The following is a 54950-nucleotide window of genomic DNA, read 5'->3' as shown; positions in this document are numbered from 1 at the left end:
GAGTCAGCCTGTAATCTTTAATGAAGTGGTTCTAGGTTTGTACCATTGCAACGTATGTAGTGCATATATGCATACATAAAAGAATATATGCATGTAATTTTTAATAAGTGGTTCCTTACAGTGTTTAAAAATAATAAACTGATTCAAGCTGAAAGTCTCTCTTTCACCAGTGTCCGCATCACTCAGGGTGAGCCCTGAAATTGCATAGGTCATTTTCACTTTTGTAGCCTGGTTGATGCTCAGAACTCTGCTGTGGCGTTGGATAACAACACCCAGTGGAGTCATGTCTGTGCCCAAAGAGGGTCCTTATGTGCAAGGTGCCCTGCCTACATGCACTGGGCATTATCCAATAAATCCATGATGTTCTGATTAATTTTTTCAGCATATTTTTCTGGGGGGGCAGGAGGGTGAGTGGTGAAAATCCATAGGCAGATGCTGAATGTACGCAGCTCCTTTACAAAGCCATTCCTACACTGCACTGCTTTACAACCCACAGCACGTTTGCATGGAGGGAATGAAAATGCTGGAGCAGATGATGTGACAGCTGCAAAAAGAATGCAGTGTGCATGTGGCTGGATGGTGAAAAACATCAAAGGTAACTCATCTGATCACTAAAATAACTGGCAGCTGCAGGTGCCAGGGCTGCTTTGGAAGCAGGCTTCTGCTCCAGTGTGCAGCAGAGGGTGCATGAGGCCAGCAACCATGGCCTTGTACTTGCAACCAGTTGCCTTATATAGCATGAAGGAGCAAAAACATGGCATGAGCGCAGAAATAGCCCCATTTCCCCAGCTATTACCCCCCAGCAACCATTTCTAGGGGCACTCATCTCTCCATAGATTTTGGGGATTCTGCTGTGCCTCCTTTCCATGCATCTGTCACTGATAAAGACAGATGTATATGCAGGCAATTGAAAGGCCTAAAAATGCAGCACTATACAACTACACAGCTGCATCCTTGGAGCAGCAAGGCAGACTCTCCCGTTGGTGCACGCACTCACCCTTTCAGATCTGCAGAATAGGAACATGCACAGGTGTCTACAAAATTTAATATGAGACCCAAATTAACTGCACATGCCCTTACCAGCTTGCAAATCTGAACTAATAGCAACTAGGGCTGAAAAAATCCTTACGGTGTGCCAAAGACTGAAAGCGTATCATGCTGAAATAGAAAAATGGCTCTATGTTTTTGTTTTTGTCCCCCCACAGGTAATATGAGTAATCTCAGATTACTGTGAATTTTATGCCTTGTCCGTGTGTGAATTCATAAATAAGGGCCTGGGCTGCCAGGAAAGTTTTGGCACAATTCCTGCTATAATGCTTTCATTTCTGTATTTTGTTTTTAAAACAAGCCGGACCTTTTCAAGAGTCTTTGTTTTAAATGCTCCCTCTGCTGGCTATTGTGTAAATTACATTTTAATTGAAAACAATAAAATAAAACTGCTAAAGAAATTACTAGGCTAATAGCAAAAATTCCTTGTCTTTATTCCTCCACCACACTCTGAATCCAACATCTCAAATCCCATATATTCAACTGAGTATACTGCACCTATCCCAATACTGTCATGGTGTTTGTGGGAGAGCTTATTTTCTATGACATCAATTATTATTGCTGTTTTAAATCTCCTGATATAAAATATGCTCTCTCCTTTAATGAACTCCTCCTATATCCCTAGACTGTCTTATAATTTTAAGTGTCATGGCTTGTTGAAATTCTGCCTCAAAAAAGAACAATTGGCTGTGGTGGAAAGATTTAGTGTTGGCTTGTTATATAAAACCAGAAGGAGTAATTAAGAATATAAATTTCTGTAAAAGCAGTTTTAAAAGAGAGACTGCAGGATTTTTTTTTCTTTTTCCTGTCTTCATGTTGAATAGCTGATAAATGCTTTAAAATGCTGCAGAAAATCATGGTGAAAAATTATTAAATTTACATTAGGAGTAAAAGGTAAGAGATGCTTATGATGTGCTGCCAACTATTTAAACATTTATGAAATAAATAAATGCCATTGGACTAGTGCCAGAAGAATAAATAAAAGCAAGCAGAAAACACGTGCCTCTCCTTGGGGGTGAACAAAATAATGCCTGGTCCTGCTTGAAAGAGGTTTCTCAGTGTGAAGCAAGGAGCAGCGAGCAGACAGGAAGGATCCGAGTGAAGGGCATGGTCAGTGGGATGCCAAGGGGCTGATTTCCATGGCAGATTAACTGCATTGGATTGTGTGGACTGGCCTTGTAAATGCAGCATTGGTACGCATTTGTGTCTTTAGACCACCTCCTGCTGGTTTAAATAGAAGCTTCTAAGTCTCTTGAAGTATTCTTATTTTTTTCTCCCAGTACTTTTTTTTTTTCAGCAGGACAAAAGTGTTATGTTCTGTGAAAGTCACAGTACCCTGCTGGACAAAATGACAAACCTGCACATTACGATAATTTAAAAGTAAGGCTGCTGTGACCATTAATAAATGAGAGAGCAGGGGAAGAAAATAGGTAAGAATTCAGAAAGAAAAAATGTATACGGAAGACAAATAGGAATGAAAATGGAACTGGGATAAAATTGATTTCAAACATAAATAATATATGAGCATGTAAAATTCTGTTTACGGAATGAAGAACATGAGCTCAGCTGTCTATCTTGAAAGAGAGAGGAACAGCACTTGTGCAGGCATTGTCCTTTTTTCAGCATAAGCAAATGTGGTCAGCATTAATCATTTGGGAGCAATCAAGTCAGAGAAGGTCACATTCACAGACCATGGATACACCAGCAAGGTTTCCTGCTTTGAAAACAACCACCCTGTCTTTGATTCAGCATTTTTTTTTACAGGAGCTCGGAGATCTCCCATTTTGTTTCACTGATTTCTACTAATTGAAAACTCAAATTAGAAGCGTTGCACATCTGGGAAAAAAAAGTCAGACATATTTCCACTTTATTTGTTCTTCAATTTGATAGCACATTTGAACCACACTTGCTACTTAGATCTTACAAGATCTTTCCCCTGTAATGGGAAAGAAGCAAAAAAACACCAAAAAACAAAAAAGTCACACTTAAGTTACTAAATGCATTCACATCACATATGTTGTACTTTGTATTCTTGAACATCATAAATAAGAGAACATTAAACCAGTTTCTTTAAAAAAAAACAAAACAAAACAAACATTATTACAGGTCATAGCAGCTTAAAAGGCTTAAGTCAGGTTAATCTACTTCTAATAGTTTTAATTGAAAAAGTTTCTCAAAATGTATTAAGAGATTAAAAACTGATGCACCTGATCAAAAAATAGAGAGGCCCAAACAGTACAAAACAATGTTTTAAAGATAAATAATTTCTTTTTAGTTTGTAGGACTTAAAATCCACAATGGCCTTTCTGCTTTGGCTTGGATGCAATTTTGCAATTACTTAGATGAAGGTCAGGAAATTCTAGTTGCTAGTGATTTTTATGAAATATCTTTAATTCAGTCTGGGTTTTCAGAAATGCTCAACTCCCATTCTTTAAGATGTTCTAAGCTAGACAGACAAAAACTTTATTTATTCCTGTCAGTATCAGTCAAAACTACTGGGGACCTGCTAATATATTTCCAATGAAATAGGATTCAAACGAGTGTAGCTTCTGTTATGCAGGCTTTTTCTTTAAAGCTTACGTTTGAATGCTTTGATATTCTTGCAATGGACAGTTGAATTGTAATTGTAGGAAGGGGAGGGGAAAAAAACAAAATAGCTATCTTCTAAAAGTAGTTAGCCATACTCATTTAATGAATTTAATGAAAAAGGAAGTAGACTAATTTATTGAGCATCTTCTTTTAGAAGACCAACTTTTCACCCTACATAGGTGAAGTATGGTTAGGAGTATTTCTGAATCTGATCCTAGAACATGTAAGGTGCTCTGAACTGCTTTGTGAAATAACTAAGGAATGAAGGTGCTACGTACACCCAAGCAAACACTTGTCAGATGAAGAGTATTAAAAAAAAAAAAAAAAAAAGAATAAAGCTTTTGTAACATGCATTAATCTTAATCTCTTGCTTGCAGGCACCAGATCTCTGTAAGGCCTGCTGGCCCTGCTGAGCTGAGCCAGTGCTCTGTTGGGGTGAGCTTGCAGCAGTTCAGCTGGAAGCAGTGCTGAACTTCTAGCTCCAGGCACAGTGATCGCCTGCACAGGAGAACAAAGTAAAGTAAGAGGAAAGATGAGAATGTGACTAATGCTTACTTCAAGGTTTACACTTAATTTCAATCAAGCATCTTGTGTGCCTACACACCAAAAGGTCTTTTTATAGCTGTAACTCAGACCTCTTTTTGTATGTAACGGGAAATGCCACGTATCTTTGCAGCTATTTTGTAGTTAACCATACATCTGCATGATAAAGTAATCATGGTATTTTGATGGAACTAATTAATACTGTAACATCTCATCCAAGTTGTGCTACCATCCTGGATGTCACATCCAGCTGGTGATGACTTAGTGAACACATTCAATCCAGTTATATACTTACTACCACTTCTTGTGCCAAGACTTTAATGTGCTTCAGTGCATGAAGGAAATACACAGCCAACTCCAGGAATATATATTCCAGCTCTCCATTTCATTTCAGTGAAAAAAATGGTAGTGATTATATCATAGCTTCATAGCAGATATTTATAAATTAGCTATAAACAAATGCTGATCTAAAGCACTGCAGACAGCTCATAGGTAACTTAGTTATTATAGAACTGATAGGAATAGTAACCATTTTTTCCCCAGTACTCCAACGACTACCTTTTAATGACTGCAGGCTGAAATAAAATTTTACCTTTTCTGACATAGCCTTATTGTAAGGGGGAAAGTCAGGAATAAGCCTATTGTTACAGCTCAGTGTAAAAGATATATTTTGACTCAGCCATGGTCTAGAGCCAAGTAATTGGAGCTGTTTGCATACAGTGGATTGGATAGGAGTACAGGCCCCTTTTCAAGATCAGTAATTTGTCTTTTTGAATAGACATAAGTTTAGTTGATATCTGTTGTAGGTGTAAATTGTATCTACTGGACTTGTGTTTATGGGGAAGGGAAGAAGAGGTTTAAATCTGTAAGAATGTTTAAATTCTTCTGCAGTGTTAATTGTATATATTGGCCAAAGTTTATCCTGATTTGAATTGACACTTGGCTGCTCTAATTCCACCAAGTCTTTGTAACAATCTAAATAGAAAAAGAATCTGGGCCACTGTTGAAAAAGCTTTGGCTTGTGACCTCCGTGTGAACTCATGGTCAGAAATTAGTTTTGGCCTGCGTGACTGAGTCTACATTGAGGCCTTGTCTCATTAATACATACAGCCATATTAACAAGCTGGTGTTTTTAGGAAAATGATTCAGCAAAGTTGTACTCTTATTTAATTTATATATCAGTGAAAGTGAGCTGTTCTGTATATACCTTAAGTTACAGAAGGTAGCCTGATTTACTTTTTTTAAAATTAACTTTTCAGAAATGATCTCATGAAATTGTCTTTGTCATGATTTCCTACAGCTGAGAACCCTTACCTTACTGTACTTTCACACAAGCCAGGAGATAAATCAGTTACCTTCACAGGGGGGGACAGAGTCTAGCAGCACCGCTGGCCATGGGGTAGACTGCTCTGAGCCAGCTGTTAAAGACTGATGGAAAGTCAGAAGCCAAGGGATCTGTTCAGTGCATGCCAGTCAGTAACATATCCATGTCCTTCACTAACATCTGTGAATTCAGTTTCACAACTCCTTTGTGAGGTAGGAAACGACTACTCCCCGTCTTTGACTACTCCCTGTTTGCAGAAAGAAGAAAGTGAGGCACAAGGAGATTACGTTGATCTCCTTGGGTCCTACAGGAAGTCTGCAGTAAAGCTGACGATGAATTTAATCTCCTGGTTTAGTCATGGGACAGCCACCCTCTCTTTGCCTAGAAAGGCTGGGCATGACATTTTGGTGCAGCCTCCACCTCTGCAATCAGTAAACATCCTGGAAAAAAAGTACATTTACACTGTTGCAAGTGGTTTCACTTCACTGTCCTGTCTCTCTGAATTTTAAAGAGCAGCTCAAACTGGACAGATGTGCTGCACAATAGCTAGATCATGTTACCTGGCATTTTAGGTACAGTCTACAAGACAAACAAGCTATAGCAGCAAAGCTCCAATGTAAATCTCCAGTATAGACTAGAGGCCACTTCTATTTGTCCGATTCCCTCCTTCAAGGAAGGATGAAATACAACAAATGCCATAAGCACAAAAGAAAGTCAATGAACAAAAACTTCTACTATTAATTACAAACTTTAGTGCAAACCACACAGCAGATTATTTTTAGTATGCTCAGTATTTTTCTGTACGGAAGTTATAAACTGAGGCTTTAAATGCTGACAGTCATACTCTTTAGCCATGTAGTCATCTCTGAAGCTCCCATAATGAACCCAGATTCTGCAGGTACACATTTTATCCTCCATGTTTGTATGAATGCTATGATTATTTTTTTTAATTTGAAAATGTTTTGCTCCGTGCATTTATAAATAACTAGAAGACCATAAAGACCAAATTCCAAAGCTGAGTTATGTTAGACAAGTCTCTTAGCCAAGCATCATCTTAACTATTTTTTTTTTTTTAATTTAAGAGCCATTTGTCTATTTGCCTAGAAGTCACCATCTAAATCCATGCCTGACATCCAAATGCATGGTTCTACTGTCAAAGGTGAGAGTGCTCACACTTTCTTTCCCACCAGCAAGTACTCAACACTGTTGAAAATTACTTCTCCCTTTTATATATTCAAACAGAGACGTAAGCATTCGACTTTATCTGGCATCATTTTACAGTTGTGGCCCTTGTGCCTAATTAAGGTTCAAAGCTTGAAAGTTTCAAAGCTTGAAAGTTTCAGCCGGTTAAGAATGAGCCAGTTAAGAATGCAACAGGAATGCTGATCTCCTTGCTCAACATTTGTTTACGTTAGACAAGTTATCTGAAAAGAAAAAAAATCCTGAAATCTGAAGAAATATTTCACAAAATACTTTGCTGGGCAAGGTCAATTGAGCTAGTAAATGCTACAGCTAGTCTGCAGCCCCCCCCCCCCCCCCCAGATGCAGCTGAATGGATGAAGTCAGAATTTGGAAAAGTGCACTTTTTCATTCTTTGATCTTTTGCAAGAACAGACACCAGAGCTGAGCACCCTGTATCTTCTAGAGACTCTCTCCTCAGAGGTTTTCATCCAGCCATTTTATATAGCTGTTTCTAGTCTGAATTCCCGCAGAGAAATCAGTAGGCCAGATTGTGAATATCATACAGCCATGAAAGCAGTCATCGAAGTGATCGAGTGTGACTTCCACGCCGGCATTCTCTAACCGCTTGGCATACATCACCCCATCATCTCTCAGGACGTCATTCTCACAAGTCAGGATGTAAGTCTTTGGCTGCAGCTGCAAAGTTTCGTTTTCTGCAAGCAGCGGGACTGCTCGTACATCAAGGAGCGCTGGTATCTCCTGGATTATTTCAGCCTTGCCTGTGGTTTGTACTACAGGCTTGTAGTTCTTTTTGAATGATGAAGGCAGTAGAGATGTCCAGTTCAGACGTCCTCTGTAAGAGAGTGCTTGACCAACATCAAGAGCAGTGTGGTTGTTAATCAGCAGTGAGTGAGCCAAGTCATGATTACCATTGAAGTAGTCTATCCAATAGTTGATCATGACGTAACGGGGAAGAACAGGCATATTCATATTCTGCTGATATGAAGGGGTATTGAAGTCAAATGCCTGAAGGACTGGATAAATTAAGGCCTGCAGTTTTGGTCTGATGGTCAAATGCTCATCTTTGCTAAGCTGCAGGAAGAACATAGAATAAAATAAAGATTACGAAAGAAAATAAGCATTACAATATCAACCCTGAACTTCACTCAAACAACCATTTGAAAACTTCTAGGCCAAACTCTGTTCTTATGCAACGCCTCTGGTGAAGAATGTTCCTCTTTTGCCTGAAATACAGCCTTATCTTATTATTTTCTTTTAATGATGGTCATGCAGGACAGTTTTAGTACCATTACCAACAGAAAATCAGTAGCAGACATTTACTGAAGTGTATAAGGAAAGTGTAAAATGGTATTCTCTAACACACCATTTGAACTATTCGCAGATGGACTTCTTGAGTCAATGTAGCTATCCAAGGTTTTAATAGCTTTTCATGCTTCCACAGCTTCCACAATTCTAGCTTCTTCTTTGAGCTTTTGCATACTGTTGGCATCCAGTTTTCTCTAGCAAAGGCTCACTGTGTGCAGAACACCTTTGTGGTGGACTTGAACCTAACATCTGCATTTGATTTGAGCCTACAAGGTTGGCATTTGATACCCCCTGATTCTTTTAGTGAAAGAATCAGTAAACACTTGTTTTGCTTCACCTTCTACTCAAGATACAAAGATCCGTATATCTCATCTTGTCTGTCTCTTTCAGGCTGAAGAATATTAGTGCATTTAACCTCTCCCTGAAACAGTCCTACATCATTGATTTAACTGTGCATCATGGAAATGAGTTATGAATGCTGTTTCCAAAACATGGCTCTATCATGTTTATCAGTCCTCAAGATGAAGACTTTTAGTGCAATTGTGCTTTATTAATTTTCCCCCTAATTCAATATTGCAAGGTTGTCATGATAATTAGTTGCCTGGGCAGGGTATGTTCTTTATCATCACCAATGGTTATTGGCAATATAAAAAAGCTAATAATAATATTTTACTCAACCATGAATAATACTATTACTTGCCCCAGGCTGCCTTTAAAATCTTTAGTAGATTAAATTCAGATTATGTTTAAACTAGAGATGCACAAAAGAAATTTCCTTAATTGTCTTCCTGGAGCATTTCACAATTTAAAGAAGAGTTAAGCTTCACGTATTATATTTTTTGTCCTTCATTAGTATTTGAAAGAAATAACAATTATTTTCTATGACAAGCATCTGAAAATAAGAAGCTAAATTGATAAATCATGCATGTAGCTAGTTACCTACTTAGGTAAATAAAGAATTCCTCAGCAAAAGAGTTTAAAAAAAATCATTTAGGTACTTGCTCTTAAACTTAGTCCCATAACACCTCATAACTGTAGTAAGACATTGCAAGCTACGTGCAATATGCAATTGACTCATTTTTCTTCTGTAGTGTGGTAAGATGCTTTCTTTCAATAGAGAGCTACCACTCTGTCTCTAACACTGGCACGTCATTTCATGATGATGCAGCATAAAGAACCTGTCAACCTATATGCACCACTAAATTAGGGATTGTTATAGCATAAAACATAACAGACACTGGATGTTACCTGCTGACACACAGCAGCAGCCAAATTTCCTCCTGCACTATCACCAGAAATTGCGATTCGATTTGGGTCAACTGAATACTCAGCTAAGACATCAGGCTGCAAAAAATGCTTTGTAGCACGAAGAGCATCATGGAATTGCTCAGGGAAGCACACCTCTGGTACCAGCCTGTATCTACAAAAGAAGAAAAGAGGTAAGAGACCATTATTACCTTTAATGTACTTCTCTCTCATGATTAATAGATGCTATCTGAATGGCAAATAATTATTTCATTAAGATAAATACTATGGGAAAAAATGAGGTGTGTAGTACTTAATCTTTTAATTAACGCTCTAATTCTGAAAGATTTACAAGAACCTATTAGATATGAATAACACCAAGATGCTATAATATCATGCGGCACTTTCTTGGGATTTCCCAACAGAGCATTTCATCATGTTATAAAAATGAATGAATATTAGAACAACCCTTGGTGAGGGAGTCATTACTGTTGGCCTGTTTTTGATCACAACTCCGCACCTTAACTGCTATGACAGAGTAAGTAATATACGCCCAACAGATTCAGCTGAGACAAGCATCTCAGCAGTTCTGTTTCCCAAATTTTTTCTATGCCCAGGAGAGGATGAATGTTGCTGTATCTCTTAGCTTTGTACCAGGAAGCGAACAATAGCCAGGAAGTGAAGTAATACCAATTTGGGGTAATGCAACAGGTTGAATAATTCATCTCCTTTATCAAGGAGAGAAGCAGACTTTTCACAGACTTTTCACAGACTGAAGCACACACAGATTAAACAGTCTGCCTACAAACAGACAGCAGCTGAATTCTATTTACTACATTTTCTCAGTTTCTAAATAACAGTGCAGGAGAAGTCAGTTCATAATTTACTCAATCGTTTGTAATGTAAGAGTTGTTACCAGGCCTCACGGTGCAAAGAACGTCTTTCCACTTGTAGCTTTTCATATTCTTAACAGATTTCACATGTTCTTATTGATCAATAATATTTTGAGAGAATGTTTTTATTGTCAGCTTGACAAGCCTAAATCTTTGCATAGGTGTCTTAGCCCAAAGTGAAGAAAGAGGCTTGACACTGTCAAAAGCATTTTATTTTGCCTTAACTTCCGCCAAACAAAATCCTGTTTTCTGGTTCAAAACATTTTCTTTGGAATCTAAGCTAAAAAAATTCTACATGTAAAATAAATTTTAAGCTTAATTTACATGAATTGTTTCCAACTTCAGATCTGTCCTGCTTTCAGAAAGCAATCTATATATTGCATCAACTACAAAGGAACATGAGAGGGGCCTTTGGGAACGCCTTGCAGAACTGAGTAACACTGTGTATAGATCATGAAAGCGAGATGTGCAATTAAACCAATGAAAAAAATCAAATTAAACTTCGCTAATGGAGGATAAATGTCTTGATTGAAAGATATAATGGCTAAGGAGAAGAGACAAACAATAACTGAGAAACAGCCACCAGAAAAGGAATATCAAAGAACTTTTCAAAACTGTGATTGTTATTTCTATGCTTTTTTTTGAAACAGTTTTTCTACTAATAAACAAAGAAGTAAAAAAGCAACCCCTTAACGTACACTAGAATGAATATTGAATCAGTAGCACCAACTCCATATAATTAAATCGTAATTAGATCACAGAGCTCGGTACATAATCGACTGCAAGTCAGAAACTTGAGTAGTTAAATTAAGTGATTGGTTTTGCAAAAGAAAATATTGAAATTGACAAGAAGGATGGGCAAAGTACCAATCAAGTTGGAGTCATCTACCTAATGCAGTTAGCTAGTTGAGAGGTTTGTTTACCTTGGAATTGTTCAGCTAGTAAAAAAAAAAAAAAAAAAAAGGCAACCCTGCTTCTCTGTTGTCTAGCACCGTGGCAGTCTCCTGCTCTTGAGTGGAGTACAGTACTTACACGGGAACAGTGGGCAATTGAGGGAACAGCAGGAACTGCCAGACTTCTCTGCGTATTTTGGTTAATGAGCAGTGGTAAATGATTTGCTAATTTTTATGTTGCAGACCCTTGCTCAGTGGGACTTAGAAAACGTGTTTTATAGACCGACTTGGTGTTTTTGTTTTTAATGTATTATATACTTTCCATTAAGGATGGAATAATTCACTCTTGCACTGTGTGGGGTCAGAGAGATGCAGTTCAGCCTTCCTTCAGGTATATAACATGCCTGAACTGCTTGTCAAAAAAAAGAGCAACAGAATTATAATGTAAGTCATTTGAGTGATCTCAGGTTTTAGATGCACTCCTTACACACAGGTATATTTGCAAAAGACACTAAAACTTGCACTTTAGTTTCTGTCCAACTGATTAAAATGCTACTCTTTTCCCACATTTCTGCTTCTGAAATGGCTCCTAAAATAATTAGAAATTCAAATGAACTTTTGATTCCATTCTAATTTGTTGTCATTCTAAAAGGATAAAAATATCAGCCTGGTAAAGGGAATTATTGTCCAAGGTAAAGTCTTATACAAAAGTCAGTAACAAGGGAAAAGCTAGAAGAACTACATTACGTATTTTTAAAAACCTTAAAGTTATTTTATCGATTTTAGATTACTCACTCAACTGAAACAACCACAGCATTGAGAGATTCAGCCATGATTCTGCAGAGGTTGTTATAAAGGCTTGTTCCTGGAATGAAAGGACAGCGTTAGGGACATGAAAGTCCATTTATGGCAGTATTTCACAAAGCCGTACGTAAGCCTTCCCAGAAAATGAAGATATCATACAAATAGAAGCAAAGTAAATGAGATCAGCTTGCAACAGATGAAGTTCCAAATGCACATTCTAGCAGAAGGAACATAATTCATGCCTTGAAAAGATCTGCAGCCTAATGCTTTCTTTCTCATCTGTTTCTTGGTGACTTGGAGCACGTCATTTCATCCACCTATCACAATTCTCACAACTGGGCAAAATTCAAGGTACCCGGTGGCTTGCGGGCATTAGCATCCAGAAACAGTTATTACTGTATGAGTCACTGCTTTTTCTTCATGTTATTATACCATCTATTGCTTTGATTCAAATGAGCTGCCCTATTAATGTCAATGAACTACTCATTTAAGGGAGGATTAATCACAGCTATCCTATTTATCAGTGGACTGATTTTCTTTAATTTTATTCCTTTCCAATTATGTAGTTGTTGATTCCTGGTACTATAAAATATACTAGGACACTAAGCGTTTTCTAAAGTATCTAGTCTTAGAATTTAGTATTTGGCTGTGACACTTGTGCCATTAACTTCGGCAACTTGGACTTAAGGATAGCATCTGACATAGCTGAGTTATAGTATCCAAACAAAGCACAGTAATTTAATACAAACTTTTGACACAACAAATCTTATGCAAACTGTTAAGAGCACAAATGATGTAGACAGGACTAATAAACATCCCCTAGGTAGGCCTAAGAAAACCCATCTCAAAGCCCCATTCCTCTGTAAGAAAAGGAGCAAAATGTTTAGCTACTATAGGACAAAGAGACTGGGATTTCCAAAGGCATGTGAAAACCAGACTTTAAAATGTATTTAGGACTCTAAATCTCACTTAAGCCATGGTCTAAGTGACTTGCATACATAGTCCAAATGCACTTGATGCAATCTTTTGCATGTTTTAGAACATTTCAGAAAACACCATTGATTTTTTTTTCTATAGATGAGGCTCTAGATGCTTCAGAACGCACCAGGGCTGTAGAGCCTTCGTGTCCTCATGGGAGCAATTGAGCAGGAAAAAGACAGACTCCTATCAGTTCTTGCTCTTGGCCACAGGGCAGCCATGAGAACCACATCCCTTCTCTTCCCAAGGCTTTTCTCCTGCTGCAAGATGTGGCAGGGTCAGTGCTTCACTTTTATAACTACACCTTCCTTTCTCTAATCATGTTTGTGGCTTCCAAGTTAATGTAAATAACGAACTTTCAAGATAGTTTCTGCTAGTGATCACAGCGGTTCCCTAAGGGAGTGGGACTGGAACCCAAGTCTCCCCATCTCCTTTGTCACACTGCCCATTTTCCGTAAGCAGCAGCATGCATTCCCAGGTACATCCTACCAGGAGCCAAACATTAGCAATGCTCTTGCATGCAGTTTTGTTCAGCCCACTCTGTGTAATTTGTTTTGTATACTGTACGTTTTGTCCTCTCATGAGGAAACAAAATTAACCTTTTGCTTCTTTTACAGCCTGTATCCAGATAAAATATACATTTTTGCAGTGTGTCAATGGTGTATATATAAATATATTTAAATCCTCCTTCCTTGCATCTGATCGACCAGAGTAGAGACAGTTACTACCTAACTGAGTTAAGTCTTTGCAAAATTGTCATCCCTGGCAGGAAAAACAGCTTTTGGTTATTCCTTCTGGGAGGAAACCAGAGGAAAATCCCATTTAGTTATTAGCAGACACATACTTGCACTTGCCAAGGCCCAACCGCCCCCGTGGATGTAAACAACACTGCGCTTGAGCGTTTCATCTTGTTTTCCAGGAGGTTCAAACACTCTGACTTCCACACCGTCAAAAACAGCATCCGTTATGTTAATGTGTTCAGAAGAGACAGACTTCAGCTTGTCAAACGTACAAATCAAATAGTTCAGAACTATCAGGTGATGGCTGAGTCTCAAATAGTGAATCAGGTGACACTAGAAAAAAAAAGAAAGGAGATTTCTGTTACTTCAGAGCATATCGCGTTACGATACCCTGATGTTTAATGCAACTGTCTTCAAAAGGCAGTTCCTCCATGAAAAACATATATAGGTTCTTAGAATATTCATCAGAAAATGAATGATTATCAAAGACCCGTAATGCTCTTAAAGCTGTATTAAAAGAAAACCCTGTCCATAAAAGATTCTGTTGTCATAATAAATCAAACCATGAGCACTATGCAGATCAAGACAAGTGTGAACGAGAACTAAGATTCTTGCCTTTGAAAGACACCCCCAAAAGAGACAAACTTGACCAGCAGATTCCACTGTTGGACTTATGAAGCTCCTCAGACCAGTGCCAGTAGAGGGCAATACCACACAGTCAATATTTTTGTGGTAGTAAGGTACAAAATAAAATATTTCTGTTCCACTGCAAGACTTAAGTCTTTCCATTTCCAAATAAAGAAAGCTTCCAAATTAAGAAAGCTCTCAGTGATTGCAAAGGCATTTGAAAACACAAATGATGTCAAACAAATACAGTGCTTATTTAGTGGCTTGTCCTGTATTTGCCTGATGAATTGGAAAGCATCTGAAATACCCAAGACGCGGGGCAGGTTTGTGATTTCTTCCTCGGAAACTAACGTGTATGACTTCTCTTGTGTGGGTACGTAAAACACTAAGAAAGTAGGGAATGATCTCATCTTTCTGTACGCTTGTGATAGAAGGACAGATTTTCTCTTTTGGCTATCCAGGATTTCATTTATTTATTTTTAATAAAAACCAACTTTGCCCTTAGTAAACCTGTTTCTCTCAGCAAACAGTACTGGGACCTAAGGCACTCCAGCCTAAACCCCTGTGATTTGCTCCCCATGTATGACTTGTGCATCATTTACTGTATGTACTTGTTCCCATCCCCTAGGTGGTGCAAGAGGGGCAGCAAAGGGTGAGCCAGAGGACTTCTGCGACTCCAATGCAGAGACTGGCCCCTAAAAACAGTAAGTAGCAGGGGTCTTTCCCCTTTTGCAAAGTTATTCCCTACTCTACAGATGAAGCATAGAAATTGGCTAATCAGCTATGCCTTTTGTAAAGCTCTCTGTGTCAAGGCAATGGAATTGGGAGGTACAATGAATGCACATACCTGATGTACACCTGTGGGACCACAACCATAAGGAAAACCGTCAGCTGTGACCTTTTATTTTATGGACAGATAACAGATGCTTAAAAAAAAAAGTGTATTGTTAGGAGTCAAGAGGCTTGTTTACACACAGCCATTTTACTATTAGTTCTGCTATTATCACCAGTACAGTGCAAAGCTGCTAGTATGAATTAGAGAAGTCCAACACCAGGGAGAGATCAGTCACCCAGGTACCAGCCTAACCACGTTCCCATTGCAGAGAACGGGTTGTTGCTTTAGCTTAACCTATACAAAAACCAAGTGGAAGCCAAGTTAGGTTCCCTGTGACAGACATGATTTTGCAAGTAAGAGTTTTACAGTCTCTTTCTGGCTTATATGATGCATTTACAGGGAGAGCCATTTCATTTTCTTGCTTTTTCTTCACTGTACTTCTGGACTACCATTTTCCACAGTCAGTTTCGGTGCTAAGTCTCTTCTTGAGTAAAAGGGACAGCTAATGGAGGCACACCACTGCCTCCAGAGGAAAAAACTAATTTTGAAGCACTCCCTATCAACTGAAAGGCTTCCGGCATTCAGCAGTGTCCAAGCCGAAGAGGATCTGTTCCCTTGGGTCTACAGTCCCCGTTCTTATGTTTTCAATCTGCAATAGTTAGTTTCAATGTAAAAAAAATAAATAAATAAATCCTAGCTTTCCTTTGGGTCAGAAAGACCCTGCATAACCCCACTTCAACTGCAGATTTGTGTGGAAACAGACAGACTTTGAAATTTTTTCCAAAAGACTCTATGACTGCCAAGTACAACGGACTGGTATGTGAGTGGGGAGAGGAATCCACTTCCAAAACAAGAATTTAAAGAAAAGACTCTCTTCCTGCTTAGCTTGCAGTAAGGTTACCCTGCTGAGATAGTTTGGTGAGAATCCAAACTTTGAAACGTTAGCTGCTTTATGGATGGATCATCGTTTCTTCCAACAGCAAGGTTTTTCTCTGGGAAAAAACAAACGAACAAACAACAAAGTAGTGTTCAGTGGGCAGAAACACGGAATTCCTGAGACTGTCTGTATCTTTGAGTTTCTGATTATGCTTTTCTCCCACTGTTATTTAAAAAATTCCCCACAGGAAAACACCATTCGAGCTTGAATGGTGAAGAGTAATACACCTATTAATAATTTGACATGCTACTTATTGAACTGCCATTGATTTACCCAACAGATCTGATCCTCTGTGCACCCTGTGGAGGTTCCCAAGGCAGGTAACCACCGGGAAACAGTTGCAGAAACACTGCCAGGCAAAACAGCACTTCTGTAGATTTTTTCAGCCCGATTTTTTTGTAGATTTTTTGCTGCAACAGGCATCCCATTTTAGCTTTCTCCTACTTAAGTTGATGTTCTTTGTAGACAAGATTACCACATGTTCCCTGGAATCGGAAGTGGTTTATTTCCAAGGTGAGTCACTGCTGTTTACTGACAAGTGTTTTGCCCTGGTTTTTAAGCTGCAGAGCACTGTGGCCCTCTGCAGGTTTATCAGATGCTTTTTTTCCTACAATAGAACACCCTTTCCGAGAACCAAAAAACAGTCTGGAAGAGATACCTCGTCCACCAGGGCACAAAAGGAACAGCACTGATTTTTTTTGTTGACAGGTTTTTTTTGCCAAGCACTTATCAAGCAGATTCTTTGGAAGTATATCTAATCAGTCAATTTCGTTGTTATTTACAACACATCAGGATTGTGCTTTTTGCTGGCAGAGAGCTAGTCTTATCCAAAAGTCCTACAAACAAAACCCTTATTATATATATATATATATATATATTTATAATTTTTATTTATTTTTTATTTTTATTTATTATTTTATTTATTTTATAAAATTTATAATAAATATATTTTATAATATATATATATTTACATATATACACACACACACACACATATATATATATATAAGATATTTATGTATTTTTAAACAAATCTCATCATTCTGCAATAGAGCCACTGGCAACAGAGGATGTATTTGGTGGTTGGCAAAGTCTTATCCAGGACTGTGTTGCCACCAGAAGGTCAGAGCTGCCTGTCCTGTTGACGGTGCTTCCCCGGCACCTTTCTGTGTTGGCACTAACAAATGCGAAGCCTTGGAGTGTCAGCTTACTGCACCAGCTGACTACAAACCCAGAAAAAAACAAACAGCAAGCCTCAGCCAGGTCATCGTCACCTTACTGATAACCCAAGGAAGGAAAAAGGGAATGGGGGAAAAGGACACTCACCCTTTTGGCAGCAGCCCACAGGTGGATTAGCTTAAAACAGTTATAAAGAAATGCATTCAGTCATCTCATGTAAGCAACAACTGGTTTGATCTTTGCTAGTATTCATGACTTTACCACCTTTCTCGTGATAGAATGCAGGACTGTTGCAGGCTATCAAATCTAGCACTTGTATGTAGGGAATTACATGTGTGTGGTCAAGTGCATACAGAAGAGAGAAGAGGAACAGTGATTTCTCTGGTAAAAAGGGAAAACAGACAGTGCTGTAATAAGAGACAGTGAAAAGGAAGAGAAAGAAGAGGAAGCTACGAAGTTAAAAAAAAAAAAAAAAAAAAAAAGAGTTCCTGTGCCAGCCACAGGCATGGGACATTGCTTAGTTTGGGTCAAAGCCACAAGTCTTCCCATATCATGGCCATGTCTTTATGCATCAGCCTGAATAAACATTTCAGGTATCAGGGAAATGTGGCCTGAGAACTTCATGGGACTGACGGGTGGGCTGACACACACCCGGTGTGCTCGGCTGCTACGGAGCAGCACAGAGCTGCATGGGCAGGAGGACCCTGGGAGAGGACTAGCAGGGCAGACGAGAATATTTTGCTGCTACTCGAGCCAATTCAGCAAGTAACTACTGTGGGCAGATTGCAGCATGCCTGCTGGCAACCTATTGCCCAGTTCTGATTGCAGGTTTTCATTTTGGGGTTGTCGCCTCTCTGATCCACGGCTGCTTTGGTGGTGGTGCGATTTATAATATAATAATGCATCCCAACTCTCCAACGAATCAGGCAAAGCAGCCTCTCCGGCTACAGCCTCCTCTTTCAGCAGGATGTCCCCATAGCCAGGGTTGAGGTAGGGACAACCCACAGATCCCTAACGACTAAGCTGTTTAAGATTAACGCCTTCCTCTAGGTAAATTCTTTGGCAAGGGTCCAGATACTGAGAGATTTAACTTGCTGCTGAAGAAAACTGTCAAGAAGTGCAGAAGGGAGTTCGGGTTGTGATAAAAAGCAGATGGAATGAACAAAGACCTGTTCTCGAGAGAGGCACCATTACCTCACCTTTCATCAGCAATCGGTCCCTAAACTATTAGGATTCTTCTGTTGGTTCTTCACCTGGTAACTTCAGGAAGAATCCCAAATGCTCACTGCAATCATGCTTACCCCTCCTTCCTTGCACTTTGTATTAGTTATGTACTCTCTAGTACAAAAAATAATGTTTATTTGTGTTGCCAATTTCTATTGAACTCCAATAGCACTCCGCACATTAGGGTCGTCTGTCCTCGTGACTCCATTAGCTGACACTGTCCTAAGGACCACGTGAACCATCCAGCCTCGTGCATACCTGACCTTCAGCCTTGAAATTACCGCAACAGGCTGCATTCAGATGGCACACAAAGGCAGCGTGCCACCGAAGCCAAGCTGCTTCCTTCACTGTCTTTGCAGCTGGTGAGAGGCCAGGTTCTGCACAGACCTTCCTGGCCTCAGCTGCAATCAGGAACTGGGAGTTGCTGTAGCTGTTTGCATTTTTACAGACAACACTGCTGAGGACTACGCCAAATCTCACTCGTGACTCACCGAGTAACGATGCTGACACTGGGCGACTGAACTTTTTAAGACTCAGCTTCCTACCTTTAAAAGTTGTATCTGCTCCTGAACGACACTATCCTCAGTTTGGGCATCACTTGGCAAAACACACTGCTGTAACATTTGAGTCTAAAATGCCAACTACAATATCTGTAGATAGCAAAAGACTAGCAAAAACAAACAAACAAACCAAAAACAGGCTTATTTCCCTATTTTACCGTGTGCAGAACATATTGTTCCAACTGCATTTTAGGCAGCTTATCCCATGTAAAGGTTTCAGGTTGCACTCTATTTTCTTTTATTTTGCAAAACCATTTCTTAGTGCAGGTGCGTGACTACACAGTATAGAACGTGTACTATGCCACTGGAATTTTCAGCAACCTCACATAAGGCACTCCATCTCCTCCCATCTCCCCTGAAGTAAGATTAGCGTACTGGTCCCCTTTTGAAGTACGTTTTGAAACCTACTTACAGAAACTGCCATGTAAGCATTACATGTTTTTAGCCATGTGATAATACATAAACACTCATGGAAGTGTTTTGCTCTGATTCAGGGCACTGAGTCAGTCCCAAGCCTGTAAAAAAAAAAAGTAATAGCTGACTGGGACAAAACTCTACATAATGATAAGGTTTTGTGTTTAATATACTGAAAAGCAGTGCCAGCCTTAGTATGTTTTGGTGGCAGTGATTATTAAAGTGAGAAAACAAACACATTGTTATCCCTAACAAGAAGCTGTCATGCTCAATTGTCAGTCAGCACAAATCTATTTCAGAATAAGGAAACAATTGCATTTGAAGCACGTGAAGTTTGCTTCATGCTCTTGGAAGAAAGGATTACAGTACACTGCAGAGATTATTTTAAAATAAAAGCCACTTAGTAATGTACTTCTGTCTGCTATCAAACCTACAAAGGAAAGTAATAAATAGCAAGCTGAAAATACATTCTGAAGTAGGTGAAAGTTCAACAATCACATTTGCAGCAATGTTAAAGCATTTGGTCTTGCAACCTCCGGTAGACAAGGAAAAGGGAAGCTCAGCTCTACAGCAGGACACGCTTTATTTTATATACACACACTAAAGCTGTCTGACAGAGTAAGTACTCGAGCTTAACTTTTACAATCCTAGCCTCAGCTCACACAGCTCATTCTTAACGGCAGTCACTTATTCCTAACTTCATGCCATCTCTCAGCATTGGAAAGACTTCTAAGCGCTTAGAAAGCACCCTCTCTTTCTCTCTGGAAAGAAACGCCCCAAGGTTTACTTGTTGTGTGGTTCAGGGCACCACTAACACCTCACTGCTGCTTTATGCCTCTGTGCAAAATTCACTCGTTCCTCCTTGTGAACTCCATATGGCAGGGACTGTTACTTGTTTAGTGATTTGTCCTTGCTACCTGAGCTCACCTTTCTAAGGCCAGAGACGTAAGTGGTTGTCTAAGAAGTTACCGCTTCCTCCTACCAGAGGTGGGGACAGCCGTGGACACCTCAGCACCGTCTGCCACCAGGCCCAGCTCTATTCCAGCAGCTCCTCTTGGGATGACAGCCTCTGGGATATCCCAGAGGGGGTGCCATGCCCTCCAGCCACCAACCTAGAGACACCAGAATCCATCTCACTACGCCCCACATACCACAAACAAGCAGAACGTGTACATAAGCCAACAGCAATATACATATATATAGTCCGTCATATGATCTCCTAAAGATAGTTCTCCTTCAGCTAGAGGTTATGGACTTGGTTCAGGTGTTCCTGGCAGACAGGCTACGACGTGCTCCGCGGGCAGCACACTGTGGCCATCACTGCCCTTCTGGTTACACCTTCAAAGAATCCCCTTGAGCTTCTGGTTTAATGGTTACATTTTTTAGATACCAGCACAGAGCAAATGAAGGGCAAACCACAGCTTTTTAAACAGAAACCTTAGGCTATTGCAGGATATGCCTATGTAGTTTCCACGGCACATGAGTATCATGTCTTGAAGGGAAGGTATACAAGCAAGAAGTTTTATTCTTTCATCCCAGAAGCGTGCTTTGATTCAGGGGTATGTTCTGACTAGAACCTGTCCCAGTAGCTCAGCTGAGAGGTCCATTGAGCACTACCCGCCTGCAAAAGCAGCAACCAGAGAAGCTGTCTAGGGAGAGAACACAAGTCTGGACACCATCCTCTCGCTTCCGCAGTTATTATATTAGGAACGCGGGAGGTACATCCCCACCTTTCGGCATCTATTTATGGGCCCTCCGCCCATTAATTCATGTAATGCCTTTCTGAAGCTGACGATACTCCCATCCACCCAACGGAGAAGTTTTTGGACATTTTATGCATAACTTAAACTGCCGCTAGGGATAAAAAAATTAAAATACTTTAGCACACGCGGTACCTTACATCAGGCCTAACCACGAGCGACTCACGTCACGACCACCCTAGCAGGGGATCAAGCTCACAGCTGAGGAAGTTTGCGATCGCTGATCTGCATCAGGTCAGCATGCAAACACCGGCAGAGCGAGGGAGCGACCACAAAGTGACAAAACTGTCACGCACGTCCTTCAAGATCTGACGGGAATCCCCCGCATCTTCTTTCCCTTAATGCACTAGCTAACGTATGGAAGTAAAAGCCATTTATGTACAATTCCTTTTTGCCCGCAGGATGGCAGCCAGCCCGCAGCACGCCCCATAAGCCCCCCAACAGCCCCCCAGCAGGCGGGGTGCCAGCCCCAGCCGTGCCCGAGGGGCACGCCAGCCCCGCGGCTGGCCGCCTGCCCCCCGCCGCCCCCGGGGCCCATCCCCGCGGCATCCCCGGGGCCGCCTCACCGTCTGCTGCACGGCGCGGAAGGTGGCGTCCAGCAGCATCAGCTTCCACGCGTCCGACACGGTGCCGGGCAGCGGCAGGTAGATGTAGTAGGCGGACAGGGCGGCCAGCGCCGGCAGCAGCACCCACGCGGCCCGCATGGCCGCGGAGCCGGCCGGCCTCCCCCGGCGCTCCCGTGCCCAACCCCGGCCGGGCTCGGCCCCGTTCGGCCCGGCTCGGCCCGGTCCCTGTGTGCCCGCCCAGCGGGCTGCCGCCGGCCTTTGCTCCGCGCCCGCGCAGCCGCCGCCGCCCCGCCCGGGGCCCGCCCGCAGGGGGAGGCCGCTCCGAGCGGCTCCGCGGGCCGGGGCCGCCCCCCTGCCGCCACCGGAGGGGTGTTAGGCTGAAGGGACCGTGCTGCTGGCCATTTAGTGAGTCACCACGGAGCTCCGGAAGGCAGATTTTTAACGTAGCGTTTGTTCCGTATTTTGTTTTGGACTGGGATTTTCTTTCCCTAGGTCAGTTGCAAGCTTTGGTTTAACGCACAGAACCATTGGTACTTACCTCACGTTTGTACCCAACACAAGGACAGTTTCTAATCTGGGCTTTGTCACCCCCATAAGCGCTTTCCCCTCAGATAAAAACCCTCTCTTTGCAACACGCAGGAAACAAATACCACAGAACTCGGCCCAGACACAAACTAAATGACTTCTCAATACTTCCTCACAGAGGCATCTCCAGTAAATTAAAATATTTATTTAAATAACTAAAATCACATGTGTTATGGATCTGGTAAAAAGAATGAACGTTAATTTTAACAGTAACACTGCTGTGAAAATTAATTTGTAATACTAAAAAGCCACATAGAAATTTAAATTCCTGGAAATTCAGAAATTTAGAGTCCTAGAAAGGACAAGCTGCCTTTAAAATTTGGCATTTGGAGAGGTAATAAAAGGAAAATATCTTCCAAAGAAGTAAAAGGCCAGCTTCTAAGCCAGCTATCCCAGAACAAAAGTAGAACCTCCCAGATACTAAAGGCAGGAGAAGACAGTTTCTGGACTTTGTGAGAAAATAAGAGTCTTGAGCATCTTTAACCTTTTCCTCTAACAGCAAACCGAGTTCCTATAATTTTCAGAGCCAGCTTTAAGCAGGCTGTGGATGTGAAAGGGCTGTTAGGAAAGCAAGCTTTGTCAACAAAGCAGCATAAGGTGAGATTCCTGAGGTCTCAAGCTGTGAGCCATTCTTGTCTGTATTATTTTGTGCTCATGCTTTCCCTTTTATCTTGTGTCCTCCTCCCCTGCCTCCCTTGCCTTGCACACTCCCATTCCCTTGCTTTCCAAAGTATCTGCCCCCAAACTCCACATCCAGGATCCTTGAGTGGAATAATTTGTACCTGTCTTTTTCAACAGACACCACTGTTCACAAACACCGGCCTAGTCCCACTCCTCTCACCTACTTATCTCTACAAAAAGAGATAAAAAGGCTGGCTGGATTTTTTTTCTCTGGTTTCTCATGCTCCCACTGACCCCCACATACATCTTGTGCTTGATCTCCCTCCTGCCCCACGTTCTGAAAGCTACTGCTCTTGCTAAATGGAATAAAGAGCTCTCGAGGAATCCATTCCTTCCAGTTGGTTGAAAAAAATAAACACTTTACTTCTTTAAAAACAACAACATCAAATCAGATAAAGTTAAACCCCAAAACAAACACTTGCAACTTATCTATGGGACAGGCAGGTTTTTACGTAAATTCACACCCCGAAGCCAAGAAACTCGGAGGCCGTTGCTACACAGACAACTGGCAGAGACAACACAGGGCACCGACGTTCCCTTCGGGCCTCTTGGGGTTACATCAGATTTTCCTATGTAGCCTCATTGTTTTTTCTACATGGTATTAGATCCCATGAAGATTATGTGATAGGACTCACTGAATGATTGAGTCTCCTGGAATTTTCTCCCTGTGGGTGTTAGTGCAAGACGAAACTATTAACTGTTATACTCAGGGTTATTGGTGCTTAGATAACTGGAAGGAACAGCAAGTTTCAACTGCATGCTACATTGTACGCAACAGAAATAAAAGGTGTTTGTATTTCAGAGCATTTTATAAGAAAAACACTTAGATTTTTAAATGGGAGATATATAAAGAACACTAATTATTTTCTGTCATCAGGTCTGATCTAAATTTTGGTGAGAAAAAATGTTCTTTATAAAAGCAATTAACAACTTTTCTTAAGTAATTGCTACCTAAAATTCTTCTATGTTCTCTCAGTCCCAGGAAAAAAGAAGGATAGTTTAAGATGTTTAATCAGAATACCCCAGTTGCTTTGTAGGATTTTAATTCTAGTTTTATAAACCTATTCAAAAAATGGGTCAGCCACTCTATGCATTGTATACCGCTATTTATCTATGAAAGTTTATACTTCATTTTTGTTATATTTAAAAGTTTGACAAAGAAGTGACATATCTACCACCCACTAATCCTAAACCTTGATAAATATGCTTTTCCTGTCTTTGCAGGTGCATTTTATATAGCTCCTTTGAGTTTCTAGAGGTCAAGTGGCAATGAATGTACAATTCTCCAGAACCTATACCACAGAAATGATGAGTCCAATACAGCAGAACTTGTTCCAAACCTAGGAGAAACCTGGCCCATGGCTCAGGAAGTGAAGGGAACCTGAAGACCTGGCTGAGAAGTACTTTGCGAGGATGCAGCAAAAGGAGAGAATGGGAAAAAGGCAGTGAGGGTTGGCCGGGAACTGTTGAATGGTGATGAGCCTTCAAGGTCACAGAAGGACCTCAGGTGAAGGTCACGTTTTATTCTGTCTGTAAGTCACTGATGCCATTGCTCTATATGAAGCTTAGTTATTGTATGACTAATATTTGGCTGACTGAGGTGTCAAAATTGAAATGACCGCCTTGGCTTCCAGCCTGCTATTCTGATACATTTTCCTCAAGAAAATAATCCTAATTTATATGTACCTCACCACATGTACCTTTCTTCACATAAACACCTGCTACCGTCTTTATCTGCATTTTCCTTTTCTACTTTCTTCCAAATCATAAAAAGTCAATAGACTTTTACTGACACTAATGGCTGCTGGATCACTCATTAAAATATCTGAACTAATAAAAATCTGTAATATAAAAAATAGAATAAGATCAAAGAACTCAATTTGGCATATAAGAATTTAGCATAGAATTGGAAAATGTGCAAAATTACTTTTTATATTTCTCATTCTTTTTACGTTGAGTCTGAGGCACTATGTTAACTCAGATTTCAGAGATGCTGGGCGCATACAGATGAATGCCTTTCCAGATCAGAAAGCTTTAGTAGGAGAGAAAATTAGAGAAAAAAAGGAGGGCAAACCACTTGGTGTCATCATTTTTAGCTGGTGCCACCGAGTCAGCTGGCTGGCTTTCACCTCAGCCACTCACTTTCACCTCAGCTCTCGTCCCCCTCGTTTGCCAGAAATTGATTATAACGAAACTCAGCAGGATGTTTGCACACCGGCACCTTCAGTAAGGCAGATGCGACTCAGTTATTAACATTTTATTGATGGACAATTATTTATTAACAACATTAACACTTTAATGATGGACAGTTATTTATCGCCCCTCCAAGGTCGCCCAGAGGTGGCGAGGCGGACAACGGGACGAGGCAGGGCAGGGAGAACGGGGGAGCGCCAACCACCTCCACCCTCAGGCGCCGCCCGCCCTCCTCTGCCAGTCTCAGGGCGGCCCCAGCCGTTGGAAGCGTTCGAACGGCGGCAGCAACCAATCAGCGCAGCCTGACCCCCGCCCGCTCAGCAACCTGCTCTCGGGTACGGCCGCGAGGCCCGTTCCTCTCCCACCGCCAATAGGAGGCCGCCTGGCGGAGAGCGGCAGGCAGATCAGCCAATCCGAGAGGGCGTGCCCCGAACCCCTTTCCAGAAGGAGACGGTAGGGGGAGGGCGGGACATCTGGGAGCGAAGCCGAATGAGGAGGCGGCTTACAGGCGGCCGCGGGGACGGGCAGCCAATGGGCGGCGCGCTTAGTGCGGCGGCTCGCTTTTTGAATCTGCGGCGGCGGCCGCTGCTGGCCTGGCCTGGCGGTGAGGGGCGGCCGGGGGGCCCGGAGCGGCCGGGGGGGCGGGGGGCACGGGGCACGGCTGAGGGGGGCTGGCGACCTCTGGGGGCTGCTGGGGACGGGTACGGGCACTTGGAAGCGTTGCGGAGCCGCCCCCGGCTCTAGGGGAGGTGTTCTGCGGAGCTTTGGGTTCTGCGGAGCTGCTGGGGGGTCCTGGGAGCGCTTCTGGGCCTGCGGGAAGCTGGCGGTGGTGGGGTGCGGCCTGCTGCCCCTGTCGCGTGAGGGGGAGGTCCTCAGTCCGTGGGCTCTGCCTGGGCTGGGCGCTGTCAGTGTGTCAGCATCAATAATCCTGGCGGCTGGGGTCGTTGTGGTACTGGTTAACCTCTGGTTAGCGTAATTATGGCGTTGGTTAACCTATGAATACTATGACAGGATTTAAAAATAAATCTGAAGCAAAATTCCACAAATAAATAAACTGGGGAAGCCTCAATGAAGGTTGATGCCTAGCCCCAAGTATGGGCTTTGTAATAAACTACAGAGTTCTCTGAAAGTGCGTGCTCATAGACGTGTTGCTAGGTGTAATATCGGCCGTATGACAGGAATCATATCAGTGATTTTCTCTGATATTTTTTCTATTTTTTAATCTGTCGGATTTTAAAGTATTTTTTTTTCTCTTACTAGACACTCGTTTGGGGTCTAACTTTGCAAATAACTGAAAAGATATTTTTTTTTTCCTATTTTGCTGTCATGCCAGAACGTACTTAATTTTTTGTCTTCTGGCTTTATTTTTCTCCGTAACTGGATGGGCACTGCACAACTTGCAAAAACAGTATGTGCTGTTCTCCTCGAGTTTTACTACCTCACAACGTTTCAGACAGTGCTTTAATGTGCTATTCTGGTAGCTGCTGTTTTAAATGGGCATCTACAGTCATGAGGAGAACTTCTTCAGTTAAAGTGATACAGGGGATTTATAGACTACAGCAGTTCAGATACAGTGGTCATTGTAGGTAGTTTTTGAGATCATGGTGTAAATATTTAACGTGACTGATGAATCACAGGAAATGCATGCTTCATGCACAGAAGAAAATGCCCTGCATCTTGGGCAGGTGGCTGAGAACATATTTGCTGGTACAAGGTTCAGGTAGTTATCTACCTGTGCCAAATATGAAAGGATTAAGGGTTCTGCTCTTCCAGTATGCAACAAACTTTCTTGATAAGCAAGGAGGGCACAGATGTATTCTATCTGTGAGAAGAAGAAAGCCTCTTCATTTACGGGTGGATACTTCTGTATTATAGTTGATGTGGGGCAATAGACAAGATCATATGGATAGATCTCTATATGCTTGTTAGCTTTGTAGAGACTTTGATTCGTTTTGAGAAACCTGATTTTCATTCGTGTAAGCACTGCCAGTTCCGCTCCCTGGGTGCTCATTTTCATGTAACCAAAGTAATTTTAGCCTGAAAATTCAGCCTTCTAGCCTGTTCACCCCAAAGCATCAAATTTTATTAAGATGCTTTGTGTACCCATATTCTTTTGCTAATGTTTTACATTAATAATGCTAATCCTGGTCTTAACTCTAGCTCATGATAGTTCATTACTGAAGCACACGAGTGCATTTAGTTTGTCAGTATTTTGTAACGACTTTTTTTTTTTAAATGAACTCTAAACTTAGTGCTTTCCTGCTGCTCAGAGTTTAAGTAACCTCTCTGCAGCTTTCTGTGCAAAGGAATGATGCCTGTGGTAAGCAGTCTGCTCAAAAACTTTTCTGTAATAGTTTTGTTGTCAGTCTTTCCACCAGTTGTGCGACTCTTTCAGAACAGTTCCATCAATTTGAGTGGGATTTTAATGAGTCTGGAGTTATTTCTGACAGCCTTAGTCATAGGACTCTTATTACTGAGCCTTTGCAACTGTAACTTAAACTAGGGCCTCTGTCTTGTAGCTGTTGAAGAAAGAAACGGGACATAATCATGGCTGACAACAGTACGCTGATGTCGGAAACCGGGAGGAGTCTCTTGGCTGATTCTTCTGTTCTTGATTCAAAAATTATAGAAACCTCCAAAGAGAATGTATTTCCTGGATCTGTTTTGGATGCTGAAGGTGATGTGAAAAGTTTCTTTTAAGAAGAAGGTTTGGAAAACTGAAAATGCTTTGCTGAACCACAGAATTGTATATAGCGTAGCCAAACGGGTGTTGGTTTGGTATCTTTCCACTGGCAAAGGAACTGTCTGAATTTTAAACTCATCTTGATATCAAAATTTTGGGTTACAGCCATGAAATCTAATGAGTCTTCTGACTAATATATAGAAAGCAATCAGTCCCATTTGATGCCTCTTCTGTGGAATAGATCACTAAGTGATATTTTAATAAGTGTTTGGAAACTACAGTTCCTCTGTTGTGTAGGATTACAGGTAACCCTTAAGAAGATGAATGGTCTCGAGCTTGAAATGTATTTGATTTAATAACTAATCTTAAGATTAAAGAAAGGCAACAAAAAGTATTTGTTTGCCTGCAATGGCAGTAGCCAAAATCCAGTAGCAGTTTTTTGGATCCCATGACTGTTGGATGCAGCACTTGCCCCTTCTTGCTTGTATTTTGAAAACTTATTAATACTTGTAGAAGAAGAACAGGATATCTAATTTAATTTCTTATGTTCTCTTGTGAAACTGAGCCATTATTAGGACACAGAAGCCATCAAAGATACCAACTGAATATTTTTCAGCAAGTCTTGGTCTCCAATTCTGTTGCAAGTATTAAGCCAATAATTTTGTTTTGACTGTCAGGTAAGCGGCCATGAATTGCAGGATCTTGTTTTAGCATATACTAGAAAACTTAGGCTGCATGGTCAGTGGGGTATGCCTTAATGAAAGGGCAGGCTTCTTGAAGCAACGCTTGTTTTCAGGGTTGTCCCTGGTAAATGAGGTGTCTTGAGACGGATACAGTCTGCCTGTTCTAGACATTGCTTGATTTAGAACTAACATGGATTTTTCTATTGAAATATGGTTATTGTCTTGTCTTCTCTATAAACAGAAGAAATGCCTCAAATAGAAACAAGAGTGGTTTTGGTTCAGGAAGCAGGGAAACACGAGGAGCTTCTGAAAGCCTTGGAGGTATGTGCGTCTAAGGTAACAGAGTCGCTGGAATGAGGCGGTATGGTGTTAGACTTCTGATAACCGATTTGGTCCAGTACTGAAGTTCTCCTCTTCCACAGACCATTAAGATAATGGAAGTGCCAGTTATAAAGATAAAGGAAACTAGCCCTGGTAAATCAGAAGAAAAACTAATAAAAAGTATTATTCATATGGTATGTCATGCAATTAAGCACCTGTGATTGCATGCAGCATGTTGCACTTCACTGGGACTGAAACATGCAGATGCTTTTTACATTAACTGGGGTAGTGGTCACAAGATATGCTAATTCTGATGACGGTGTCACTTAAATCTCTTCAGTTTCTCAATTTTCTTGACCTTCTTTCAAACAATTTCTCAAATAAGGAAGTAATATCTGCAGCTCTTAATTAGCTGTGTTCTCTAACAAGGGAATAGAAATACCAGTGGAGATATCAACTGCATGCTCATTCAGTCAACACATAAGTTTTGCTATGAACTGACTTTAATTGGTTAGCTGACCTCTTTCAATTGAAAGCTGCATTTAAACATAAGTGTAAGAATGGGTTTCCTTTTTCCTGATGTGAAAAACCTAGAAAATATAACTTGGAACTAGTGACTGAAATTGGGACGGACCAGATTTTTAAGCATTTAGAAATATCAAGCAATGAACTCAGTTGACTTCCGTTCTTTAGTGCAGCATGAGGCTTGCTGTTGCAAGCTGGGCGCTACTTTTTAATAGCATCTGGGAGTACCTTAAGGTGTTCTAACAGAGTCTGAAGGGAGAAATTTAATTTCCCTTATGTGCTTAGTTTTTTTTTATCGTCTGTACTTGTTTGCTGATACTATGTTGTCAGTGTGAACTGATGTGTAAACTACTTAAATAATTTGAATACTTATCCTTCAGAAGCAGGAATTAATTAAAAAAAAATTTAGGTGCAGTTCATAGCTATTCTTATGCCATATCTCACCCAGCTTTCTCCAATCTGTCTGAGAATATGTATGTTGATCATTCTCCTAATGGTCAAAAAAGGTTGAATTTTGAATAATGCTTCTCTTCCCCCTCCTCCCCAGGAAATTAAAGTGCCCTACATAAAGACAGATACGATAGAAGAGCTTGGAGATTCTGACTCCCCAGAATTTGAGACAGTCTTTGTCGTAACAGACTTTCAAGATTCCATCTTTAACAGTCTCTGCAAGGCAGATTGTCGTGTCGTTGGCCCGCCAGTGGTACTGCATTGTGCACGAAAAGGAGAGGTACGTGTAGCTGGGTAGTTCTCTCATGCAGTGAATTTTGCGTGGTGCATTCAAAACAAAATCTTCTTTGCGTTGTCTATCACAAATAAGGTCAGCAAGATAAGTTTGAAGAAAAGCAAGTTTCTCGTACTGTGTTAGAACAGTAACTGTGCGTGATGGGAAAGCCACAGGTAGCGGGTAAGGTCACAACTACTGCAGTCGTTGGGGGAGTTTGTATGCTGCCTTTCCTAATGGCACAAATGATGCGCTAACAGACACTTTATACATCCAAAACCCCTCAAGCAGAGGGGAGTGGATTGGGAAGGAGAATACATGCAGAGCATTGCCTTTGGGACTTAGTTACTTTATCAGAACACAGGTGGGTCTGAAGCTGAGGCATAACTGAAAACACAGGCTTGGACTGTTGTCTAATATATTTTAATACTAGGAGTAATACTATATTAAATATTTAATAGAAGTAGTATTTTAAACATTATTATTTTGACTAATAAGCCAACTACCTTTTTTTCAGCCTTTACCTTTCTCATGTCGTCCGCTGTACTGTGCAAGTATGTTGAACTTGGTACTCTGCTTTACGGGATTCAGAAAGAAGGATGAATTAGTAAGACTCTGCTTTTTTCACTTCCCCCCTTGGATGGGTAAAGCAATGTTAAGCATATTTTTCAAAATATTTTTCTCTTCTGTCACTCGTAAGACTTAACCATGTGTAGACCTTGTATCGCAGAAATGACTTGCTTTGTTTGTTCTTCTGTTTTATTGCATGTACCAAGGCAGTGATGTTTAAGGATGGTAAGAAAACTGTTTCTTTGCCCACTTTTTATTTGAGCGGCATTAAACTACAATTCAGTAGTTCTTTAACGTTTGTAGATTTAGGCTTTTCAGTAACATCACATTTGCCCAATAATGTCCTTTTATTTTTTTATACAGGAAGTGGTATGATCAAGTAAAGCTTTGCAGATTTATTCAGGGCGCTTGCTTCTATCATGCTATCAGGACTTTAGTTTTGACATAGCCAAGTGTTAAGTGTCTTATAGCCTAGCACTTTGCTTTTCTGTTTTGGTGATGCAATCGGCACCCAATTTTCCTATTGGATGTCTGGGAATCAGTAAGATGGCACCACATCTTTGTTAAGACAAAATAAAAATAGATGAAGCTTTTGCCCAGTGTTAGGGTTATATTTGGTAGTCTGGATTCAAACTGGACAGCTTGCAGTCTCCTATGTAAATTCTGGCAACTGTCCCTTCAGGCCGAATTGCTGAATCAGTGAGGGTAATACACCTCAAATTTATTCCGTGTGAAATGGTGAAGGCATTGTGTATGATGTTGATCATGAGAGCACCAGTATCTTGGGCAGCCTTTCTCAAGGTGTATAAAATGTTTATTAAAAAAAGGGGGGGCAAGCAAATAGTTCTTCTGTTGTATCAGCTGTTTAATGCAACCTCTTATCACTTGCTTTGTGAACTATTCTTGTACCTCTCTTGCTCCACACTATATTTCAAAATATATACTTTAAACTTTTGTCTTTATTTTGCAGGTTAAGCTAGTGACCTTAGTTCATCATATGGGTGGAATTATTCGAAGGGACTTCAGCTCAAAAGTTACGCATTTGGTGGCTAACTCAACGCATGGGGACAAATTCAGAGTATGTAAGCTTCAATTTGTACTTCATGGAAACTTTCAGAATTTACATCTTGTAAACTGAGTCCTTGAATTACTTTTCAGCTTGTAAGTTACTGGCTTTTTTTCCTGTACCACCAGCAATGACTTGTCATTGCAAGTTCATCTCCATCTGGTGTTGAGCTTTGAGTTTTGTTTGTCTCTTAGAGATGTAAATAATTTTAATTCCCTAAATCCAAAAAATCCTCCCCCCCTTTTTTTTTTTTGCCAGCTCACAGGGGAAAAAGTTGAAAAACTTTGTAGTCTCTCTCAAGCAGTCATGGAAGTTACCTTTGGAATAGTCACTTCCTATCTGGTAAAAGCAGGCTGGGATTTTCATCTTTGTACAATTTATAGGAAGCAGAAAAAGACTGCATATTTCACTGGAACTGGAATTTGTTTTTATGTAACAAAATAGTGCACTTCTGAGTAAATGTCAAAATAGCTATTGGTCCTACCTCATAGACATTGAAGAGTTAATACACTTTAACTTTTAGGCTCTGCAACAAGAGATGATTCTTGAAGGAATATGTTTGCTTTTTGGCAATGTGTATCTTGAGAAGTAAAAGCTATGTTAAAATTTTTCTTGGCATGAAAAAGACTTAAACGGAAAATTTGCTTGTTACAATTTATGCTCTTCCTATTTTGTAGATTGCTGTAAGCCTTGGTACTCCTATCATGAAAGCTGAGTGGATTTATAAGGCTTGGGAGAAAAGGAATGAAATGTAGGTGTTTACTTTCGTCCAATCCTGAACTTACATCCTGTTCATTTGTGGTGTTTTGAGCTTATATTTAAACAGTGACATAGCACTGATTTAGTAACTTTTAAAAAATTTCTTTTCTTCTCTCTCCAGTGATTTCTGTGCAGTTGATGATGACTTTAGAAATCAGTTCAAGGTTCCTCCTTTCCAGGATTGCATGTTAAGTTTCCTTGGATTCTCTGATGAAGAGAAAGCTAACATGGAAGAAATGACAGAAATGCAAGGTTATTGTTTCAGTGCTGACCTGTGAAAAGAATGGGGATTATAGCTGATAAATATTTTATTGGTACTAATGTCACTGAAGCTGAAATGCTGGGCCATGAACCCCATGAATCCTAAAGCATTATTGAAGAATCTTCAACTTGGAAAGCTGGAAATTCATTTTTTAGATGTCATAAGTTCTCATAGCTGTTGAAGACTCGTTGAAACTTCCTAGGCTGATTGAAATTAGGCAGTTTAAAAGGAAATAATTACAGGATGCTTGAAGGTGTCATGGAAAGCTTGCAACTTTGATATGAGGCATTGCTGGTAAAACTCTTGATTGGAGGTGTTTGATTTTCTGTTAGTGTAGTATGATGTTAAGAACTGCATAGACAGTCATGATATAACAGATAACTTACTGTCTCCGGCCTTGTATTGCTAGAGCATGCATGCTAGAGAAATGGGAATGGAGCAAGCTTGTAACAGCAAGTCATCCTCAAAACAGATGGAAGCTGGCTAATTTTGCCTGTTTTCTCACTCCCTGGCCTTTTTACCTAAAGCTATTTATAAAATTGTGATACGTGCAGGTTCTAGCTTGTGGATGTAGAAAGTATTCCTGCCTTGTTCTTTGAAGAAACAAGACAAATTTTTCAGAAGAATATTATATTTATTGCTAGACATGCTTTAATGTCCTCTGAACTGTAGGTTCTCTTGACTCTTTCAATGTGTACTTTGCTACTGTATGCTGTATCTTATTTCTTAAAAGCTGTCCACTGGTTATATACGGGGTGTTATGTAAGTTCCTCTCCTTGTCTCTTCTGTCATAAAAGCTAAGTGTTATAAAACTATCTAGTGAACTAATTTCTAACAATATCCTTCTGTCTTGCTGTTTTACCTCTTTCTATTTTTTTTACCCAGGAGGACATTATTTACCAGTTGGCGATGAAAGGTGTACGCACTTAGTGGTTGAAGAAAGTACAGTAAAAGATCTTCCATTTGAACCTTTAAAAAACCTTTATGTTGTAAAGCAAGAGGTTAGTACTTAAGTCCTTGGAAGAATATTTTGTTTATACTACCCCATATGCGAGTTGCATTTTTTTCAAATTAAGTCCCATGTTTGCATTTGGTGTACAAATTGTGTTAATGCTATATATATTATTTTGAATACTTTTAACTTTTTGTGATTTTTAATGTTTCTTTTCCCTTTAGTGGTTCTGGGGAAGTATTCAAATGGATGCCAGAGCTGGCGAGTCCATGTATTTATTTGAAAAGGTATGTTGAACTCCTTGATGTAAGACACAGCTTGTATTTCAGGGTAAAATTAGCATGTGCAATAGTATATGTGGGGCCAGAGATTAATTTTTTTAAAGTACCATTTAAATTCCAGGCAATCCATTATAAATTTAATATCTAGAATACTAATTTGGAAAAGCCTTTTCTTGTTTTTCTGAAGGTTGAACTTATTTTTAGTCCAAACAGACAAAAAAATCCTAGTGTGATTTCAAATTTTTAAAAATAAAAATAGGGCTTTGTCTGGTTTATCTAAGAAAAGTTGTTTTGTGTGTTTGTCTCTGACTTACCTTTGCACTGAGTTGACCTGGAAACAGCAACTAAAATCGCTAAACTGAACTTTCTCTTATTACAGTCAGAGAGTCCTGGCCTCAAAAAGTCTGTGTCACAGCTTTCTTTGAATACTCCGAACAGCAACCGTAAAAGGCGTCGTTTGAAAGAGACTCTTGCACAACTGACTAGAGAAACAGACATGTCACCTTTCCCTCCTCGCAAACGCCCATCAGCCGAACATTCGCTTTCTATTGGGTCCTTGTTGGATATCTCTAACACTCCAGAGTCAAGCACTACCAATGGAGGTAGAGTGGAAATCTGCACTCAGTCACACTGCAGTGTTTAAGAGCTCTCTGCATACGAGGGATAACGACAGTGATGGGGAAGTCTTACAGGCTTTGCTACAGGTTTCCTGAGTAATTCCAGGTTTTCTATTTGAAGTGCGTAGGATGCAGAATTGAAGAGTTCAGACACAGAGGCTGTGCTGCCTCTTGTCATCACAGTAAGCATATTCAACAGCATATACAGAGGGGAGGTATCTGGAGTTACGCTGCTCTTTTAAAGCAAAAGCTTGCATACAATTCTTAGACTGTACAAGTACTGTATATATAATACTTGTATACAAGGGGTAATGGTTTTAAACTAAGGGTAGATTTAGATTAGGTATTAAGAAGAAATTCTTCAACACGAAGGTGGTGAGATACTGGAACAGGCTGCCCAGAGAAGTTGTGGTTGTCCTGCCCTGGAGGTGTTCAAGGTCAGGGTAGATGGGGCTTTGGGCAACCTGGTCTAGTGGGAGGTGTCCCAGCCAATGGTGGGGAATGGAGATGATTTTTAAGGTCTTTTCCAACCCAAACCATTCTGTGATTTTTTTTTTAAGTCACAAAGTAGTCTCAGAGGCACAGCCTGTAAGTGATAATTCAGAAGGAATACAGGAAAGATTCAGCTGATTCTAAAATTAGCTTTCTTAGATTGTTCTATAACTCTTGTAACACCTGGTATGGAAGCTGCTTCTATGTAATATCAGCAAACAGTTTCAGGAAGTGCTACTCTGAAAACAACAGATCAGGTACTTAACTTTGTAGTAACTGTGACTGTAATTTGATTAAGGATAACACCTCAGGACAAGTGTGTACAGGTCTCCGCTGTCCAATACATGTGCAAGGACTTAAAATTAACGGACTGTTCTAGGTCCACCTCAGCTTTAGCTTTAAGAAAAATGACCCGCTTTTCTTCCCCGTTACTCCTGCACCAGTCATCTGCCTATGATGAAATATTGTAAATTTTACATGTAAAGACTTATCTCAATAAATGGTTTTGGGTCATGTATCTAATGTAAGATGAGGCAGCTGAAAGATTTGCTTACATGGCAAAGTGAACTTAAAAAAAAAAAGTGCCTCATATACATATAAATAATGTTCAGCACCTAATCCCTTTTTTCTACTAAACATAAGAGTTAAGTTGCTGACCATTCCCTTTAATGGCTTACTAGCAGCCTAATAGTTCAGGACTAATTTTGAGAAATGCGTTATTGTTATTCTATAATAAAGTGGTAATAGTCATTTTCTAGAAGGAGCTCTGATAACTAATGAAGAATAGCCTTTTCTTGAAAAAAAAAAAGCCTGTTGAATTCCAAAGGTTTTTGTCTTGGAGGGTGAATTTTTCAGGAGCTTTGAATTGTAATACAACTATTTTCTTTTGGAAACTTCTTCAACAGAAACACCAAAATCCTGCGCAAGGCCTTCGAAAAACTCAACTCCTCTTCCACTAAAGCAGTCTGCAAGATGGCAAGTTGCAAAGGAATTATATCAGACAGAAAGTAACTACGTTGATATTCTTACAACAATTATTCAGGTAAGCTGGTATTAAAGCAAGTACAGTTCAATTGTAGTACAACACCTAGTATTTAGATAATTGTTTTCAACCTGTGATCTTCATCTTTTTAATGGCTTGGGGCATGAGAGGTCGGTGAAAGATGTATACATTCTCATGTCATTTTACTGGCATGTAAAATTGTTAATCATAAAGGCTGGAAATTATAACTTCTAATCTGGGATCTGCAGTGGGTTTGCAGTTGGTACGAAAACCCAAAGCTTTGAGAAAATAGGATCTTCATGACTTTGATTTTTAAGATATTTGTGCATAGAGAGGTGGAGGAACAAAAAAAAACTCCACAAACTTATTATTCCAAGAAGAGCAGTCTATCAAACAACTTCCTAGAAGCGAAGCTCTTCCTGTAAGCTTTTCAGTTTGTTGCAGCTTATTATCTACCTAAAGAACGAGCCAAGGTGTGTGTGAGTAGAAAAGTAGATAAAAGGGGATTATGGTCTACTAGTAATGTTACTGAACTGAGTGTTAACATCTCAAAACCACTCTTCCATAACACGCTCTTGCCAAGTAGGAACAGAATGTCTCAAGATTGTGGCTGCAGAAAAGTATGATCTAAAAGGCAAACACCATTTCTACACACATTTCTATATTCAACATATATATTCAACATATTTCAATATTCATATTCATACTTCAATATTCAATGTTTCTAACAATGTGTGGAGGGTGAATGCTTTTTTTTCTTGTCCAATTCATCAGTTATTTCAAGTTCCATTGGAAAAGGAAGGACAACTTGGAGGACCAATACTTGCACAGGAAGAGATTAAGACTATATTTGGCAGCATTCCAGATATTCTTGATGTACACACAAAAATCAAGGTAAGCTGTAACTTTGCCCCACAGGGGAAACGATGATGCGGACTTTAAATATTTTCTTCTTGTGTTACATCATGTCTGCTGGATGGATACAGATTGATCCTGGTGAATTAAATTTACTGTTTAACCTATGGAGTTAAATGTAAATCCAGAACATACTTTAAGTTTTAACTTATGAATAAGCACCTGAAGTCTAAGTATTGTACATATAACTAATACTGTCATTCATGAGCTGGCTTGTTCTTTTCCCATTTTAATCTTTCTTCAAGTAAGAGGCTTCTGTAACTGATACAAAATTGGTCAAAAGGGCCAGTGGTGCTAAATGGTAGTTTAGCTCTCACAAGTGCTTACAACAAACATGTTTCTATTAACATGGTAAGCAAGGACTCTTGGAAGAATAGCTAAAGCTATCAAATTTGTTTTCTTGATGCTTTGTTTGCTATATTTTGGTCTGGGTTGCAAGCTCTCTGCAGGTAGAAACCATCTATGAGTCTCACAGCAGATTACAATGCAACTCTTCATCAAATGTAGTCATAAAACAAACGTAGTCATAACATTTCCTACAAATAATAGTTTCTATTTGTCTGTTTTTCACAGGCTTTTAAAATAGATGGATGTTCAGAATATCTTTTAGTTGTTGGGATCCCATCTAGTTAATCGCTGACAGATGCTGATGTGGACCTACAGTGATTAGGAGAGGAAAGTAGAGCATGCATGTCCAGGTGGCAGCTAGGATTCACCTGTTGCACAAAGTCACTTATGTGTAGTGTGGCTCTGTTTCTTTCATTTTTTGGTGTAATAAGGATGAGAGAAGTGGCAGAAACATGCTAAGAATACTAATGGTGAAACCTTTCAACTTAAAGGGAATCCTCAACTTCAGCTGTGCCCTCCTATCCACATTATTAGCTGACAGTAAATAAGCTTGATCCTTATCAAGTCAATATAGGCTTAACAGCTTGCTCTCACTTTTCTTGACCTGTGGTGCACTGAGTGAGGGGAAACGTACGTGTGTTCTATTTGAATCCTATCTTCTGTTATGGACTTAGAGTCCTGTATTAATTTATCACTTAGTGACAGTTGGTTTAAATGTCCTCTGTGTACACTTTAATAATCATTTGGGGTATGCTCAGTAGGGTGGTGGATGCAGATCTGTTCCGTTGCAGAGTTGGCTAGTGCTGACACACTGCTAGATTCTGAGTGCGTGGGTTCAAAACTGTGTATTTGGTAAGTCAGATGTATTTTTCTATCACTTCTTAACAGGGTTAATGTGGAGTTGTACAGCTCTTAGGATTGCCTGTTTTATTGTCCGTGTTCCTTTGCTAACTCTGGCACAACACTGGTCCCATCTACAGCTTTATGCAGCTCACATTGTTATTTTTTTCTCCCAATCCTTGCATGTAATGCAGGAAGACCTGGAAGATCTTATGATAAACTGGACTGAAAACAAAAGTATTGGTGATATCTTTCTTAAATATGTAAGTTTTTCTTTTTTATGCGTTAGAACTATGAGCTATTATTTTACCTTATGAATAATTCATTTGTAGGAGCTAGCAAGCACACAAGCAAAGCACTACTGAGTGAGGAAGAACGCTAACTTGTATCATTGTATTTTCTGTCTAGACTTCTTAGTTGAGCTGGTCTTGACCTGGATTACTTATGCATCATCTAACTTAACTAATAAATCTCTTAAGTGTATGCATGAAGGAGTAAAACTGCAGAAGGTGTGGCCTGAAAACTTTTAATTCACAACACTATAGATGTACTTTCTAGTCAAATGTTAAAAGGGACTCTTACTGTAATCTCAGCTATCTTCTGCCTCCTTTCAATAGTGAGGAACTAGAAAAACAACTTTTTGCAGGAACTTCCTGCATTCTCTCTTGAAGAGTTGAAGTGTGTGAATGAGGACTCCATGTTTTCACAAGTACATAATGTGCAGAACAGGAAGACTAGGTCTGGGACTGCAGTGCATTTTAACATAATAAGTCTGCTACATATCTTGTGCTTTTGCTGACTTGATCATGCTGAGGCAAATAGTATTTGGCATTCAAACATTTTCTGTCTGAGGTATTGCTTCTTGTGGTTTAATGTTTTTTAAAAGATGATTGCATGCTCTGGAGAAAACACCAGTCTGAAATTTCCAAAGCTTTCACCAAAAGTATCTTGCTAGATGAGAATCTGCCTTCTACTTGAGAGCTGTTCAGCAGGTTCTAAGACTGTCACATATGTGCTTGTTTCTGAGATTGGTCTATTTCATCAGCAGCATTGAATCTTGAACATCTGGCATGCAAAAGTGTCTTATTCATGTTCATATAACAAGTTGGGTACAAAACACTTTATTACTCTTTATTAAAATTTGCCTTTGAGCAGCTTTGTATGGCTCAGGGCATATAGACATGTGTACAATGCTACATAATATGTAAATCAGAGCTATAACAGTTCTTTATTTTTCAGTCAAAAGACTTGTTGAAAACGTACCCTCCATTTGTGAATTTCTTTGAAATGAGCAAGGAGACTATTACTAGATGTGAAAAACAGAAGCCAAGGTTTCATGCCTTCTTGAAGGTGAGTCTGCAGAAATAAGTCTTTGAGTGGAACTTGGAGGCCATCACCAAGTATATTATTTAATGCACTCAACGAAAGAATGTGAGATTGTGGAAGCTTGGAGGAATGCTGAACATCTCTTGGTGAGACAGGAATAGGAAGGATTTGAACTTCAATCCCTTAAGCTCCTCATAAGACTCTTACGAAAGAGATCCAAGTTCCTCTTTTGTTATAGCTTCCAAGCTAGTTTGATTATATGCATCCATTGCTGAAAGAGTGCATTCTGATTGTAGTCTTGCAAATACATGCCTTCTCATTCCCTTTATTGGTCCCCCTCCCTGTGCTTAAGACTTGTATTTCTGAAATAGCTTTTAACTCCCTTTTGGCAGCTGTGAAGTTCCAGGGCGGTAAGATATCTCAATGTTCTTGTGACTAGCGAATGAGAACATAACTGTGGAGATCTAAGGGAGAGACTCAATTCAGAGAAAGAATTGTCTGAAGAGTCTTTACACTTGGGAGATTCCAGATAAACACTTATAGTTAACCACTAGGGCAGTGTAGCTTTAACTCCTCTTCTGTATCCAACAACCATCTCTCAAAAAAGGAGTAATCAAACTAACAGATTTCAGTTCTTGTCTTCTGAGGTGCCAGGAGTTATATCTACATACTGATATTTAAAAGATGGAGAAAAGGCATAAGAACACAACCCAATGTCCTCTGTCTCACCACAACTTAGTCTTAGCATCCCAAACAAGGACTTAAAGGTTGATATGGACAGTTTAAAACTAATCATTCTGAGCATGTAAATCAAGTGATAAACATACTGTAGATTGTCTGAATGTCTTAACATGTCTTTTAACGCTTATCTGCAATAAATGATTCTAGAAAACTTCTACTACAATGCTAGTTTTAAGGAAGACAACTTTTCTCCTGTTTAATTGGAAAAATAAGAATCATTTCCTTTCTCCCCTTCTCTGCCAGATAAACCAAGCTAAACCAGAATGTGGCCGCCAAAGCCTAGCCGAACTCCTTATCCGTCCTGTTCAAAGGTTGCCTAGTGTTGCTCTACTACTAAATGGTAACTACTGTTGTTGGTTTTCCTTACTAGTTTGTCCATGAAGGCGTTAAAACAAAGACAGTGGCTGCTTTTGGCATGATTAGGAGTGGCTTCTCACATGAAACATACCCATTTCAGAGAGTTGATCATGCTTACTGGCAGTCAGCAAGACAGCCCTTTTAAAATTGGCTAATAACAGTAGTAACGTAAGCATAACATCCAGTTAAACTACCATTTGGAAGCTGCAACCAGAAGTGCTTTGTGTCACTTTAAACACGTTTGTAAGCTGACCATCGGTGTGTGACTACATTTGAAGACTCTAAGGTGACTTTTAGTGGGCTGTAGTGGTAGTTCATGGGGATGAAATAGGTATGAAATTGTTTTACCTTATAAGCAAACTGGGAAACCAAGAGTTAGGAAGACAGATTCTTAAGATCATTAGGTTTCTAAGGGTATAGAAATAGTAATATTTTTAATTGTAGATCTGAAGAAGCATACAGCAGAAGAGAACCCAGATAAAGTTACTCTAGAAAGAGCTATTGAATCACTAAAGGAAGTGATGACGTAAGTATTACTCATTCTATGAAACTGTTAGATGTTTAGTTCTATTTGTTTCTTCAAAATTGCTGTAACTGAGAGTATGTTGTTCCCATATCCTTAGTCCCTATGTAAGCATACATAATCCTATGTATTCTTCAGAGGGTGGTGACTGCCATGATTGCCAAAGGATTCCCCACCTGAAGAATGGGTGGAGGGGAAGCAAAATATCCAAGGCTTCAGAAATGTGTGGTTTTGCAGATTGGTCTCCATTCTGCTGCTGCTGTCTTTCTATACCAGAGCCCTTGAAGGAGTCTGTGGCATTGTTAGTATTCCTACCTGAGGGGCTCTGATTCCCTGCCCCTGCATGAAGCTGAATGTTTTGAGTTCTCTGTTCTGTTCCAATTCTTATTTCTGTCCCCTACAGAGTGGAAGAGATGCATTTATCTTTCAATCTTTTATATATATGCATGTTTCCACTGAAAGGACATGTTATTAGTGGGAGATTAGTTTGTCTTGTGGTCCCATATTAGCTATTCTTGGCACCATTTCACAAGTTAATTAGCTTAAAGCTGAAGCTGTTCAGATTATAAGCCTCAGCTCTTTTGAAATGTAGCATATGTCTCCAGCAATGAAGCCTCCTGTATTAGTTGAGCAAAAGTTTCTTATTTTAACAACAGTTTGTAATCTGTAACTCTTCTTGCATTTGCTTCCTGGCGAAGTGCATGCTTGACCTGGGGGGTGAGAGAACTGTAAAATGTGCTATGAGGAAACTGAATTGGATTGGGGTCTAGCTCCAAATCTCTTGGGTGAGGAGGGAAATTACGTATTATGTAATGGTATGCCTGCTAGTGATGACGTGACAAGAATATTCTAGTTCTGAAGTTTCCTATACTTAGCATATGGTGCTTAATAAGCGAATGTACTTGCTTTTTGTTTTTTCTAATGCTGCCGTGCCAACTCTGAATGTTCAGCTTCATTATTTTCGTGAGACTTAAATGCAGTGCAATCACTTACAGTTGCTTGATACTGAAGATAAATATAATGTGCTTCCCTCAGACACATCAATGAAGACAAGAGAAAAACAGAAGCACAAAGGCAGTTCTTTGATGTTGTCTACGAAGTTGACGGATGTCCAGTAAGTAACTTCTCTGAAGCTGCAGACCTGTAAAAATGACTGCTCACTTGTATTGCTCTATCTGTAAAAGTATGTGTAGTTAGAATGCGATAGTGCTGTTTTAAATAGATTTCCAGTGTTAAGTTGTAAGCAAGTAGTAATCCAGCCCTCGAATTAAATGCTTAATGAGCTTTTTGCTTCTGTCACATAGGCCAATCTCCTGTCTTCTCACCGAAGCTTAGTTCAGCGTTTGGAAACTGTTGCTCTTGGTGATGACCTCTGTGACAGGGGAGAACAGGTCACACTCTTCCTGTTCAATGATTGCTTAGAGGTAAGATTACTGTGTGAATACTTCTCATGAATTGAGTTATAGAGTGCTTGATGCAAGATGTAAATATAAACAAGAAAAAAATTAAGCTTTGAAGCAGAATTAAGGATGCTCAACACATCCCATGTTACCTTTCTAGGAGCTGGTGTATAAGCAACACAAGTAACTGGTCAGTTCTGGATGGTCTTGCAGCCAGATCAAAAGGCTGATACTGAGGAGCACTGGAAGGCATTCTTGCCTTGGCAAGGGAATTAACGCTGTTTTATGGAAATAAGACCAATATCTCTAACACATTATAAAAACTGGCATCATAAATGACTGATGATTGTCTTGTCAGTCACTAAACTTTTTTTGTTAATATGCGCAGGAATCTCAGATAATGATTAAAGTAGCGTTTCTGCATTGTATGCCAATGTCTGTTCTCCTCTGAGCAGTGAACTATATTTTTTTCCTCTGTTTAAAGCAGAACATCTAATTCTCAACATATGAAATTGCTTATCTGCATAACATTTTGAGTGGTACTAATAGATGAAAAAGCACTGGAGTCCCTGTCTCAGCAGGCTGTTGTTGAAGTTTAATTGTACTTTATGTGAGTAAATAGTGGACCACTGAGATAGGGATGTGTGTGCTTTGGCTACCAAAGAAAATAAAAGTTCGCATATCAAGTGTCTAGAGTAACAGTGTGTTAGGAAGGTCCGGAAGGAAAAGTAATCCAACTGTTTTGGAGACTTATGTGGAGAAACTGAGGTTGTAAGTGACAGTCTTTGGAACTCCCTGTTACTGTCTGTGGCAGCAAAGAACATTGGGTGGGCGCTCTTAGTCTTCATAGAAGACCTATAGAAGACTAGCTCTAAAATAATCCAAAAGCAGTGGTTTAAGCATCACTGGGAGACAAAAGCTTGTACTTGTAACTAGTGATGAGCTCTTCCTGGGACTAAAGTTCAGAAAGAGTGGTGAAGCTGAATTAAGGAAGGAAAGGAAAATGAAAACAATTCCATTAAAACCTCTTGACTTCTATAAAACAGAAGCTACTGGCAATACCCTATGTAAAAAACACCTAAGATACCTATGTTGTAATGTAAAGTAAAACTGACGAATCTCCCCTGTGAAACCTTCTCCATGCCTGTATGCATGAGCAACAGCAAGTAATATTCCTGAGACAGAACATACCACAGACTAAATTAATTCATTAGCATAGATGTTGTCTTCTCTGTTTAAGTCTAGACTGCCTTATGGTAGGTAGGTTTTTGAGTGTCCTTGCTTGTTCTGCTAGGTAGAACTGAGGTTTGTAATGCAAAATTGCTGTCCCTCTCATTTTTTCAGAGGTGAGGGTACTGGTGCTAAGTAACAAGTATTGCTGTGCCACTCAAACCCTTGATAAGGGACTCTTAACTCAAGATTCACTAAAGATTTCTGTCATAGAGTAATGTAGCTATCTAAAATACTCTTTAGAGTATTTTTCTGTAACAAGGCTTTCTGTGCATCCCTGTATTCCAGAAGGTAAGAGTATAGAAGGCAAACAAAACAATGGCATTAGGCTTTCTAACTTTAACTCGTCTTCTATTTAACTGCAGATTGCAAGGAAACGTCATAAAGTTATTGGTGGTTTCAAGAGTCCCCACGGCCACACGAGGCCTCCTGCATCTCTCAAGCATGTTGTTCTGATGCCTCTCTCCCAGATCAAAAAAGTCCTAGACATCAGGGAGACAGAAGGTTTGTATGTCTTAAAATGCCATGATAGCTAATGAAAACTCTTGTTCCAGGTGTAAAGGATGAAGGTTTGCCATCACGGGACAGAATGCTAGGGTATATTTATTGTATTGTGTGTTAGGTATGAGATTTTAGTATGAGCTGTTCAAAGCTCTGAGCTTCAGAATTCCTTGTACTGGCATCTTGTACAAGGCTGAAGACAGGCTGCTGAATTTGACAGGACTATTAGATGGCATTAGCATAAGCCAGCCAAATGGCAGTATGAATTAAAGAAGTGTACTTGACAGCTCTGAAATTACCAGAAACAAATGAACAAAAACACAAACAACAAAAACAAACAAACGAAAAAGAAACAAACAAAAAAAACAGATCAAACAAAACAAAAGTCCCAAACTTTAGTCCAAAGCGTTAGGCTGACCAGCTACAAGAACTGTTGCTGTGAAGCTAAATCTTTGTAACTGATGATAATGATGCTCAGGAGGAGCTATGCTTAGCAATTTAGGAGAGATTTTAAATGACCTTAATTTCAGTGTCTGCTTTGCTGTACTGAAGCCTTAAGGGTTTCACTGAAGTAATGCATTGCTAGACCGGTTGAACTGATGCTACAATACTCTTTCCAACCTTGCTAGTGACTTCTTCCAAAGAAGTCTAGTCAGACTAGTTTCTACATCTAGAAAGATAGATTTGGTATTTCACTTTGGGTGATAGTATGCACATCACACTTGTTCTGCTTCTGTTCTTTAAAGCAGAATGTTATGTCTGTTTGTTCTTTAAATGTTCCCTAATGTAGGAGCCCAATAAAAAACAGAAATGGCAAAGCAGGTAGGTAGTAAATGTATAGCTTACCTGAATTTTTAAAAGGTAATTTTGGTCTTTAAGATGAGTTTTTAAAGAGAAGCATTTTTAATTTATGGTATATCAGTTATGAATTTACGGTATGGCACTTATGTTCACTTAGCAATGTGGGTGATGGAAGTCATTTATAAGCATTCCATTTAGTATTTCCAAAGAACTTTAGTACACAAATCTTGGGAGAGGTCAGCTACTCTGACTTACAGGACTGCTTTTCCAGTGCTGCTTTTCTGAATTGGTGGTGATATTTTTTTCTTAACTGTTAATCATGCCTTAGCTGCATCTCCTATAAAGTTTCAGCAAAAGATTAATTTTCCGCTATCGAGTGAGCTGTGTTTGTCAAGTTTAAACAATAAAACTTCTGTAACCTGAACACTTGAATGTCATATTTAGTACTGACATCTCTTGTTGCTATTTCCTGCCTTACAAAATAGGGTAAATGTTTTCTTTGTTCTATGTCAACTAAAAGAATGATCTGTCCAACATTTCACGAGTTAAAGAATGAGATTGATACTTACTGCTGTATCCAGTAAAGGTTGAGTAGGCTGCAGACTACAGCGTACAAACTATTTGGTGAATAAACAACTGACTGCAACCTCCTTGATGAAGGATGCAGACAGAACTCATAGTGCTTATGCGAGTGATACAACAGGTATTGTGCAAGTAAGTCCATGCACTAAGTCATGTTTCCTCTAAATCTAGCTCCAGGTAGATGGAGGGTTAACCCTTTAGAAGGTTACCCCCTCCAATCCTCAGGGATGGTGAGGCATATGAAATTAAACTTTTTTGTCTTGTGTTTGTATGTGTTTTTTTCCTTAATTTGTAGACTGCCACAAAGCTTTTGCCTTAGTTGTGCGGCCACCTACAGAACACAACAACAAGCTACTCAGTTTCCAGATGACAACTGAAGAACCTCCTAAAGAAGATTGGTTGAAGATGTTGTGTCGGCAGGTGGCTAACACAATTTGTAAAGCAGATGCAGTAAGTTCTCTGGAGCCATGATGTTGATTGGAAATATTTTGCTCTGTTTGGCCTGAAGTACAGGAAGCTAAAGAACTTGTTCATGTTCTAGGTGAAGTAGAGCAGAAAACATTTGTGCTAGCATATCTTCAAGGGAGTGGTTAAAAAGTGGAAGAGGAAGTAGCCTGGAAGTTAGTCTCTGCAGAAGCTAATAAGTACTTAAAATCAAGACTCACACCCTTCCCCCATCCCCCATCATAGATTAATGATTTATAGTTTAAACTCTGCACTGCAGATCTTCAGTAGGAGCAGGTCTAAATCACATTGTCTTCACCTTGCTTTCACTGTACCTTAGTGTATCTTAGTTCCACTTGTAACGTCATCTAGGGACACAGGAGTATGAAACCTGACTTTAAATTTTTTTCTTCCAAGTATTGAGTAGGAAAAGTACTGATTCAGAAGTTTTAATTTACTTTAATCTGTATCAGTCACGTGTCTTCGCTCTCTTGATTCTGATAAGTATAACAGAAAGGGGTGGAAAGATGTCTTGATAGAAATTTAATCTGTGTAACAAGCATTTAATCCTTGCACAGGACATTCAGAATCATATGCTGACAAATTGCAACCTACTATGCTCAATTCCGTTTACTGTAACTTCTGTAATTATTGCTTTGTAGCAACTAATTAATACCTTTTTCTTGCTAATTTAAATGTAAAACTGAATTTTAGGTTTAGCATGCTTCTGTTCTTCCCTGGTTTTCAAGAACGGTGTGTGAGAATGAGATAGCATAGCATTGCCACATGGTGGCAGTAAAAGCTTTAACTACTACTTTGTTAGGCACTAGGACTAGCCATACAGCTTGCTATTTGGTGTCCTTGGGAGTTCTCAAAACTTTTTTAGGTGAACTGTCTCTTCCCCAAATGAAGAAGCAAAAGCAAAAAAATCCCAGCAACCTTGCACTCCCATGATATACAACCCCCCCTCAAGTTTTCCTGTAAGTAGCTATTCAGAGATTGCTTTGCACTCTGACTTTGAAATCAGATTGATTTGCAAATGCTAAAATTTGAGTGAGGCATGGAAAGAAAAAAGCAAAGGCTATTCTGAAACATCTGTTGGGCTTAAGCTGAAAGGTTTAGTCTTAATGTTTTACAGCTGGAGCTGTCAAGATTTCACTTAGGAAGAGTCTTATGTGCCAGTGAACCAGAAGGTTATGTAGTTAGTGAGACTTGCCAGGCATGCTTCAGAACCACTGCCTTTGCTTTGGTCAGCCCTGAACTTGAAACTGAATCAAACAAACCAAACATGAAACTAACAGATGAGGTGGTTCTGTAAGCTGACTGCGCTAGTAGTCAATCTCATGGAATACCATCAATGCAAGTAACTGTTTAACTGTGTGTTAAGAAGAATATGAGGCAACATATGCATACGGAATAATATGGCAATTAGAAACTTCTTAATCTGACCTCATGAACCAAAAATGCTATTTTAAGTGCTGATGTGTGTCAACCATTGTTAAGACTACTTTTTGTCTGTAGGAAAATCTTATTTATACTGCTGATCCTGATTCAGTTGAAGTAAATACTAAAGATATGGACAGTACTTTAAGCAGAGCATCTAGAGCAATAAAGAAAACATCAAAGAAGGTAAGATGAGTTTTACTGTAAAACACTATCTTTGTAGAATTTTAGTCAGGGTATTGCACTAGTATTCCTGTTTTCAGGTGTTTTGTAGTACTTATGGCAGTCACAAGAAAAACTTAATCTGAATTAAAACTTAAGTATAAGTTCCTTAAAGACAGAAGCTAGGAGTCTGGGTTTTGAACTGCCTAGTTTTGGAGTATTTTAAGTATTGTGGTCATAAATCCTATGTAATCTTTGTATTTCTGAGTCTGTTATGGAATTATGGAACTTAGTTTAGTATTTTTAACCTTTTAAATACAGAAACAGACCTCAGCTATAACTTCTTTTAGTATATTGAATGGCACCTTAAAGCTGCATGTATTTATCCAAATTTGAGTACCTTTAAAAGCAGGATGGGTATGGAGTGTGCACGTGCTATTAATAAAATAGACTTTGAGAATGTAAGAGATAAGTCTTGAAGGCTGATCTCTGCCTGTATGTGTTTTCCTTTGTGTATAGTTTAGCTGCTCTTAACTAATTGAAGTGTGCCCTATTTTGCTAAGAGGACCCATCTAGGTGGCAGGAGGAAGGCTGCATGTCTGCTCCCATGTTGGCTGTGCTCTGGGCCTGGTTCTAGTTAGGCTTGTGGAATGTGAGAGGGGGATGATATAAGATGAAGCAAGGAGAAATCTTTTCTCCATTCTTCTCAGCAGCCTTTAAGCTGTCTGTCTGTGTTCAAGATAATATGGTTTCCTAGAAAAACTATAGAGGCTACTGTAGCTTGGAAGCTGCTAAAGACAGAACTGAGAGCAATTTAAAGGAGGGGGGCCTGATTGCAAAATGCAAGGATGTGGGGAATCCTAGTAGACTAGACCTTATTTTGACTTCTCCCTTAATTTTCTTCTCAAAAATTTCATCATTTCCAAACAGGACTAAGAAGAGGAGGGGTAGTGGGGAACCTTAAAAAATAAATCAGAACTGCTTGTAGACTTTATTTGCTTTTGATATGGTCATATTAAGGAAGAGCTACCATACTTTTTTGACTCGAGCCTGTCCTACAAAGGTTCAAAACCTGAATGGTAGCTTATTGCAGGAGTTATTGCATCCTGTTTTTTTGTCAGTGTTTAACAGTGCTTGTCAAACTCCCCAGGTTACAAGAGCATTTTCCTTCTCAAAAACACCAAAGAGAGCTCTTCGAAGGGCTTTAATGTCACATAGTGCAACGGAAGGAAGAAGTCCCAGTTCGGCTAATGAGAATTATATAGGCAGCCGCCTGACCAGTGCGTCGTCATTAGCAGTAAGTGATTTGGCCGTGGAGGCCAAATAAGTAACCTTCTTAAGACCACTGTTATTCTAATATCTGATGTTGATCTTATTCTAACTATTTCAGTGATCCACAGTGGGGGAAAAAAGCTTAACTATGTTCACAGATGTTATTTTCTGAGCAAAGTTCTTTAATGAGAAGTTTTTCTTGCTGAGAGTGCAGAAAAATCTGCTGTATGTACTAGAAACTGGGATTTGCCTTGTGCACTTAAGTTGGGGGGGAAAAAAAGCTCTTTTTGTGGAGATAAAATATTTATCCTCTTCTGAGCAAGCAAGAAACTGAATACACTGTAAGCTGGTTCATAACTTTAGTTCTGGATAAAATATACAAGTGTGGTGTTGTCCCCTGAATAGCGTCATGAAATTATTAATTGAAGCAGTGAGATAGTAGACATCCTGTGAAACAAATTGGGAAGGAGGGGTAGAGAGCTATAGATGTTTCAGCCTGAGAGCTTTTAAAAAGGCAAGTGAACTATTTGCTTATACATGTTTTAAGAAGACTTGGTAAAATGAAATTTTACTCTAGCTACTGCAACTCTTCTGCTCTGCATGGCTTCCTATTGAAGCTCTCTTCTGCTACATTAGCTCAAACCCAAAAACCCAATTTTCTAGTACTGTCTAGTATATCAGACTTAAATTTAGAGGAATTTTTCATCTCTTATTCTAGTGTTTGTGTAAATCTATGCTGAGTAAACATCTTTGAGGTCAGTAATTTGTAGGACAGAAAGCCAAGAAGGATTTCCGAAAGGATTTCCAGTGTATCTTGCTACTAGTGCCTATCTGTATATCTTAGTACAGAGATAAGGCCACTCGAACATAGTGATTTTAAATTGTACAACAAAGCTGTATTGCCATATTCTTTCCCACATGAAATAGGCAGAGAAATACCACAGTGGAAGTGAACTTCTTTGTGTTTTGGGGACAGGGAGGGCAAGAATTAAAAATCAGAGCAGCCCTACCCCAGTTCTCTGTAGTGACTTTCTTCCTTCAATTATGATCATTCCAACAGTTATTTTTGATTTCCATTATTCTGTCCATTTTGATACAGCACTGTATCTCGTTTTTCACAAAAATGCAAGTCATGCATTTTTCTTTCTCTGCCCCTCCGCACATTCTTTCTTTCCCATAATGATGGGAATTTTGAGGTAGTAGTAAAAACTATTTTCAAATTCCAATTTTTCTCTTGGACCTCAGAGTAAGCTGCAGCTTGGCAGCAGAGTATATGTGGTTTAAAAACACCACATAACATGAAATACAAATCTCCCACACTACAGAATTCTTATAAAACTCCTTTGATTGAATCATAAGGTTGGGTTGGAGTAGAAATATATCTTGCGTTAGTTTTTGTTTTAACATTAGCTTTTTGTATTATATACAGCATAATCAACAAGAAATGGGGATGGACTTCAGTGTAACGAGCAGTTTTTAAAGAGGGAAAAATGAGATTTTTTGATTCTGACACCTCAAGTTGAGTAGCACTACAGTTCCCGAGTAGCAAACTAAAGCTTTAGGAAACCTGTCTGAGTCAGCTTAGCAAGCAAAAGCTGTTGTTCGAACCTTGTTTTATTTAAATAAATTCCTGGCACTGTGCATTTTTTTTTTTTACAGAAAAAAAATAGGAGTGAAAAAAAATCAAATAAGCCTATATTCCTGGGTGTTTTCTTCTTTGGACTAACTCTTGAACCCCTTCCTAATTGTAGATCACTTGTTCATCTTCTACATGCAGCCTAAACGGATCTGTCAAATGTGTTAATGTTCATTGCTCCAGTTCTGTTGATCGGAGCTCTCAAAATTCCAGGCCTCGACCTGTGCTGTGTCCTGGCTCTTCAAATAGTCATCTGTCAAATGTAGAAGAAAAAACGTCTTCCAGCCTGGGAAAACTAAATGGTCATGCCCCGGATAGATCATGTCCTATCCCTATTATCACTACTACTTGTGGTGGTGCTGGAGATGATAGCCAGTGTGGTGCTGAAAAATTCTGTATGTCAAATCCTGACTGTTAATGCCTACCTTGCTTGATGTGAGCATCCCATCCTGATTCCTGTAAATTTATATGCAGTGGTACAACTAGCTTGGTACCATCATAGTACCACAAAGTGGATTAAACGGTGTTGGGTTTTTCTTTGTCTTGTTCTGATGCACTCTGGGTTGGAGTCAACACGCACGCATGGTCTAGTGCTATTTCTGGGTCTGAATGCAAAGTTAATTCTTTAAGAAATTGTTTTAACTTTTAATTAGGAAAAATCAGAAATTTGCTTTAATAATAGTGAACTGCTTCTTGTTTCAATTCAGTTGTGTCCAAGCAGCAGAGTAGCTCACTGACCAGAGTTCTCAGGACTAGTATCTTCACTGCAGGGTGGTGGTCTTGAACAGCTGATTTCACCTGTAGTTTTAGCTTTTTGTTCCTGTCTGTAAATGGAAAAAATATCCTTACAAAGTACTGAAGCTGGATAGGTACTGCTATATAAACAGGAACATAGGATTTAACTTTCAAATATTTCCTATGAATGCAAATAGAAGACATGCCATAAACAGACATTAGATTTCGTAGTGAAGTGGCATGTCCTTATCTGCTTAAAATGTTGCTATTTGAACGATTCTTGAAGCATGCAGCTACAGCGAGTTACCTAACTACCATAACCACGCTGAAAAGCTTCTTTGTGGTACAAAGAGCAGCGGAAGATTGCTTGTGAAAGTATTTTAATGACTAATGTAGAAATATAAAATCTGAGCTGATACACAGAGGTTAACTTTTAGTACTGTATATTGATGCATGAGAGTCACTACAATTTTAAGTCCCAGAAGCAGCCTGTGTTCCTACCACTGGAAAAGTCAGCTTTCTGCCTAGCTCGTGCATAAACAGGTGCAGGTTTTTGCAGCAAGCTTTGACAAGTCATTGGGGTATAGTCTAATGTTCTCTGTAGCCAAGAAGGTATGTGTTCAGCATCTAATTTGGGGCTCAAATCTAGTAAGAATACAGAAAGTTGTAGGGTATGAGGGGAGCCCTGTTTCTCTAAGAGATTATCATAATGCATCTCTTCTTAAATTTGGAAAGATTATTGCGTAAAGTGTGATGCAAGGTGCACATAATTGTTTAACTCTTCAAAAACACAAAACGCATTTGTAAGTTCTGAATCTCTGGTCTGGTAACAAGAAAATTCTTTCTTCCAGATTTTGTAATCTTTTGTATTCTACTTGCTTGGTTTAACTTTGCTATTCAGATTTGAATCATTAACTTCAAAAGCTGCCAGTCTTAAACATCTTTTGTACAGATGGGTTCCTTATGCTATGTATCAAGGTTGAAAAATGACTACTGCACTACTGACATTGATTAGTAAATGACCAAATGTTTTTTTCCTTCTCAACAGGGTATTCCTTCTCCTTCCTTGGTCAGCCTTCCCTCAATCTTTGAAAAGAGGAGTCATACGTTAAGTCGATCAACAACCCACTTGATATGAAGGAGGCTTAAAATGCAATGCCGTATCACGGTGACTGACAAACAGCTGGCTGTTCGAATGACCTGTTGCTGACATTAATGGTACCTTAGTCATTAGCACTTAGCAATGATTAGCATAATGTTAGGTAACACTAAGTTAATCACAAAGGTGTTTTTAGTTGTATTGATGCAGATCATCTAATCAGTGGAATAAGTAACTTGGTCTTCATTTAAGACCCGGTATTCCCTTGCACAAGTTTTTCACTGACATAATGGAATCATTTTCTTTTATGGAAACTGGCCCCTCTAAGCTATAAACTAGTTTACCAGCTTTCGAAACAAGGATGTTGATCACAACTTACTGCTAGTTTGGATGACTCTCATGCTCACCAGACTTCATCAGTTGGCTGAAGGCTCTAATGTTCAAGATGTTGATTTCTTAAATGGAGATGCATTATGAAGTATCTGACCTTTAAAGTATGACAGTTAACCTGTTGTACAGCTGCTTATTCCAGATATTTTATTATTCCAGATATTTTATAAACGTAACTGTTTGTGAAGAAATAGAATTGAGTTTTCTGACTATGGTCATCTGCAGCCTCACTGTAACACAGTGGTATGTTGTTTAATTTGAGCAGTAAGCTTAAAGGATATGACTAGCTTTGTCCACAAAAAGTGATTAAGAAAAAAATGACATCTTTGAGATGTAAGCTCAAGAAAAGTAATTACATTCTCTTGCATTACTAAGGGCTGTTTAAAAATAAACAATGAAAAAAGAAACAACTTCTAAAAACTTGGTTAACAGCTCACTATTTAATGCATTGAGGTTATTGGTGTGACATTGTAATCTAAGGGCCCAATTTTGGTGTGTTAAATTTCAGGTGTACTCCTAAGGCTTTTGTCTGGCTTTCTCCTGTATCTGTGTTGTCCTTCATAACTACATCTCCTCTCAAGAGTCAGTATGATTCAATGCTATCTCAGGAACCATCTGAATAGATATGTATATTTCTGCATTTCTTTAACGGTTTAACTGTCTGTATTAGCAGGAGTGTTAAACTTCTGGTATCTTCTCAACCACCAGTGTCCCGTCTTATGTCTATATGTAATTAGTGATGTTTCTGAATCTGTCAGACTGTAAACAGTTTTTTATATCTTTTTTTGCCAATCCAAGCGATGTAAATAAACTGGTTAAAATAACACTGCTTATGGCTTTGCTGAAGAGGATTTTATGAAAGTCTGCTGTCTTTTTGCTTAAAAAAAAAAGTGTTGAGTTCCAGCCTACAAATGTACTCTAATAAAGTATATAGCTATTTTTAATAAGGTATACAGCTTGGTAAGTCTGAATCTGCCAAACTGAACCTTTTATTTTCTTAATATGTCTGCTATTCTACCTTCTTTCACTGGATGTATATCCATGGGTGTTTGTCTTTATCCATTCAAAGCAAACATCTGAACTAAATATGCACTGACACTTATGTAATGAAATATCTCTAGGAAAGAAACCATTCAATAAATACTATGCTGAAAATATCAACCACCAGTTTTGGTTTTGGTTCCTTGTTGTTTGGAAGGGCATCTTCAGCCTGGTGAATTCCAGATAAACAGGTTCTTGCAGAATTTCTGTTCTCTGGCTCAGGCGACAGTTTTTGATCTTCTCTTTAATTGTAGACGCAGCTTTTACTTTTCATTGTAAAACTTTATGTAGTTAGTGTGTGAACATAGAAGATATCACAAACTAGCAGCAGCACTATAATCCTAGTTCTAGCTCTGCTCAGACTTCCTGACTTCTTAAGGTGAAGAACAAGTCACCTTCAGGGTGACTCTCCCCTCTTGCATTTTGGACACATCCTTACCTTAACGTGTTATGTCAAGCCTCAGCTTCAGATTGAGATGACTTTTAAAAATAATATCTATAAAATCGTTTGTTAGGACTAAGAAAATAATGGCAGCTTAGTCTCACTGTCATTAAATGAGGTAATTTAAAACAAAGTATTCATTAGCTCTACCTACTGCTTTTTGTATTCATTAGCTCTGTCTACTGCTTTTTGACTGCACTCCAAGGTGATGCCACTCCAAGGTGATGCAGCAGTTAATTGAAGGCACGTTTGCTCCCAGATTTGTGAGTGTAGCCACCACTGTGGATCTCAGGTTTGTGCTGAAAGCCCTTAACTGCTTTTTGGATACTGGCTGTTAAGAGGACTAGCAGTTTTTCAGTGAGACAGAAGTGAAAACTGAGATCTTTAGTTTAAAGATAAGGTAATAATTCATATGCTTGTTGATTTGACCACTTTTTTCTCATAATTTTCTCAATCTGATTACCTAGGGCAGTGTAACAAGTCTTTTGAATACGATAGGAAAAAAAAAGAATTGCCTGGTCAAATGTAGCAAGGGCTGGTCATGTTGACAGTATTAGAAGTTTGCTAGCAGAGGGGGAACTACCAGTGAGTGAATACCTCTACACAGCCGATAACAAACCTCATCAGTATCCGCTGTAGTCATAGTTAGTGGGGTTCCA

The 54950-nt window shown here is 39.5% G+C and overlaps 2 protein-coding genes across 4 annotated transcripts; one reads left to right on the top strand and one right to left on the bottom strand.

Annotated features, from left to right (window-relative positions):
• Window positions 1–2896: 2896 nt before the first annotated feature.
• On the bottom strand, window positions 2897–21919 carry NCEH1 (neutral cholesterol ester hydrolase 1). Of its 2 annotated transcripts, XM_035557312.2 has the most exons (6): window positions 21667–21907; window positions 13669–13897; window positions 11838–11907; window positions 9260–9431; window positions 7249–7777; window positions 2897–4134 (listed from the first exon to the last, which is right to left on the bottom strand). In XM_035557312.2, the coding sequence occupies exons 1-6, from the start codon at window positions 21802–21804 to the stop codon at window positions 4112–4114; spliced, it is 1161 nt and encodes a 386-aa protein (XP_035413205.1). In that variant the 5' UTR covers window positions 21805–21907; the 3' UTR covers window positions 2897–4111. The 2 variants fall into 2 exon arrangements, with proteins under 2 accessions (XP_035413205.1, XP_035413204.1); XM_035557311.2 differs by having other exon boundaries at window positions 2897–7777; window positions 21667–21919.
• A 3677-nt stretch (window positions 21920–25596) lies between these two features.
• Window positions 25597–53974, top strand: ECT2 (epithelial cell transforming 2). Of its 2 annotated transcripts, XM_035557348.2 has the most exons (25): window positions 25608–25729; window positions 27645–27802; window positions 28733–28812; window positions 28914–29006; window positions 29885–30067; window positions 30579–30668; window positions 31602–31709; window positions 32375–32448; window positions 32578–32708; window positions 33604–33719; window positions 33895–33957; window positions 34331–34553; window positions 35966–36102; window positions 36838–36957; window positions 38361–38429; window positions 39406–39516; window positions 40477–40573; window positions 41035–41116; window positions 42149–42227; window positions 42418–42537; window positions 44109–44247; window positions 45923–46077; window positions 47593–47700; window positions 48827–48973; window positions 52368–53968. In XM_035557348.2, the coding sequence occupies exons 2-25, from the start codon at window positions 27673–27675 to the stop codon at window positions 52455–52457; spliced, it is 2745 nt and encodes a 914-aa protein (XP_035413241.1). In that variant the 5' UTR covers window positions 25608–25729; window positions 27645–27672; the 3' UTR covers window positions 52458–53968. The 2 variants fall into 2 exon arrangements, with proteins under 2 accessions (XP_035413242.1, XP_035413241.1); XM_035557349.2 differs by lacking the exon at window positions 28914–29006 and having other exon boundaries at window positions 25597–25729; window positions 52368–53974.
• Window positions 53975–54950: the final 976 nt, after the last annotated feature.

This window comes from Cygnus atratus, chromosome 9 (genome assembly GCF_013377495.2).
Source record: "Cygnus atratus isolate AKBS03 ecotype Queensland, Australia chromosome 9, CAtr_DNAZoo_HiC_assembly, whole genome shotgun sequence".
In the NCBI taxonomy this organism is placed as follows: domain Eukaryota; kingdom Metazoa; phylum Chordata; class Aves; order Anseriformes; family Anatidae; genus Cygnus; species Cygnus atratus.
The sequence above is the reverse complement of the archived record's forward strand: the minus strand, read 5'-3'. Positions and strand labels throughout refer to the sequence as shown.

What these genes read in the sequence shown, in the direction of transcription:
- ECT2 (XM_035557348.2), top strand. Translation starts at nt 27,673, where the DNA reads ATGGCTGACAACAGTACGCTGATGTCGGAAACCGGGAGGAGTCTCTTG. An exon ending in GTCAAGCACTACCAATGGAG is followed by an intron (nt 34,554 to 35,965) that starts GTAGAGTGGAAA and finishes CTTCTTCAACAG; the next exon opens with AAACACCAAAATCCTGCGCA. An exon ending in CCAGTGCGTCGTCATTAGCA is followed by an intron (nt 48,974 to 52,367) that starts GTAAGTGATTTG and finishes CCTTCTCAACAG; the next exon opens with GGTATTCCTTCTCCTTCCTT.
- NCEH1 (XM_035557311.2), bottom strand. Translation starts at nt 21,804, where the DNA reads ATGCGGGCCGCGTGGGTGCTGCTGCCGGCGCTGGCCGCCCTGTCCGCC. An exon ending in GCTGTGGTTGTTTCAGTTGA is followed by an intron (nt 9,432 to 11,837) that starts GTGAGTAATCTA and finishes CTTCTTTTGTAG; the next exon opens with ATACAGGCTGGTACCAGAGG. An exon ending in CTGCTGCTGTGTGTCAGCAG is followed by an intron (nt 7,778 to 9,259) that starts GTAACATCCAGT and finishes TTCTTCCTGCAG; the next exon opens with CTTAGCAAAGATGAGCATTT.